Source organism: Aquila chrysaetos, chromosome 6 (genome assembly GCF_900496995.4).
Source record: "Aquila chrysaetos chrysaetos chromosome 6, bAquChr1.4, whole genome shotgun sequence".
NCBI classification, from domain to species: Eukaryota; Metazoa; Chordata; class Aves; order Accipitriformes; family Accipitridae; genus Aquila; species Aquila chrysaetos.
The window spans coordinates 1,610,906-1,682,994 of NC_044009.1; the positions used below are offsets into that span (position 1 = coordinate 1,610,906).

The 72,089-nt window shown below is 44.1% G+C and overlaps 1 protein-coding gene across 3 annotated transcripts; it reads right to left on the minus strand.

The window, feature by feature from the left end:
• Positions 1-11,064: 11,064 nt before the first annotated feature.
• ACTRT2 (actin related protein T2) lies at positions 11,065-38,093 on the minus strand. 3 transcript variants are annotated; one of them, XM_030018249.2, is made up of 4 exons: positions 37,867-38,093; positions 15,978-16,090; positions 14,238-14,353; positions 12,815-13,952 (listed from the first exon to the last, which is right to left on the minus strand). In XM_030018249.2, the coding sequence occupies exons 3-4, from the start codon at positions 14,281-14,283 to the stop codon at positions 12,928-12,930; spliced, it is 1,071 nt and encodes a 356-aa protein (XP_029874109.1). In that variant the 5' UTR covers positions 14,284-14,353; positions 15,978-16,090; positions 37,867-38,093; the 3' UTR covers positions 12,815-12,927. The 3 variants fall into 3 exon arrangements, with proteins under 3 accessions (XP_029874107.1, XP_029874110.1, XP_029874109.1); XM_030018247.1 differs by lacking the exons at positions 15,978-16,090; positions 37,867-38,093 and adding an exon at positions 11,065-12,221 and having other exon boundaries at positions 12,936-14,329; XM_030018250.1 differs by lacking the exons at positions 12,815-13,952; positions 14,238-14,353; positions 15,978-16,090; positions 37,867-38,093 and adding exons at positions 11,065-11,934; positions 12,061-12,333.
• Positions 38,094-72,089: the final 33,996 nt, after the last annotated feature.

Consider the following 72,089-nt stretch of genomic DNA (forward strand, 5'->3'; position numbering starts at 1 on the left):
CTCTGCAGAAATGTTTCAAAAGCCGCTTGCCATATGTCGCAGTGCTTGGGGTTTATTAGCTTACTCAGAAGTGTAGTTTTTAATGCAGTGGCTGTTGCCTGCAATGGCAGAAGTGCCCTGCAAAAGCTCTGTCTGTAAGTCTGAGCAGCGAGGACATCCTGCGCACGCTGATGCCAACACTGCCTCCTTGTACATTCTTTCTTTTTCTCTTCCCCCTCTCTTTTTCTAATGAAATCTTTCCATATTATTAATGGCTAGGGTGGATCTATAGAGTGTGTTCCTTCCAGGATTTTCTTGTTTGCTGTAGTCTTCAAATTTTCCAGTTCATTTCCTATTTTCCTGCGCTAAAACCCCTGCCAAAAAAATCCCTGAAGCACACTTTGGTACTTGAACAGAAAAAAACCCAGCATTTGAGAATAGACATTTGATCCAGACTCTTGTAAATCAGTAGCAATTTTCCCCTCAAATATGAGTCATTTTCATCAGTGGCTGACAGTTCCTCAAGGTGAGGTTTTATCTAATTAACTATGCAGATGCATTTCAGTCACTAAAATGGAGAACACTGTGTCATCTAATTTATGTGAAATTCGTAGTCCAAGAGCATTCAGCCAAAATATAAAGACTGGACTTACAATAGGCTATTTAATCAGATTCCTTTAGGAATTAAATGATTAGGAATGAAATTAATGAAATGGATTTATGCCTAGATAGTCTAAACGATGCTAGCTCTCATAGCCAAAGAAGAAACAGGTACCCAAGAAAAAGTTCCTCACTCATGGACTGGAATATTAGAAACAAAAGTGGCTATGTAATCCCCCATGGAAAGAATTATTTCGGTTTCATGTAATCCCTCACCAGAAAAATTGGAAACATTACAAACTCCACTGATATTAGAGCTCAAGCGCAGGATGGTGCCAGTTGGAACACGTTAGGAGTTGGGGAATTCCTTAGGACATTGGAGGAGAAAAAAATTCTGAAGTAATTTCATGGATTATTGTTGGTTTTAATCCCTTCTGTGGTTTCTGAAAGAAAATCCTCACACATTCAGTTGCTCATGACATGGATGCTTCCCTGTAAACATAAACTGAAAATAAAAGCAGTTGGACATCAGTCAAACTGGTGGAACTACTATTAAATGACTCAGGCAGCCTGATATGTGAGACTGGTTATTTCGGTGTATAACACTGGTAATTTGGGGCTGAGCTAGTTCTATTTATGGGTGTGATCCACTGTTCTCTGCTTGAGGATAAAATAGCAGGTGATTCTAAGGGACCTTTTGCTCTGAACCACCCCCCCCCCCCCAGTTCTGCAGGGATAGGCTCTCTCATCCACGGGAACCCCCAGGGTGTCAAGAGAGCTCCAGGCAGGATGAAAAGGCAAATCCCCTGATGTGGCAGCTCACAGCATCCCCTCCCGAAAGACTCTGCAAGATTCAAGCCAAAACAGAGGGGAAAAATACGCGCTAGCACCTTGACTAGGAGTTTTTCCTTCAAACACACCTGGGCACGTCCGTGGTTTTTTTACGGTCTTTGCACTCAATATCTGTTCCTTTCGTCCCATTGATGAACAACGGGACGCAAGACGACGCGGGGATTTTCCATGGCTACATTTGGCGAGACACCGCCTTCCGTACGAACGCTCAGTTAAACGTATTGGCTTAACACGGGGCAGCCACGCGGTTCCTGTTCTTCTGCAGCTACAGCTTGATATTTGGAGGTAACCATCACTGATTTCAGCTTGCCTTAAAGCATTGTGCCACCCGCTCGCTCCATGGCTGTCCATGCAGGAGGGGCAAGGCGGGCAGCTCAAACAGTCCCTTGCCAGGTATCCCAAACCGTACTTCACCGAGAGCTCGCTCTGCCTGTCAGCTGCACAGCTAATTGACTGCATGTAATGAGGATGTTAGACATTTAGACGCTAGAAGTGGGGGCTTTGAGGAAGTGAAGAGTCCAAGTCTTAATAAGGTTTCATTTATTTCAATATATTTTCTTTACAGGTCTCATTTTGCCTTTTTCCCCTCCCTCTCTGATGGTGACACCACCTCTGAGTATTTGATCAGGCGAAGTGGAGTACCTGAAAGTTAGCATACATTCCACGTCAGGTAAATCTGCCTGAAGCAGGACACAGCACAGCCCTACAACATCACCACCTCAAATAGGAACTACTTTGACTTAATCTGGTTTTGCCTTTAAACATCCGAGGTAACATTTTTGTTTGTTTATTTCTTCCAGCCTTCAGATAGATACAACTTTCTCATAACAAAAATAATCTCGCTCTGAAAATGTATGCTTTAAATTTCTTGAATGTTTTCCACAGCATTCAAGTATCACACAACTGGAACTGAGGCTCAGGAAGGCAACGGCTCAGATTCAGTGTCACTGATATGCATAAAGAAGACAACTAAATTAGGAACCCAGTCCCAAAAGCTTTTCTCTTCAGTAAATGCAGAGTGATAAAAGCCCAGCAGCTCGTAAGTAGGTGGGGTCTCTCTCTTTCTCTCCACTGTTTATCTTCTTAACTGGAGTTTAAAGTTATTTGCTTTAGTTGTAAAAGGTTAGATGGGATGAATCCAGATCTTGGTCACTTGCCTTAGAAAAACTGTGACAGATCTGGAAATAAAACCTCCAAGAGGTCAAGCTGGACGTTACCCAGTTACTCTGGATATGCAGGGATCCATTCTTCTCATAAAGGAAAAATGATCTCACATCAGTAAAAAAAAAAAAAAACAAACCAGTTTCAAAGTAAATCCACTGAATACAGTGGGTTTAAAGCAGTGTGGCTGAAATCAGCATCTGGACTATTGTCTTGGATACCTTAAAAGTCCATGATTTCTTCCTCTAGGGGCATGTGCTTCTAGGAAATATATATTACTTTGGCTGAAAGACAGTACTTCAGAGAATGTCATCAGACCACCAGCACCGTTTAATAGTTCTGCTGTGTTGTTCTGAGAAATACTGTTTTCTGTAGGAATTCGGGAATGACCCATAGAAACAACTTTGGCAGCGCGTGTATTTCCCTTTGGATTTGTCGGGGTACCAAAGGATCTGAAGAGCTGAAACTTTCCAAATCTTCTCAGCTCATCTGCATTACAAGGACTAAGTGGCTCACCAGTGGTTCCTTGCTTAGTCTGAGGCTCTGACATTAGCAGGGTTACATTTGATCCAAGATGTCTTGAGAACCGCAGGGAGAGTAATGTTTTCTAACACCATCAAATTCCCCTCTCCATTCTTGGTGAGGGAGATTCACTGCAAAAACAAGCAGCAAATTCTCAAAGGCTGCAAGAGCGCAGCGCTGAGGGCCAGACAAATTAAGACAGATGTGCTGAACTTTGGGATAGCGAGGATGTGGTTTCGTGCGGCCGGCCATGTGAAGGCTCTCAGAACATCCTCCTCCCTTCTCAGACACAATAACGAAGCAGATAGCGTCACGAGACACAATAAATCGCATCCAAGATGACTACGGCGGGTGGGGTTGCAAACCTGCGGCCATTCTTGGGGCCTGCAAACAGGGACCACCGCTCCGCTGACTTTCCCAGCTAGATGCACGCTGCTTGGCACATTCCCGTTGCACGGTCCTGAAAACTATAAAGGAGGAAAGCGTGGGCAGGCGTTTGAGAGCCAGGAAAACCATTTGTCGGGAGGTCTTGCAAAAGAGGGAGATTTCTTATCATGTTAGTCTTTGAGTCTGCACGGCCACAGAGAATAAAGAAGCAAAAAACTGGAGGGAAGCAGAGCTCTCCAGGCTGCCCAGTCAGCAGTGACAAGCTCGACAGTCGGCATCCTCAGGCAATCCCGTTGCTCCTTGGCTTTCTCGGCTGCTCAGGAGAGCTTGCAGAAGCTCTCTTAGCCAGCCTTACAAACATTCAGCCGTTAAGCAACGGCCTCTTCTGCCTTTTTGCCGATGTGCCCCAGCAGCAGGATTCAGGCCTGGGATTTAGGCCTTTTTTAGGTTGCACGATGCAGCCCTAACGGCCATGGTGAGTTAGTTTTACTTTCGTTACGTGAACTACATAGAAGCACAGTTCAAGAAGACAAATGTATTTTATCCAAAACCATCGGAAAATTAACAGGCAAAGGCAAATGAGAATGATACTCAAAGTCAGTGAAGATACTTAATTCTCCCAGTTCCCTTTTAAGATTTGCCAGCCATTTGAGGTATATCTGGAGCTTGCAGTGAGAAAGAGCTGTTTCTGCCACTTTTTTCCACCAAGCAGAAAAATCTCAAACGTGACTGACAGCTGTCACATCACAGCACATTTCATTACTTCCATACTATCAGTTGTGGTCACAATTTCTCCAGCATCAGATTTTTCTGAGGCTTTTTTTCTGTTCTTCCCTTTCCTTGTATATAAATTTCAGGCTGTGGACACAGAACAAATCACCTTGGTGGGAATGGTCATTAAAGGCATGGGTAATATACATAGTTATTGTCCCACATGCTTTTCCATTTAAAATATTTGGCCTGAGAACGTGGGAGGTAAGAAACTTATATTTTGAGGTCTTTATAAAACATAGCTTACATCCCCTGATTTATGCTCCTTGGGACTTGTTCTATGTAAAACATTTAACTAGCTATACTTTAGATAAAAGAAACATCTGAAGCATTGGTTGTTTTGGAGCTTCTCATTCTTTTCTCCCATATATCTTCATAAAATTTAAGTGCCAGGCACAATATTTTAAGTTCAAAACCCTTCCTCTTGTTCCTAAGCTCTCTTTTCTTTAGCAACATTTATAATATCACTTTAATATTCTCCCTTACTGCTGGGCTCTGCGGAGCAACGCAGCCCCTAGTTACACGAAGCAGCGCAGCGCAGCGCACCTACGGAAGCGGGGCATCGGTGGTTTAGTTCCAGTTTTGCCACCAAGGACACGAGACCAAGTCTGCCAAATGCAATTCATGCAAAACGAATGCGCGAAATGAAAACATGCGCACGAAAAGGCAGCTTCTGCTGGCATCGGTGTCCAGAGGAGCGCGGTGATATAACCCGGCGTGAGACCCTCCGCAAGGCAGAGCGGCGCGGTGTGTCGAAGATCTAAACCCAGCCGAGCGGGTAGGGTGAAAACAGCAGCAGCCCCCCCCCCTTGCTTGGATGAGAGGTCTTGTGCCGCATCTCCTTAGCGGACCTACTGCCTGACGACGCGTTCCCGAGCAGAAACAAATAGACGAACTCGTGCGTCCTGCCGGTGCAGTGCCTCAGTCTCCCTTGTCCCGTCCTCCTGCCCTCATCGCCGTTTGGGACGCATCTGCACATACTGGGGCGGTTGGGCCTTGCAGCTACGACGCTAGACGGGGATGCAGAAAAAAATCTAAATTAAATTCCTGGCTCTGCTACACGCTTTGGTCAGGATCTGAGCCAGGCGGTTATTTCCACCTGTCTGTGTTTCCCTTTGGTAAAACGGTGACGAGACTCTTTCTGTTCTTCAGCCCTGTGTGCAAAAATCTCCGCGGGTGGTTCTGCAGGGTGCAGGGCAGCGCTGCACGGAGACGTCTCAGCTCGTTCAAAATGCGCTCCCTCCGCTACGGAGAGCTGCGCAGCCACGTTAACAGTTGGCTAATTTTCTCCTTCAAGATACGGGGGGTACCGAGGTGGTCCAAGCACCCTCCTAAAAGAGCTCTCCTGCTTGTTCAGAGCTGGTTTGCGTGTCCGTGCCCAGCACGGCATGTCGATGTACAGACGCCATCAGGAACAGGGACAGCCTTGCCCTATGTACCGTTGGGCCTACATGTTGGATGCTTTGAACGGTCGCAGCTTCTAGCAGCTATTACTGTAGTCATAGATACACCGCCCTTAGAGAAATCAGAATCAATTTAGGCACCTAATACTGGGATGTCTGCGAGTGAATTGGTTTTGAATTAATTGAGTAAAACAAGGCAGTGAAAACCCGTGTAACATGTTGGTCTGGAAACTGCTGCAGCCCTGGGGATGGAACGACAATGCATATTTTACGCCGTGAATTTTTTATTAAGGGCTGTTTTTTTTATTTTTTTATTATTGAATATGAATATTTTACACGTCCGAGTTCAGAACAATGCTTTTTTTGGCTGCCTCTGCACTTTTCATGGTTGTGTACCCTTGCATTGCATAACTGAGAGAGATCCATTTACACACAGGGGGAAAGGGGACTAATGAATCTCAGCAAAGCTAACTTTACTGTGTGTGAAAAAAAGCACTCTGAAGTTTTCCAAATAAAAAAAATATATACATATATAAAATACTTGCATGGAATGGCTTAATAAAATCAGTGTGTGTGTGTGCGCGCGTGCACGTGTGCGTGTACATGCGGGGGCACGTGTTCGTGTGGATATATGTGTATAATGACTGCAGAGCCTCTCTCACCCAGAGCTACATCTTACTCCGTGTAGCGACATCTCCGCTGGGAAGAGCTCTGGAATGTTCTTACCTCCGTCACGTCAAACCCCTCGTATTCAGATACTCACCGGGATGTTTCCAAAGTTGGAGAAACGGAGGTGGGCCTGCCAGTTGCTCGGTAAATGAACTGATGGAGCTGCCCACGCTCAAGTGCAGGACTGGTATTTATCTGCCTTTGGTAACGCCGTTACCCTTTCTGGCCGCTTCTAAGCATCCACAGAGCTTGTTTCCCCCCCGCAAAGTCTGCCTCCTGCAGATCCTTTAGCCTCACCGCTCCTTCTTCAGCATTCCTGGCCGCACCGGGTGTCCGCTGGTCTTTGAGATAGCTACTGCTCCGTACGGCCACGTTGCCGAGCGTCTTTGACAACCGCCGCGCTCCTACAAGCGGCCGTTGGTTTTGTCGGTGGTAGGCTGCACACGCTGGCCTGCTGGCACCACTTCATTCAGACCACGGATGGTGAAGAAACACCTAATTTACCCAGACAGCTCGGATCTGACCTCGCTTGCTAAGCCTGGCTACCAGCCCTCGCGTGGTAAGCCTGCGAGCGCGGCATTTCCGAACTTCTGTAAGGTCAGGCCTCTCCATACCGTGCCCTAAGCGTCGCCCTGTCTGGGGAAACGAAGGCGCTCATTTGCCTACCCTCCTCCGTGCCCCTTCTGACGAGATGTACTTGGCATTCTCTATCCAGCTGCTTTCAGAATGAGCTGCCCGCCACCCTCCTCCTCGAGACCCGCCAAGGCAGAAGCGAGGGCACGTTTTACAGCAGTGTGCTTGCACAGCTCAGCACAGGCGAGGGCAGGGGACAGGAATTTTCAATAATAAAGATAATAATTATTTGTCTAGCGTATATTTGAACCCAGCCTTTTTATTGTGCTTATGATAACAGGGAGGAGAGGGAGAAAGCAAGAGCTCTTGTACAGTTCTCGAGAGCTCGCAACCAAAAATGGGCAGGGTGAAAAGAATCACATTGTTTCGGGTAATCAGTGTGCATTGTCCCAGGCCGACATTGTTGCATACCAATAAAACCTTTAAATTCACAGGGGAGGTGCAAAATGATGAATTGTTTGACATGTAAAAGAAAATAAAGAGCTGCTGCTAGACTGAAACTTAAATGAGACTTGGGGAGGGAGGGAAAAAATTACCAGGATGTGCTGGTTTTGGCTGGGATAGAGTTAATTTTCTTCATAGTAGCTAGTATGCTTGCAGAGAGTCAAGAGCTTTTCTGCTCCTCACCCCAGCCCACCAATGAGCAGGCTGGGGGGGCACAAGGAGTTGGGGGGTTACACAGCCGGGACAGCTGACCCCGACTGACCCAAGGGATATTCCAGACCATACGACGTCATGCTCAGCATGTAAAGCTGGGGGAAAAAAAAGGAAGGAGGGACATTCGGAGCGATGGCATTTGTCTTCCTAAGTCACCATTACATGTGCTGGAGCCCTGCTGTCCTGGAGATGGCTGAACACCTGCCTGCCCGTGGGAAGCGGGGAATGGATTCCTTGTTTTGCTTTGCTTGCGTGCGTGGCTTTTGCTTTACCTATTAAACTGCCTTTATCTCAAGCCACGAGTTTTCTCACTTTTACTCTTCCGATTCTCTCCCCCATCCCACCGGGGCGGGGGGGGAAGAGCAAGCGGCTGGGTGGGCCTCAGTTGCCGGCTGGTATTAAACCACGACACCAGAGCAGACTGGGTTTTTTATGTAATTCCAGTGCAAACTTCACAAATGATTTTGTGTTTCTGATCTTGTGGCCCCAAAGTCCCAGATCTTTGCACTGATACGTGCTCTTAAAGCAAGAGACAGCTCTTACCCCAAATAGCTTGCAGGACAAGTAAAGGATGGAACAAAAGAAGGGTGTTTATAAATGGGAACTAATGCCTGATGTACCCAAGATTAAACTTTTCTTTCCACAATTTATCAGCGGCAAGCCTAGGAATTAACTCAGGCCTCTTTAATCCCTGCAAGCAGTCCTATATTCACCAGACTAGTGTTGCTTTCCTGAGGCTAGAAAGATCCCAGGCACTTACAGTATAAATCCTCTGTGTATCCAGGGAACAGGTAGAGGAAGGATTCCTGCAATTCATTTTTTATGGCATGAGGGCCAAGGGAATAAGGTCCCAAATGATTAAGACATCAGACCTCTTCAAAGCAAAAGTGAAATATAAACGAAGCAATGAATTTCCAGTGCCCTGTGCAGTGATGGAAACACAAGGTGACCAAGAGACTGAAGAGGCTGATATGAAGTCTGGAGTCATGGAACATGTGCCAACTTCTGCTATCTTGTTGTGTGCCCTTGAGCAAAGTCACGTCTAAGAGGTAAATGGAAACAGCCAGGCCAAACCAGTACTGTGGGTGTTACATACCTGTAATAATGGTTTGTTGAATGATTTTCAGCTGGGAGGAGCTGAACCAGGTCCCTCGATGTAAAACAAGTTTGGTATCGATGAATCCATCCTGGATTACATCAGGCAATATCTTGTTGTGCAAGGGTGAGATCTCATTAAAAGCACACACAGAGCTCTGCTAGGTGTCACTCTCCAAACACGTTTTGTGTCTGCATCTGGGTTTGCAGAGTTATCACACTCCTTGCTTTTCTTTTCTCCTTCCTGACAACAACCTTGAGTTGCACTGTTCGCCCAGGTTCCCTCTGCTTTCCAGCACACTGGTTTTTTGCATTTTTATTTGCATTAGATTATTGGGGCAGGAGTCTAAACACTTAAGTTACTGCAAATCCCTCCTCATATGGAAGTCAGTGAGCTGTAAAATATTTAAACTGTCTACAGTTGTACCTCATTTGTTTACACATTTCCAGTGGGCTGCTAAAAGGTAACATACTGTAATAGAAGAAAGATCCAAGACTGCTGATTCTGATTTCATAACAGCTCTAAAAGCGCTCTGAATACTTGCATTAACTTGATGGAGTAATATGTATCTCAACCTTCTGAAGCCTTAGGGCCCAAGTGGAGCAGGAAAGCTAAGTGTTTTTCTCCAGACTCTTTGCTTTATGCTTTCACTCTGATCATTGGGGAAAATGAAGTTAGGTGAGTCTCGCTGTATTTACTGCTGGAGTCACCCACAAATCGTCCTCCGCTCCCCCGCCGGCATCCTTCGCCGCTGGGTCTTTCAGCCCGTTTTATTTGCCCGCTCGTCCTGCTGGGGAAGGGCTCCAGGGCTCGGTGCACAACTGAACGCAGGGCGAGATGTGCCTCTCTTCGGAGCACTTGTAAACGTCTTGTAGAAAAGGAAAAGCGTGTTGTGATTCTTCAAAGGGCAGCGGGAGGAGGCGATAGATGACTAATCAGTCCCAAGGCAGCAGAGGGCATCAATGAGTTTGAAGATTCATCTCCGGAGCTGAATGAAAACAGCCAGACACTGTACTGAATAATTAACAAGACAGATCTCAGCTCTCTTCCTATTTTCACGTTAGTCTTGAACAAATTCAAGAAGTTCTCAGGTACATCCCGAGCGGTTTTTTTTTTTTTCAAATAATTTCTGAACAATATATAAATCATACTGCTAATCAGTTTCACAAATTGTGACGAGATTTCTATTACCTGACTGGATGCAGGGCGTATATTTGCAGATGTGGGTAAAGATGATCTCTGTAAACGCATAATTTTCAAGTTGCTTATGTGGATGCAAATTTCACTGCTGAAAATTCACACCTTTATTACGAATTTCATAGCTCGCTTTGGAAATCCAATCAGCTAGCCATGACGTTTACGCTAGTTAAGCTTATTTGGTGGAATTATTTACAAAAATTGAGCTTGGCAAGGCAGATTTGCTTAGTACTTCAAGCAAATAGTTGCAGGATTACTTTGTCGCTTTCCCTAGCTCTCGGTGATGTGGTAGAGGAGTAACACTTTCTCCTAACATATTCGGCTTTTCCCAAAAAAGAATCGGTGTCGGTTAGGAACCAATGTCTCCACCTTCTCTTAGATGCCTGACATCAAAACATTTGTTCAGGAGTCCGCTAAGAATAAACCCCAACTAGATACCTTTCACCTTGTGCCCTCTGATTAATTTACTAATTTTAATTAACTTTATATTAAGTTATGTAAATGTAGTCTCACATTAGTCCTTATGCTGGGGTGAAACCCCACCGATGGACAGATGGAGGCAATGGTTTACGTGATGTGACACAGCAAATCACATGGCAAGGCCGCTAATAGCACAGAGATATTCCAGGTCCAAGAGCTCTGCTTTAACAGCCGGATCAACACATTTTCATTTGGTGAGCAAAAACAAATTTAGAAGTTCGGTCCCCTCTGAGCTCCTCCAGGGCTGCTACAGGAGATCTCCAGTGCTGTGCTGAAGGGTCAGCAATACCCTTGAGTCCTCTATTTCTGCATCAGAGGTCTCTTTCCACTCTTTGGAAGTTTACGGTGAATGGCAAGGAGCCAGCCCCCACGGGCATGGGATGGAGGTGGCTTGTTCTCAAGTGTTTAAAAGTCTGACAAACTGTTTGCAGTTCTAGCAGGGATCAACACATTTCTAGAATTAAAACCAACATCTTGGATAGCAAAAAACCTCTGAACAAGGACTCTTTCTTCAACCCAATGCACAAGGGACCTTTCTTCAGTAAGCTATAAAATCACTTACTATAAATCAATTATTTTTGTACTGATTTATTAACTGCTCTCCAGCTGTTCAGATTGGCACTGAAAAAAAATTCCTGGATGGTCCTACTGAAATTTTCAAAAGCATTTTCTCTGGAGTACTGTTGGTCCAACCTCATCATAGTCTTCCCTGGTAACCCACATATTCCTAAACGTTCTTAAGCTGGCAAGGATGGAAGCACCGATCCACACAGAGTACATCCGATCTTGCGGTGAGATGATCTTGACATGAGTTGTGTTGGGAATTCCTGTCTGGAGCTCCTTCAGAAGCCTCTCCTTGAAACCTCGGAAAAGAGTCGATCCGCCCGATAGCAGCACGTTCTGTAGCATGTCGGGCTGGATATGCTCACGACACTTGGCGATGCTCTGGAGGACCATCCTCCCAACCCCTGGCCCTGGGATTTCTGCCTCTGAGGGCACAAAAAGTGTTTCAGGAGCTCGGAATAGCTGGTCTCCTACCTTGACAGCCCTTCCGTCAGGGAGAACGTACTCGCACGTAAGTTTTTCAGGCTTTTCCTGCATATTTTGGCTAGGATCTAAAGCAACATAGCACAGCTTCTCCTTCATATCCCTGACAATTTCTCTCTCTGCTGTGCTTACGAAGGAGTGCCCGGTCTCCGAGAGGAGCCTAGCAAGGTATTTGGTTACACCTCTGCCTGCAAAATCCCGTCTGGTAATGCTGTGTAGCAGGTAACAGCCTTTGTAGACCGGGACCGTGACGGTGACACTGTCGCCACTGTCCAGGACTAGTCCAGTTGTGCGGGCACAGGCGTACAGGGCTGTTAGCGCCTGCAGAGTCACGAAAAGGGCAGGCACCTGGAAGCTTTCGAACATTGTCTCAGCCATTTTTTCTCGATGCCACGAAGGATTGAGAGCAGTCTCGGTCAGCAGGGCTGGCCTCTCACTCGGTTTAATTTTGAGTTCTTGTTCGTACAGATATCTCCAAATCTTCTCCATGTCGTCCCAGGACGTAACTACCCCATTTTCCATCGGGTAAGTGAAAGACAAAATGCCCCTTTTGGACTGGGCTTCTTCCCCGATATAGCAGTCTTTATGTCTCACCCCAAACATGACAAGTTTGAATTTGGGGTATCCCACAACAGTAGATATAACCGAACGGGGCGCCTGTTCCCCTGACAGACCAGCCTTACACTGTCCAGAGCCGATGTCAAAAATCACCGCGCGGGTCCCTGCCGCCGCCGAGTCAGACATCCTGGGCAGGATGGGTGCTGTCCCTGGCAGTGGCTGCTGGCACAGAGCATCTGCGAAACGTTCTAGATCCCCCAGTCCCAAAGAGGCACCTCTCCACCGAGCTCACAATCCTCCGCAGCCGCACCGGCAACGCTGCTTCCTCCAGGGAGCCAGCGGTGCGGAGCGTTTTGATTCAGGGCTAGTATTTGGAAGTGAAACTGGGTGTTCTTGCTTCCCGGATAAATTACAGCAGAGAATCGATGGATTTTTTCAGACCCTCAGGCACAGAGGAGGGTCGGTTACAGTAATTGCATTTGCATTGATTTATATTTGGATTCTGTTTGGGGTTTTGCTGGGTTTCTAAAGGAAACATTTTTAATGAGGTCAAAAATAACGTGAGAGCTAGGTTTAGAATACAAACCCCAGATATCTCAAAGACCTTAGAGGGAAGAATCTCCCAGGAGTGGAGGTGTGCTGCTCCCCAGATGACTCCAAGGCAGGCTGTGAGTCAGTTAAGGAGTTACGGCATCCCTGGGACATGCGTGCACCTGTAAACTCTGCGGAGGGGAAGGGAGATGATAAACAATAAGATCCTCGTTACCAATGTTTTTAATGTTTTATTTTCATACAGGTTTTGTCAGCTAATAAACGCACAGCCAGCTGCAGCCCCTTTTAGGTCAGTCAGCTCTCAGGAGCGTTTCTCGCTCCGGCCTTGCTGTAGCAAGCCATTCTCTCGGTCTGGCGTTCTCCTCAAAAGCATTTTCGGTGAACGACAGCTGCCCCAAAATCCTTGTAATCGCTCACGGTGACCCACATTTGTTTGAAAGACGTCAGGCAGGTGAGGATGGAGGCCCCAATCCACACGCAGTATTTTCTCTCAGGGGGTGCGATGATCCTCACAAACATGCCAGCGGGCACTTGCAGCTTCATCTCCTTCAGGATCCGTTCCTCCAGGCCGGGAAAGAGCGTGGACCCACCTGAGAGCAGGATGTTGCCGTAAAGATTCCTGCGCACGTCGATGTCGCACTTCATGATGCTGTTGAAGATCATTTTGTGCACACCGGGAGCTTCAACTCCAATGTTTGCAGGCACGAAAAGGGTCTCTGGTGCACGAAAGAGCTGGTTGCCTATCTGGATGATATTGCTGTCAGGCAATCTGTATTCTTTCATGATTTCTTCTGGCCTTGCTTTCATTTCTTGGACGGGGTCTAAGGCTACGTAGCACAACTTCTCTTTGATATCTCTCACGATTTCCCTTTCAGCTGTGCTAACAAAAGTGTGTCCACTCTCCAAAAGAAGCTTCATAAAATATTCCGTGATATCCCGGCCAGCAATATCCAGCCTGGAGACAGCATGGGATAAACAGTATCCTTCATATATGGGGACAGTGTGGGTAACACCATCCCCGCTGTCCATGACTATTCCAGTAATACGGGCCGACGCATAGAGTGCCAGAGTTGCCTGGACTGCAACGTACATAGCTGGCACCATGAAGCCTTCGAACATGATCTCTGTCATTTTTTCCCGGTTCTGCAGAGGATTGAGGGGGGCTTCAGTCAGCAGCACCGGCCTTTCACTGGCTTTGATTCTCAGCTCATAGTCATAGACGTGTCTCCAGATCCTTTCCATATCATCCCAGCAGGTAACTATGCCATGGTCAATTGGATAATTCAAAGACAGGACCCCTCTTTTGGACTGAGCTTCTTCTCCGATGTAACATTCTTTCTGTCCCGCTCCCAGCATCGTAGCTTTGACTTTTGAGCGACCAACAATTGCTGTAAAGACAGACCTTGGGCTGCTGTCACCTGCGATACCCGCTTTGAATAACCCGGACCCATTGTCAAAGATTACAGCCGGGACATCCAAAACACTGGGGTCAAACATTCTTTGCAGAGCTGACGGCTCCCCAGAGTGGCACTCTTGCCCCTTCCCTTTTACAGGCCGGTCACCATGGCTAGGCAAGTTTTTCGGGGATGTAGAGCTTGCTGTTTCCAACATGTCTGCCCCCAGCTACCTCACAATGGCCAGTGATACAATAATACATTTTCCCAGCAAGTTACCTGATCCCAGACACTTCCCTGGATATGGCCAGTGTAGCTTTACCATGACTCCAGCCAGAGGACTATCAATTCACCGAGTCTGATCCACAGGTCATGGCCCATGAATATACGTATCCCTGTAATGAGACCAAGAGCATTTTTTTCCTCAAAATAGAAAAGCATGTATTGCAAAATACGTGCATGACAATAATTAAATTTTTCACGTGTGCCTCTGGCTTAGCTAAGACTCTACAAATATTTCCAAGAGTTGGTGAAGATTAGGACAATTTTGTCTCCCTAGAAATATTAACTGAATTACCAGTTTGTTTTTCTGAATAACGTCTGCACTGGAAGCAGACCTTTTCCAGCTGAATCCTTTCTGATCCTTGACAGGAAACTCTGAAAAATATTTTTAAATAGTTAGAACTATGTTTGGCACTGATTGTGGCATTCTGGAATATTTTTTCCTGTCCTTGTTTCTTAATTTAAAGACTATTTTTTGGTATAATCACAAAAGTAAAATAATAATCTCTGCCTCTTACTGGTTTAAAAAACACCGACAGCTTTAAACAATGCTTATGATGCCTTCTAGTGCAAAGAAATTCCTTCCCATAATGAATCTATATCCTAGGCTGCTGACAAGCTGACCTGCCTGCAAATAAACAGGCGTGCAGATGTCTTCCTTCCATGCTTCCCTTTTCCATTCAGCACTTTGCTGAGAACAAACTCATTTTTGGAAGTTTGTTCAAAAGGATGAAAAATATCCTAGAACTTCACAACCGATCCCCATTTCCCATCTAACTGTTTTTTGGTTTTGTTTTTGTTTTTAATTTTGCTTCAAGAGAAGATTTCCCAAAGAATAAAATTTTCTATAGCTTTGAATCCAATGAGATCTGACAATCCAAATCCATTTACAGAGAAAATTTCCTTTAAAAAAAAAAATAAATCACTATATAACTTCAGTTTGAATCCTTGGCTGCCAGAGTTTAATTGCTTCTCCTTGTGGCTCTAAATCCAGGGCAGCTTCAAAGCAAGGGTGGCTTCTATTAAATTTAATTACTTTTTCCTGCAGCTCGCATGGCAAAGGTGCCAGGTACTAAATGAAGGCGGTTATGAATCAGAGGCAGATTCCAAACAAAGATATATATTAAACAGAAATTTTAAGCGTAAGCAAATGACCTCCTTGTACAGAGACATTTATACCCCACATGAGCTATTAAAAAAAAAAGCCATCTAACAAGGGATCAGCTCTGTGTATGTTATTTCCATTCTGCTTAGATTCCAGACATGTTTGTGTTAAATGCCACCCTATCCATTTTAGCAATTTCTCTAATCCTCTTAATATTTGTGTACATATATTTCAGTGTGTGGCACACTTGTTTTCATGCATGCTTCTATATTAATGTCAACAGGTGTCCTAATCATTTAAGAGGTTCTTATATGCATCACACTAGAAGCCCCATTTAATCCTGCATGGTCTGCATGCAGCTTACAGCAAAGCACTCCGTTTTGAACATCATGTTGAGTATTAAAACAAGGGAATATTGACTGGCATTATTATTAAATGGCAGTTGAATCTAGACGCAGGAATGCTCATCTGTTCCCTCATATTGGTTCTGTCATAAATCACCTTAAAAAGGGCACGCGTGAATTAATTTTGTTACTATAGGGTTTGTAACAAGTGAAATGACTGTGTTTAGCTGAAGTAAATTGGACTCATAGAAGAGACAATATGAGACATCAAAAATTTCCCGTGCTCACCTGGTGGTATAGTTTATGCTGTTATGACAAGTCCTCACCCAGGAATGGAAAGATAGCTCATTTTCTGAAAGCCAGTCGGTCTTTGGCCTTTGACATTTGCCAGGGGCTGCCAGCTGTGGAGAGACACGTAAGGAACTGAACTGAGACGAGCAAATCCATTCCACAGGAGCTGCTAACGTCTTGACTAGATGGTATCCGCTGTTTGTCACCTCTTAATGGGATGGAATATGAACTCGAAGCTGAGAGGCACATTGGAAACGCAGTAATAACGTAATTCCCACAACGTACCAACCATAAATGACCTCTGTCCCACAGGCATTGGATTGTATAAATCCATAGATAGTTAAACGTGTTGTTTATAGGCCAGTCTTGCTTGCTTTATGTCAGTGCTGAGCACGCATTTTCACCTACCGGCTTACGCACGTCTTTTTGCTTTACTGACCGTGTCGCCTGCGCAGAGTGATCCCCCCAGGCAAACCAGGGCTTGTCCTTTCTCCACAGCCATCCCCTGTCCAGAGAATTCTGGAGACACAGATGTCCCTCAGGGCAGATTCTGCGTGAATCTGGAAAGCACCTAGAAAAGGGTGATGAGCTTTGGAAGGTCTGACTTTACCTGGGGTAAAACCAGGAGGAAAAGGATCAGCTAACTCTCAGTCTCTATGCCTGCGTAAACGCCGAGGGCCTGGGTAATGTGTAACACCTGTAGCAGCAGGGATAGAAGTCTTTCCACATCTAGAAAGCGTTACCAAAAAGAGAGACAAGTAGGACCAGAGACTGAGGGAGAGATGTTTCTCTCCATGCCTTTCTATACCGGATTATTTCGATATCTTACCTGTGTTTCCTTTGCATTTGTGTGGGTCTTGCCATCCTCAGATGACTGTTTTCTGGATGTAAGCTCATTCTGAGCAGGCACAGTACAGGGCAGCAGCTGAGGCAATGTGATTATAGTACACCAAATACAGGTGAGGTGATTATAGTACACCAGATACAGGTGAGGTGATTATAGTACACCAAATACAGGTGAAACCCCAGAAATAGTAATGCTTCATCAGAGAATCCCTTAATGAAATCCATGGAATCATGATTTTTTTCTGTTTCACAGAAAAAGGGGACAATTGCAAGGAATTTGTTCATGCCCCAAACTCATTCCACTCTGAGTCTTTCTTGGTTTCCTACAAGCAACTGATTTTGCTGGCTAACACAATTATTAGGAAATCTCAGACATACAGCTCCAAGGAAGAGCTGTCTTATCCTTCAAAAACTTCACAGGGACTTGATGAATTGGCATTCATTTCTCCATAAAATAACTTTCTTAGCCAAGATACACCCACCACCTTTTTTGGGCACGTCTCCTCCATCTTTGTTTACCCCGCCCCAAAAAAATGCTGGTTATCTTCTTGGCTTACAGTTTCCTCATCACCTTCTCTGGATGGGGAGGACAGATGTTTGGGCTGTTGGCTAAGAGAGAGCTCTGTGACAGTGGATCTGTCAACAGGACGACCAAGGCAGCTTTCCAAGTGGATTTTAAGCTGGAACTTTTGCTTGCTGCGAAGCAATGCATTAAATACATCAAAAAGGTGAAAATAAGAAAAAACAAGAGGCTGGCACGTGGTGGACATGAGTCTCAAGGCAGCGTCTCATGTAAACGGAAGTATGCTGCCTTTTTATGTACAGTAGTAGTAATTTAGCACTTTCTGGGATATCCCAGAAACAAACCAAAGGATTTATTAAAGTGCTACAGCTTAAGTGTTAGACGTCTGTGCTTTTACAGCTGAAAGATCACAGCTATAGAACCATCTCCCTGGAGCATGCATATGACTTGTGCAACAAATAGGAGTGCATTTATGGAGTGAATCCAAATGCATCAGAAATAAATATTACAGGAGAAAAAGTGAGGAAAAGAAGGTATTTCAACCCAGAGGAAGTTTGAATGAGGAAGGACAAAAAACTTCTGTTCAGAATACCACCATTGAGACCGTATGTGGGGAAGACAGAATGGAGACTGCTCAGCCTTCTCCATGCCCTAAAAACCTGGACCGGCGGTTCACAGCGCACGGAAGAATCAAGCACATCAAACCCTGCGGCGATGATAGACGCCTTTACAAAGTCAGTCTGTCAGCACACGAGGACACCACTGACTCTGTGCCACAAGTCATTCTGGTACAGATACAAAATGAATTTATTATTTAGGTTGTGATAATGCCTAGAAATCAGTCGGGCTCTCCCAGGGACTGTAGAAACAAACAGTAAAGGGCCAGCCCTGCTCAAAAGAATTCGGTCTGGGAAGTGAGACCTAACAGGTGGGTGAGACAAACAAGCAGGTCAGGGTGGAAGGCAAGGGAGACAGTGTGAAAGAAATCAGGGGCTGAGAGCAGTTCTTAGCCAGTAAGAAGCAATAATCACCATCACAGATGCTTAGCTCTAACAACTTGACAAGATCCCTTTCTTCACATAGGAGCTGTGTTTGATTGCTCCCATACTTGTTTCCATCTAAAATCCCCATTTTGCAATGTCTTCGTGACACTCCAAATGTCCACAAAGCTCTTTGAAGTTGAATTTTAATGTGTTTATCGACACCAGTTATGATATTTCAAAACACATGGGCTACAAATTGTTACCATGCACTCCTAGTGTTTACAGTAATCCCCATATCAAAACAAACTCGGCCTTTCCTGATGATTTTATATCTTTTTGCTGACTCACTTGCCCGTGTTTATTGAAACTCCTGTTGAGGGTTTTTTTCGATATTCAACACTTTTGAAACACAACCCCCCCCTATCTGCAGATTTCATATACTTTCGAAACATTTTGCATTCATTTTTATGGGCACCACATGGCCAAAATCCTCCTCTTCAATTTTCCTTGCAGATCTGTGACTCTCGATATGGGTTTCCCATGCTCAAGCCCAGCAGTCAACCCTGCGCCTGCGGCCGGCCTCGGTGTTAGATCTGCTGCCAAGACCTGGCCCAGCGATGGGTGGCTCCAGGAGCTCAGCCCTGACGCGGCAGCTCGGCCAGAGGAGGTTTCCCTCTGATCTCCGTGTGCTAGAGGTGGGCTTAAGCTGCAGCAAGGGAAGATTTTCGGAGTCCGCACCGTTGCCCGTTAGAAACGATAAGGGTAGTTCTTCCTTCCTTTGACCAGGGCTGGACCGCTGAACCTGGGAGGTCTCTCCCATCCTATGAGGACACCTTGGCTGCAGCCCCCGAGGAACGCGAAGCTGCCCGGTGGGTCAAGTTCAGGATGGCGACGGGGCTTTGCCACCCTCAGGGGGACACGCTTAGTCAAGCGGGGCCAAGAGAGCTGCCTGTCCGGCTCCTGAAAGCAGCGGGCCACCGGGCACTTGGAAGTGGACGCTGTCAAGTCGCTTGAGACCACGCGCCTCGTCAACGTCTGTGGGTCTGGGCCGCGAAAGGTTTCGGTAAGCAACTCAGAGCCTGGAAGGTTGGGCGCTCCACCACGCGGCATGAAACAAAAACGTTTTAAAACTCGATGTTTCGGTGTCTGCTGTTACGAGTGAACAGCCTTATAAAAGCCCCTATAAAGCATGAGACAGGCCCAGACTCCTCGCACTGGCTCCAAGACCCTTTCAGCACCAAACCTCCTTGGTGGTGCCGCGGGCAGCTGCACCGACCAGTGCCAGGGAGCGGGGAGCAGGACCCACTCCTGTACCAGGACCCACTCCTGTTAATGTCCCCAGACAGACCATCTGGAAAGCGAAGCCGAGAAGACGTGTTAATTTTGGCAGTGAACAAAAGCACTGGGGAAGGGAGTAAAAAAAAAAAAATCAATGTTTGCTAAATAGAAGAAAAGGATCTAAATTGGGGGAAATTTCATTTATTTTGTAATTCCTAAAAGGTATCGGAGGGAGGGAAATTGAAATGGTAAACAAATTATAAAATATAAAAAAAGTTACAGTGCATTGTCCTTTTAAAGGAAACTTAAATTACTGCATTGCTAAATTGGAAGAGCTCTGGGGACTCATTCATGGTCTTCTACTCTTTAGACTCACAAAGTCTATCCAGTATCTCTAGGGGTGGCTGGATTTAATAGTATCATCTAAAATGTAATAAACCCTGCAAGTGATGAACAACTGGGAAGGTGCAGAACCCACTGGGATCCAAATTTAATTCAGACGATTTGGAATTCAGCATCTGAGAACTACTCAGAGTTCACATGTTATTTTCCACGTTGGAGAAAAGAAAATAAGATCTATACCTAGGAAATGATATAAATTACGCATAAATGAAAGGCTTGGTTGAAAATTCATATATTTAAAATAACAGTCTTGATTATTTGAAAATGAAGAGAAGTCCGGGAAAAGTCTTCTTATATTTTTTATTGTCTGAACGCTCTGAATCAGGTAAAACAATTTCACTAAGCTGAACTCCAATCACTTATCCACAAATTAACCTTTCCTGGGGAGAACCAAGGCCTGGTGGCTCCGCTCTGAAATAACTCCATCTCCTACAAGTTGCCCTAGAATACTAATAGGAAGGAGGCAAGTTTTAGGATTAAGACACGGAAGGGTAGCTGACTGAGCTGCGCAGTGTGTTTCTCGGTCTCTCAGCTCCTGTCTGACCATAAGCACATCTCTCCAGCTGTGCGCTGCAGTGACCGCCTATGAAACAGCTGCACCAACCTCACACACCACCTCCTGCATCTCAACAGATGGACGGGTCCGGACCGCACCTGACGCCTTTCAGCACAAGACCGGCACAAATACCAACATTTCACATGAAAACAAAAAGCAAAGCAACGCTTTCTATAAGCCTGCAAGAGCACTCCCCACTCAGACCGCTTCAGGACGAGTGGACGGTAAAGAGACGTGGTCTCCAGCTGGCCCTCGGACATCTGCTTACGGCTCGTGTGTGCCACTCCTGTTACACGTTCGGCTCCGTGTCTGCTCAGGTAAGAGCCTTTGTAAAAGAAATCAGAGTTGTTGGGAGTTTTGAGACTGTACGACGGGAAAAAAGGGAAAGCAGGGCTCTCTTACCCTTGGAAAACTGTTAATTCAGCATTAAATACATACCGAGCTGTTCTGGAATCTCATTGTTACTTTATATAGCCAAGTACCATTACCTCTAACTATATTCCAATGGCTGTTGGACTTGGGTTTACGAGCAAATTGTTAAAAGCTGTGTCTGAGGTATGAAAGCGACAAGTGGAAAGCATTCCCATGAAGTATGCAGGATGGCTGGAACTGGGCCAGCGGTTTAGGTCAAAACTCAGTCACATGTCCTGCTAGCTGGTCCGGAACATCCTTCAAATCCAGCTAAGCAAACAGCTCGGAGAGCCCTGTGCCAAGTGCCAACTCCAGCTGGCATCCTGGGACATTTTATTCTACAGTTGTTGCAGTTTTGGAGGTTATGAAAAGTTTACTAATGAGAAACATTTCGGGACACTGTGCCAACAATCTAGGCTGAAGGAAGAGCTGTAATGACATGAGCATATATAACTTTGGTGGAAAGTCTGAAACATCGGTTCCACACCCTGAGAACTGCCTCTCTGTTTATAAATCCCAACAATTCTGAACATCAAGAGAAATCCGTCTGCTTGCTCTTAAGATGTTTACATTGTGCTTTCTAAATATTTAAAACCATTGATGAAATTAAAGACAACTTTCACGATGCTATGTTCCTCAGTTATTTCGTTCATTTTGGTTTGCAGGGCCAGTGCTCCTTTTGTAAACAGGAATTTGATATAGCAAAAGGGGCGGGAGACCACTGGCCAGCCAGGGATTCTCAGCAAACAATTTTGGTAACCCTCTTTATAAATAATCTTACCAAATTTCTGTTGGGAAATAATATATTGTTTAGCTTTCTGAGGAAGAAGCACTTGCAACCAGACCTATAAGATGCAGAAGATGGGATGGGTGGGTGGGTGGAGAAGCTGCCTCTCAGGATTCTGGTATCAACTATAGATGCAGAGCCCATCTGTGTGTTGTTCAGTGTCAGAGAAAAGGGAAGGCAAGGAATCATTACACCGGATTCTCAGAACAGAAAAATTTAAAGGACTTTCTCAGCCGCCATGTTTCTCTCTTTCATTTTCGAAGTCCTCCTTTGGCTGGTGCTCCAGCTGGCATTCGACGGACAGAAAAAGAAAATAAACCCATGGTTCCCAGAGGATTTCTAGCAGAATATTCAACATATTAGAAGTGAAAGAAGAAATACTAAAAGTGCGAGCAAAACCTCTGTTCCCATCTTCACTCTAAGGCAATATTTGGGTGCAGTAGGAGTGCAGAGCAGTGTTTGTCTCTCTACCAATGCTATTCATCACTACGTTTACCATATTTTCCTTTTCTTTCCATAACTCCTGGCTTCGCTCATGTCTGGGTGTTTTCTAACCAGCCTTAAGGTAATAAATCAAAGCTGTCAGCATTGGAAGAAAATTAATGTGAGAAGTTGTTCCAAAGGCCACCAGCCTTTTCCCGGCTGGGTGTGCTGTGTTAATCCAGGATTCCTCAACAGCTTTCAATGTTTTGCTATTTTCGCAAGGTTTTGAGGCTACAGATGCATTTTTTGAAGAGCGGCTTTGAATCGTATCCTGTAGGATACCGAATTACTGGAGTTTCTTCAGACTGCAAAGAGAAGCGAAGGTGCTCGGCGCAGGCCCAGATCTGACCCTAGGCCATCTCTGGCCAAGCCACAAGCAAAACGCAGATCCAGAGTGGGAACGCATCAGGGTCTGAATCTGGGTTGAACTTTTCGTGAAGAAAAAGGCCAAATGATTAAAAACCAATCCTGTTGCTATGCCCCGTAGTGATGACGCTGGTTGAATTATTCATTGCGAGTTATTTATCCAAAGAATGCGGCTGGCATTTATGCTGAATACATTACTTGCAAGTTTTGATTTCTTGTTTCATTACTCACTCTGTTCTGTACCACTCAGAAACTCCAACCTCTTCATTTCTGAAAGTCTCTTTTCTGAGTCTGAGAAAAAGAACAGTTGGGGAACAACCTTCAGCTGGTGCTGATCTGATACAGCAAATACCTCCCTGGGAAAGGACAGCCTGGCAGTTAAGGCATTTTCCTGGAACTCAGGAAAGCAATGTTCTTACCCCATTCAGCTGCAGATGAACTCTGTAACCCTGGGCAAATCACTTAGTTCCCTGTACCGCTGGCTGCACATTTATAAAGTGGACATCGTATTTCTCTCTGTAAGATACTGTAAGGCTAGATATGTTAAAGATGATGAATTGCCTAGTTACTATGGAAACTGGAAAAGCACCTAATGCAGATGGATGAGTTTAGAAACAGATCCACCTGACTGAAAAATCATGAGCAATTGGGAACTTCATTAGGTAAAATTCATCATGTTGTAATCAGAAGGATTGTGGGAGCCACTCGAAACTTCCTTTAATAGAAAGTACCGGCTTATTAGATTTGGCTCTGGATAGACACTGAAGATTTTCCCTTGTATATTTTCAAACTCTCAAGTTTAATGTATCTGTTTAAATTTGTTTTTCTCCCGTGGCTTGGGATGTTTAGGTAGCAAGTAAAATCCTTGTCCCACGGAACAAAGATCATTAAAACCAGAACAGTGACTGCAGAAATCAGCCCAGAAGTCTAAAGGCTGGGACATACTGAGAAAGAAGTTTAATTCCAAACCTAAAATCTCATGAGCCATTTAAAGAGAAAGTACCGAGCAACTGCTGAATGCAACTGTGGCTGGTTTTCCTCCACCGGGAGACTACTGTTTCAATTATGTCCTCACAAAACACTGCTGCTCTCTGCTTTTGGGTCAGACTTCATCTGCCAGCTGCTCAACCAGACATCTAGAGGTAGCTCAGTTAGAGTTTTGTCCAAGTACAAATCGAGCAGAGACTTCAAAACCCAGGCCGGGGTTTGCGTGCTAATCCCTGTTGCAGAACCAACGGAGAGAACCCACTCGTCGTTTCTTTTGCCCGGGTCCTAACCAAACATGGTATTTGCTTGCTTAGTTCTCAGAAGCTGACTGATAAATTTGTTTTTTAGAAAGGTATTTAAAATATGGAGGTTCCCCCCCTCCTGCGACACATCCAATTATAGTAATTTGGAGGTATTTCAAACTTTAGACCTCGAACCACTCCTCATTGTCCTATCAAATTATCCAGGTCTTTGACGTGAAAAGTCATTATTTGCAAAGACTCCTGGCAGCAGCACTTACTGAAGTGAGGCTGCTCAGGTTTGGGAGCTTAAAAATGGGTTTGCCATTGCAAATGGCTCATCGAGTTACAGTTGTGTCTCGGTAGGGTAAAGCACTCAAGGCTTTCAATTGCAGCAGGCCCTGCTGACTCAGGGAATGAAAGCTATGGAACTGCTGGCAAAGGAAATGCTAATAATTAAAGCGGTAATCGTGACTCTGGGGCAAGAAATAAATGCCTACAGGGTGACGAGGGATTGAATAGACAAAGCGAATAAGAGCCTCATGCTGCACAATGCCACGGAGCAGTGATTACAGCTGGCAGCAGAACCCCCCGGCCTTCCGTGCCAGCACGACAGGTACCACCGGGTAAGGCTCACGAAAACCAGAACGCCTTCCCCAGCAGGAACAGCAGGCAGCGCGTTGGGCGGGAGAGGCTCGGTCAGCGCGCAGCTCCACGCACATCGCTCGCTCTCCGTTCTGTGCAGAGGGAAGGCTCTCGCCCAAACACCGGGAAACCAGTGCCACGCTCCGAGGACTGGCGGTGGGCACCCCAACGGGTCGTGCTCTTCCCGTGAGAGAAAGCCCTCCCGTTTTCAGTAGAAGTGGAGGATGCTCCCCTTGCCTAATGGGCGTGACGGGTCCATGCTGCCGTTAAAATCAAGACCACTAACAACATTCGCAGTGTTTCGGCCAGAGATGGCCTCATTTGTGCCATAAATTATTTTGGAGGTGTTATTATTGAAACAGAAACATTGATTGTGAAATGACGACAGCAACAGTAGAAAGCAATGATGATAACTTTGACCTTGCGTTGCACGTTACAACCAAGATACCCAAAAAGCTTTCCAAACAACTACCTCCTCCCCTCAGTCCTCTTCTGAGAGGATTGTCAGCTGCTTACTTATAGTGGAAAGCAATTAATAATACAAATACTTTACCGATAAAAATTTTTCCGCACAAGTCACTAGTGCCCCCCTGCTTAAATAAAATGTCATGTGCAACGGTGAATGAGAACAGACAGGCCACATCCAGCTTGGAACGGAGGAGAACGGGCTACCTGTTTCATTTCAGACCACACTAAGATACCTGAAAACATTAGATTTCTATGAAGTATGAAGTAGTTCCCAGAGAGCAATCCCATGTCACCCGTGGCAGGTGAAGTGCTAAACACCCTCGAGGAAGTACAAGCTCTCTGAAGACGAGGGCAACCAGCAAATAGCTCGGATCTCTCCCTGAAGGGCGATGCATAGGACGTGCCTCTGAGTAAAGTCCAGCACATGTGTAACCTGGCCCCTTGCGACTGGCAAATAACTTAATTTACCATCATTCAGGTGTCAGGTTCCACTTCCTTGTTTGCTGAATGTAATAATACCCCACAGTATCTGGCTTGCACAAGGGACTAAGAGAAGTAATTTGACAGCAAAAATAAACAAATGAAAGGAGTCTTTAAATACATCAAAGGGAAAGTGTGCTACTATCTGTGGGACCATCATCAGAAGCTGTACCGCTGGATGCTAGCCCTGAAGCAGAGATGAACTTCATGTTACTGCCTCCAGGGCCACAGGTCAAGAAACACTTCGCTCCTGCTTGTTACGCTTGCTATATACTTGCTGATTGTTATACTATATTTGCAATACTGAAAATTCATATGAATTTTCTCTTCCCAGTCTGGAGATTGTCCTCCCCAAGGAATAAATTTTACCCTTTATCCTAAGGTTGCAGATAGGAAGCCACTAAATTTGGCCCAGGAAATCCTTGTCAGGAAGGCACTTAATTTCAGGAATAAAGACAACCTGGCAGGGGGAATCTGGTCCAGGATATTAGGAGTGGAAAGTGAAAATCTGCTGTTACGCCATCAGTAAAATACAGCGTTGCAAAGAAGACTTCTTCCAGAAAGGGCTGGGAGTCTTTCATTAAATGCAGCTAAGAAAAAACTCGGTGGTTTTTTTCATTTGTGGGTGTTTTTTTCTCTCTAACAAAACTGGCCTAATGATGGGAGTAATTAAATTATAATGCCTCCACTATTGTTTGAATAAGGCAAACTCCCTCACATGCCGTTAATGTACTACTGCCAACAGCAGCCAGGGAACAGCCTCGACAATAGAGAGGATTTTCCAGCTCACTGTGCGATTTGATCTCTATAAACCTCCCATAACATATACTGTACGGCAGTAAATCATTTATAACATTATTATCCGCCCATCTGGGATCAGAGTGCAACCACTAAGACAACGCAAGAAATCTGGGCTCCTTTCAGCACTCCGTGAAATGAACCTCATTGGTAAGATTTCATTAATTCAGCAATTCAACAACTAGATCACGCTCCCTACAGGAGGGACTGTACTTTCCATTGGCTACCTTCCTAGCATTTCCCATGGCTCTGGTATTTTTATTCTCCAGTATTGCTGATACTTTCACTTGTATTTCAAAATGGTTATTGCTTGAGCGTGGTTGGCTGGTTGCAGTCCAGTTCCTAGTGAAAGAAGGAAGTGGTTTCGGAGAAAAAAATACCATGTTTTCCAAGTTAGCATCAGACTTTGTTCCCAGCTTAGCTTTGGTGAAAAGCCTTCTGAAGCCTCCTTCTGCAAAAGCCCTTCTGAATTTCCTAGCTCAGAACTGGAGTAGGAAAAAAACCAGCGAGAGTCAAAGCTCCCCCGGGCTCGGCTGTGTGTGTGGAGGCAGCGGCAGGCGGCTCGGCGAATACGCCTTCTCCATCCCAGGCTGTCACAAGCTATGGACACCAGCAAAAAAGGGTTAAAACGCCTTCCTGCGGAGCTTTGCTTTACCCGCCGTGAGCTATATCTCACAACGACATTCCTCCTGCACGAACATCAGCCCAGCTGAAAACTCAGGGGTGACGCAAGACCGTGCATCTGCCTCACAGAAAATCTGCGCATTTGTATCAAAGGCTGTAAAACGTGATAGCTGCCAGTTTCGCCCCACGGACGAAATTTCAAGCCGAAATCTCAAAGTGAAATTCAGGCCATAGGCCGTTGCCTACAGCTTGACCAAAGAAAACTTTTGCACCGCCTTCTGGGAACAATCTCTGCCAAATTCCACACAGATCAAATGCACGGGTGTCCAAACGTTAAAAATTAATTAAAACAGAAGACCACCACTTCAGTTGTTACCTAGAGCATGAACCCAAGCCTGCTGAAGGCTGGCTTTCCCCAGGCCCACGAGCAGCACCTTTACAGGTAGGAGAAGACGGCAGGGCTGTCCTGGAAGAGCTGGGCTCTTCCGCAAGAGCAGGACATCTTCAGGAAAGAGGGACAAATCAGGGGGAGTGGGGGAAAACTCGTGTCGCTGGCCATGGTATGAAGACCTCGTGAACGTGGCAGAACACAATTTTCTGTGTGATTTCTCGGCGTAAACATCAGTAAATGGAAAGCTAAGGCAATGACAGGGCAACCGTCAGCAAGCTGCTTATAATCAGTGTCGTATTGGCATTGAACCTGCAATCTTTTCTATGCGCACCTGCAACGATATTAGCATTAAATGAAAATAGCAGAGCTCACCAAATCTCTTCAAAGCATCATTTATTTCAGAGCCTCTGGATCACTTTATGTAGGCTTAATCAGTTCATATAAATATACATGAATTTATCTAAACTGGTTACCTAAACCCAAGGCAGTTCTTTGGCTACAACCCCATAATTTTTCACATATTCTTCAGAATAAAAGGAGAAATTCGCTGCTTCTGTACTGAGCTGCTTTTAATCCAGAAGAAGTGTATCAAGAAAGAGACTGACTTTCAAACTGCCCCTTGATTATTTGCTGCAATTAATGTTTTTGTACCAGCTCTTTTTTAATGTATCCAGCCACAAGGCCAGATTTTCTTTGGGTAAACTTTACAAGATAACATTAGAAAAGCCCTCCCACAAAACCTACAGTCCTCTGCCGGTTGAGCAGCAAGAGCTAACACAAACCACGCCGTCCCTGTCTTTTGGGGGAATAAAACCCACGGGCCTAAGGAGACAAGGAGAGAACTGTCCAGCCCACAGCGACTGCTGCTTAAATTGCAAACGCCTCTGCCTGCCCGGGGCTCGGTGTCCCCGCGCGTTCGGCTGGCCAGGCGCGATACCTTTCATTTCTTTACAAAGCTGGGGATGACTGACAGGCCCTGCTTTTCCCAAAGAGGCCAAATTCAATGCAGCTCCATTTTGGGACGCCGCTCCTGAAACCCGTCCAAACCTCGTCTCCCCAGCCCTGCTTCTGACCTGCCCGTGCTGCGGTAGGTAGCGAGCAAAGCCTTTTTTTCCATCGGGTCAATCCCCAGCCCTCCTCAAATGTCGTATCTTTTCAACGCACCTGACGGGGCAAAACACACCTCGGCTCTGTTGGGAAGACCTCAAACGCTACCTGAACGGATGGGTTTTCCTCCGTTTGTCCCGTCAGCAGCTGGGGCTCGTACCGGTCCGTAAATCGTCGCCGCGATTACGGCAGATGAACGGAGCCGCGTCCTCGCGGGTCAGCGAGCGTGGCCCCTCAGTCCCGCCGGACGGCAGCTCTCCGAGCTGGCCTGTGCTGGCCTAAGGGGTGCTGGCCGGGACCAAGAGGGGAGAGAGGGATACATCATCTCTAGGGTTTATCTGGAAGTCTTTAACTACATCGCCTGCTTTGCTAGCTGCGTTCCAAAGAAGCCGCAACTGTGGATATCTCCAAGTGTCCTTTCCAGGCTCACTCTGCCTGTATCATACTCGCGTCCTCGGCTGTACCTCACCAAGGCATCAGAGAACTGGCACCTATGTCTAATAAGCCTCTGTGACACACTCACTTGCAAAGCTAAGTGATAAAAGTTCTCAGAATAAAAACCAATACACAAATACGGATTTGAAAATAGGGACCAGAAGCCCTCTTCTATGCTTTCCTTGCTCGCAGCTTCTCTTTTCCTTTTGACTGAAACAGCATCTTATCCTTGCAGCCCGTTTCAAATACATATGTGTGTACACATACAAATACACATATAAATATATTCCAATTCTAAGCAGCAGCTACTGCGGCAAATGAAAATATTTGCATACGCAAACAGACCAATAAACTACTCATAAGTGCCTGGTGTACCATAATAAATATCTCTCTACTCTGAGTGCCTTTTGATGTTCTTGTTACTATCAAATAGCTCACACATCCTAAAGACAAAGCCAATTTGTTCCAGAAAAATCGCAGAACGTTTTTAATCTCAGCATAAAAATCATTGTGTTCTTAACATTTCAGAGCTTCCCCGGGCCAAACGCTGCCACGACAAAAAGTTCACGCGCTGGGAACACATGCTGTGTTCTGCTAAAGCTTGTACCAAAAGCAGGCAGATCACAGTCTAACACACACATACTTACCAGGATTGTGGATTTATTTAGCCTAATCTAACCTGAATGCCTGTTTGTAATGTAAGTGAATATCTAAACAGATTATTAAATGTAACAGCAATAGCTTTTTTACGAAAATCACTGGGATTATTCGCATTCTAGACGAGAAGAAAGAAGAGTGTTTCAGTAACATGATCTGCCAAAATAGGACGGAAACTCTTTAATAGCACCTTGCCAGAAACAATGCATGGCAGAGTCTGTTTTAAACAAGATGATTTTTCAGAATATTGTTACTGACTTTTTGTATAGTGTTAGTGAGGTTTGTGTACACTAATAAAAAATGAAAGCTGCTATTAAAAACAAATCAATGGACTGTACCTGGTTTTGATCACACAAGAGCTGGCCATTGGCATTGGTATTTGCAGCATCTGTTCCAATTAAGACTTGTTTTCTAGTTTAAAGATATTAGTCCAATCACTAGTGTTCTGTTGCAAACATGAATAGAGCATTGTTCTGGCAGAATGTAGTTAAACAGACTCCACAGACTCTATTAAACAGCTTTGCTACCCAATTAGAATGGGAAGGAGTCAGGCAGACATGACTGTACTGTGTACCCTCTGTTCCACATGTATTTTTATGGATTCATAGTCAATGAAAACAGTTAACGTGGAACATGTGTTAAGAAAACACAGACTGCATGCTGTCTTCCAGCATGACAAATGGCGCATCAAGCAACTTATCAGGATTTAATGGACACCAAATTTAATGATTATATAACGACTGTGTGTAAACCAACGCACAAGAATGGTGAACCACGCTACTTCCACATGATGAAAATAATTGTTTGAAGCTTGGCAACACAGAATCCTCAAAGTCTTAAAGCAGACAAGGACTATGTTCACCTTTGGGTGTTGCATTGGGTAGCTTTAGACCTCAGGCTGATGACCACAGTAGGCAGTGGCATTTTCAGGGGTGTTCTGTACTTGACAGAGTGGTTATTTATTGCAGACAGCTTGAAGGCTGATATGAGTATAAGATAATACTCGGTAGAGATGACGTGGTGTCAAATGGACCATGTTGCATGTGATACAAGAGTGGAGATTAATAAGCAGTACGTATTTACCTCGTTTAATTGACTAGGGATAGAGAGAAAGATTTGTAAGTTATTCTGCTAAGAAATAACTGTTCAGAGTGTGATATTTATTGATGGGTAGCATGAAAGCAAGGTTCACCTTTCTTAAGAACTGCCCTGCTTTTGGAATGTGTTTCCAACACCTGAGATACTGCTAACATGTTATTTTCTGATTTTTATCAGGGAAAAAAGTTGACATATCTGGCCCATCCTGGCACCAGGAGAAGACATGTACAGATTTTCTGGGGTTTGCTGTTCCTTGCTTTTGGATCTCCACAGAAGTGCCTCATTCGCTTCATCCAGACCACCTCTACAAGTCTGTCTGAGGTGCTGCACTTCTGACAGTTTCTGCTGAGTCCGCTATCCCCACTTTTTGCCTTGCTGTCCACTGTTGGCTAATCAAAAAGAAAGCTTGCGTACAAACGGCTCTGTGAAGAACCCAAGGGAAACAATTCCACCTCATGCACAGACTATTCTTCCCATGGTATTCAGCCTCGTGGCTCTGTGCCTTCAGTGGATGGGCTTTTTTTTGTAGTTGCATGTCGTCTGCAGTCAGTTAAAACCGGGTTAGTGCAATAGTGCTGTGGAAATTCCCTACAGCACCAAGGGCAAAAATCACACCAAGACCTTTGCACAAGAAAAGCCTCAATCCCAAGAAACGAACCATACTTCAAACAACACAGCACTCCGGTAATATTCCTCCTTACCATAGCACCCGGCCGCGGTCCAAGCCAGGTGAGGGTAACGCTAGAGGGACTGCCCACGACGTTTCGGGCTCCATCTCCAAGCCTGCAAGCTACCTTTCCTTCAACGAAAGTTTTCATCCACCTTGGCCTCCGTCCAGCGCGCTTGCTCTTTGCTGGCGGGGCCGCGGGGACCTGCAGGGATTGCCTCGGGGCTCAGCAGAACAGCCGCGCTCGCCAACACCTCTCTCTGCTGGACGGAGGACCGGGCAGGTCAAGTGCCCGGGAAGGAGGCTACCGGGAGAAGGTCCTCGAGTGACCGCGTGAGTCAGACTTCTTACCAAAGCCAGCGCTTGCAAACGCAGCGGGGATTGGATGCCTGGGCCTCATGGGCAGCTTTAAGGCATATGCAGGGAAATGTACCTTGTATCCCCTGCTGCAATTTTATAAGGTATTACATACCCTACTGTGTATCGGAGCTGTTGCTGCTTTGACTCCAGCTAATTAGCTTTTGTAGCTTTGATGGATGGATTGATTCAGCAGTTAAACAGAGATAAATTAACTGTCTATCTAAACAGAGTTTAAGTGAGGAGGGAATTCCGATTAGAATGTTATTTCATGCAGCACTGCTCTTCTTTCTCAGCAACTGCTGGAAACCACTAGCTTCCCTTACAGAGGAAGCCCACGGAGCAAACTCCCGTTCAGACCTGCAGAGCTCTCTAGGAATTCAGCAAGCCTGCAGGCCTTCAGAGGACATATCTGGGTCAGGCTATGCGCTATGCACTTGGTGCAAACCGATGATGCTGCAATCATTTCTACAGGTTGAAGAACCAGGAATTTAATTTCCTAAGACTTTCAGCAGCATCTGAAACGTATTTCATTCCGAAACCCATTAGAATGCCCAAAATCCAGCAAAAAGTTTGATTTTTCTATTCACTCAAAAGGACTTTTATGTTAAAATGCCTTTTTTGTCCTGAAGTGAGAAATACCTATAAAAGTCTTTAAAAGGTGTAATTACAGAACTAATATAAAAATCTTTAACAACTGTGATAAAGGCTTAGAGAAAGATAGGTTTTGTTAAAATTGCATGCATCACTGAAGTACTGTAACGTGCAAGTAGTTTAAAAAATAAGTACAGCCATCACCTAAATATGTTAAACAAACATGCATCAAGCTAGATGAATTGTAGATCATTTCATGTAAATATTAACTTTTAAAGCTTTCCAACTGACAAAATTAAGGCAACAGAGAATGCCACTTTACTTGCATCCTCATACACTCAACAGTCCTGGAGCAGAACCAATAGCGGAAAAGAAACAAAAACAAGCAAATGCAATGCAAAAAACAGTGCTTAACGTTTCTGTAGACATGGCCAATGAAAGCTGGCACAAGGATGAACTTCCCTGGATGCCTCACCTCTTCAGCAAGAGTAATGTGCTAGCACTGGAAAAGCTGGCCAACTCCTAAACTTATGCTCAAGCCAGCTTTGTTGTCTCTTCACTTGGGTGCTGGAACACATGAGCCCAATGTCCAGGACACCAAGCATAAAAATGTGCCTTGTTTTACGTTAAAAATGTAAAAAAGACTGATGAAGAGAGTAATCAAGCAGACTCTAGGCAGAACAAAATAAAGGTTTTTCTGGTCTCTTCCTAAAATACTCTGAGTTTTTTGAGCCAACCTATCTGAAAAATCTTCTTCCTTGACCTTGCTCAGCTTTGGTTGTCCAATTTCACCAGTTAGCTGTTCCATGGTGGGGCAGGAATAAGATCTTTTCGTGGTCAGAAGTGTGATTCATACCCTACGGACTGGATGAAGCATCTCACGGAGACTGCATTTAATCATCTCTTCCTATTCACCTGTCTTCAATCCAGCACAAAAGCCATTTTCTCCAAGGGCCAGAGTGTAACAACCTGTCTGGTTTAGGCTGTCGCGTACTAGGTGCTGAGGCCCACTTCTACCAAATGCTGGTGACACCTTCCCCCATCTCCACAAGCCTTTTCACCACCTCTCAGTAGTAGGTTCTGACACTTGTTTGCTGTTACAATGCATCTACTCTGCAAATTACACCCAGCTTTGTTCTGGTGTTCTGAAGGGAGGACACAGAGGGACGAACATGACCCCAAAAGAGATAAGCAGGTAGAAGTAAAACAGAAAGGGGCATCTTTCTCTCATACAAAGCACATTTCTTTTTGTATGCTTTTTTTTTCTTCAAGAACCTTAATGAGGCTTAGTCACACCAAGGAGAGCCAAGGGTATGAGATTTTTCTTTTCTGTTGAAGACGCTGTAGATACATTAAAACTAATTACTCCTTGTTATATGCTCCAGTAGGATGAGAAATTCCGTTTAAGTTAGAATAGGAATTAATGCCAGTGGACAACTTCTTTTGCTGTGTGAAAAGAAAGAACCGGGCAGCGTTCGGTGGCAGAGCTCTCGGGAGCAATCCCACTGCCCCAACCCTATTGTGCATCGCCAGATACCATCACGGCTAAGGGGGGGACCCGTCCTCACTGCCCACAGCCGCATCTCCTAGGCTTTTAATAAAAAGCCGAGGGCCCAGCCAGCTTGCTGGCTGCCATTCAGTTCACACTCAGAAGACAATGGTGGATCATAGTGTCTCCGGACTATTTTGCAGCTCACCTGATGAGATGAGCACAATACCTAAAACTGCAGCTCGAACAGGTTTTTAATGATAGACTCAATTCTTTCTCTAGAGGAAAGAAGCTACGGATGACAGCCTTTACCGCAGAAACGCACTACTTCATAAATACGCTGGAACAGGTAACATTCGGGCAAGTACATTTTCAATTCGGACACAATCCACGTCCCCCGCGTAGTCCTAACGATTTTGTATCCTGAAGAAAAACCTCGTGTCCTTTCTGCACCTCACCTACGCAGCAAGGACAGCCGCGCTTGCTGATAAGCAAAAGCGACAGACTCTTATCGCACGGCCCTTGCAAAACAACGTGCGAGAGCGAGCGCGAATCCCTGGAGCGGTGAGGAAGGCGAGGAGCGGGAGCGGGGCGGCCGAAGCTGCAGAGGCAAAGATTGCCTGTTCCGAGTCGACTGGGATTCACGTGAAAACGCTAGAGAAAACTTGTGGTACCTCCGTCTCTCGCTTTTGCACCGCGCACGTGGGCGCGTGAAAGGCAGAGCGCCCGGTGGACCGCAATCGCCTCCTACATCTCCGTGAACATCCCTGAGAGCGCAGGCGGGTCTGTGCATCAGGGCCAGCGCTGCCAAATGGAATCACTTTCATTCGCGGGGAGATTTGAAAGAGATATTTGAAGTTCGCAAAGTACTTCCAAGATCTGAGTGCAATTTCTTATTACTAATAGGATATTTTAGCCCATCTGTGCAAACTGTGCAAACAGCAGCAATATTACCCAGGGCTTCTCATGTTTATGCACTTCAAGCGGATCGCCTTACTCTCTGTAAGCAAGTATGTCTTTACATCACATTTGACTTTTTTTTGTCTTTCCGAAGCTGTTTAGCCTTTTGTTATTATTTTAACTGTTTATTTCTTTAACAGCTCATTATTTTCAGTGGGCTCCTGTGTCTCATTACACACAGTTCAGTTTTAAGAGGAAATTTGTACTTTATACAGGTTTACTCTGCCTAAAAACATAATCATAAGTGTTTCCTCCTCTGCTGATAGCCATCTATATAAAGACTCTTCTGTGCTTTACGTTACAATCCTTTTGTATGAAAAGTTTTACTTGCCTGAAGTGAACTGGAGAAAGTCACAAATACCTCCAGAAAATATTCTTGATCTGTTCGAATTTAACCTATGTGCAAGAATTTTTCTTCAATAAGACTAGCTTGGGGAAAGAAATTCTTTCATCGCTTATATTGCTAGTGTTATTTCTACAGAACAGAAGAGCTCTATCTGCATCACAACATTTAATCACCTTCCCAGGTCTCGAGAGACTCCGAGACAAATGGTCATAGAATAAAAAGCAGAAAAGGTTACTACAGCCAGCCAGCATGCAGATAGAAGAGATCTGAAATTTCAGCCGCACATGTGCGCCACAGAAATCCTCTGGCATTTGCAAAATGATGCAAAAAAGCTTATGAAAACAGACATTTCTTGTGGCAGCTTCATTACTGCATCACCCAGCCTGACCAGAAATTCAGCCAGAACATACATTATTTGGGTCCTTTCTGCTTTTTCTTTGGCCCGAACTAGAGAGGGGCATTGCACAGACTCTCTCAAATGTCTCCTCCCCTATCCCATGGCTTGATTCTAGGGTCATTTAATTCAGGAAGGAAAGTTTGGCAGGATCAGTTTTTCAGAACGTGTCAATCTCTTTCCTGCAGGTTCTTGCACTTCCAATTAAATCAGAGATGCCCTTTGGTTACGTGTGGCACAAGGAACGTGAATCATCTCTGCGCTCAGCCACAGGCAGTGTGATGGGACAAAGCCCCTCAATTCCAATTCTCAACTGAGTCCACGTGAGGGGTATGTCCTGTGATCCATCTCTGCCTCAGTTTCTCTATAAAATGGTGATTGAAGCTGCAAAGGTGATGACTGTATGCAAGGAACAGCCTCCTGACAATACATTTAGGTGAAGGGATGTGATTTCATCAACTCCGTAAATGCAGGCAACGTAGCACGCAGTGAATCTACGCTGACACGCAGTGCCTCAGTCACAACACAGTTAACAGGGCACTTTAAAAAAAAAAAAAAAAAAAAAAAAAGGCAGAAAAAACCCCCGAGAAGATGCAACTAAAGCGGTGAGAGGCGATCCTCGCTTCTGCCTGATGCTACTTTCCTTCCAGGTGCCAAAAGATTAATGTCCCACCTGCGTAGCCACGGGAGACACCTTTCCAATATGTCACGCCGCGAGCGGCACGGCTAGCAGGGTAAGCTCCTCTCCTAGCACGCTCCACCGGCCGAGAACAAAGTCCCGGTGTAGAATCTAAATAACCTTCTGGCCTGAAGGTGACGGTGCTGCCAGCAGAGCCAAGGTAACGCTGCATCAAAACTCCCATTTCTTAAGACATAAATCATTGACGTGATACGTCACAGAAGAGAAGTCCCAGGGTGCAGTGGGTGAGGCTAATATTGACCCACGCAGCAATGTGCAAAAGAATCCATCACCCTGCCTGTCTCTGGCCTGTAAAGGTGTAACGTTCATCCTCGCCTTCTGTAGCCTGATGGCTTGGCTCTGCGCAGAACTGTTCGCAAGCATGCGCATAATGAATATGTTAACTTATTCGGCACTGATATCTCATCTGTTTTAAGTTAGGAATACGCATAAAGACACGCACCTAAAGTAAAGCGGAAGCATCTGACAAATTTATGTATCGTATCATGGGTGTTTCTTTTCAGAACAAGTTATTAAAATACTAAAATCCATCAGCCATTTTTTTTTTTTTTGGCTCACTGTAACAAACCCCAAGGCCTTAAGGTTTAAGTTTGCTACTGGAATCACGCAAATTAGCTCATTGGTACAGGGCCCCAACATTCGGGCTCTCCGAGTCAGATGTGCAACAGCATGTACTTTTTTCAGTGCATGCTTAAGTCCCCCGAGCGTGCAAGAATCAGTCCACTTTTATGAAGCTGAGATTTTGAGGGATTGAGAGGAGAAGATAATTCTGTGCAGCGCTCTCACGTGCAGAAATCACTGTTCAATAGGGACTGGGTCTCCTTCTGTTAGGGTCCTTCCTTTGACGCAGGGAAAGGCTGCAGGATGGCTCCAGTTTTAGGGTATGTCCGAGTTTAACAGCCCCATCCAATCCAGGGGGTTTTGGGAGGGGAGGGGGGGAATTTGCTTCACAAAATAATGGCTTCTATTATTTTAGCTACCAGAGAGCCTCGGTAGGCCATAGCCACACTTGGACACTATCCGTGCTGGCTCACAGGCACTGGAGAACGGAATTTTCACAGCCTGCGGCTGTCCCCCAGCAGGTAGCATGGCGTCAACAGTGTCTCTGAAGGTTACTAAGTCGAGATACCTCTTTTTTCTACAGCTGTGCCACCAGAGCCACAGTCAGCATCACGCAGCGTTATTGGCAACGGGCGCTTTGCTTTTACCCATCTCTCTTCTTTCACGGACGGTTCCCACAGGTGCGGGGTGTTTGGTACGCGCTACTGATTAAAATAACAGCTCAACCAATCCACTCTTGCAAAAGAAAACTGGTTAAAAAAGAAAAACAGTACTCAAAGAATTTGGGAAGCTGATTTTCAGCCCAAACAAATTAGAGAGAGAAAGGGGGGCTGGGGAGGGCAAGAGGGAAGAAAAAAAAGCCAAGCTCTGGAACCACTGAATTACCCTTAATTCTAGGAGCCTGGCCAATACAGCATACGAAAGATTGCGCAGACGGTTCCAAAAATGACACATACACTCTCTCCCTGGCTCACTCGTGGCAAACCCGCAGCAATGGGTTCTTTTTTTTTTAATGCCCCGGAATTCCCATGAAAGCAGCGAAAGGAGCCAAAGCAAGAGGAGCTAAGATGGTCAAACATTGCAGTAGCGCCCTATATTTAAACACTTCTACAAGCCCTTCAGTTACCAAATGTGATTCCAGCCAGAGGCAGCCCTTTGCCCAATACCTTCTTTCAAAATAGAAGCCCAGAAAGGGCTATGACCTGTCAGTCCCACTAACTTTTTTTTTTTTTTTTTTTTTTAAATTTAACATACCTTCTCAGATATTCAGCCTCTTACAAAGGAGGTAAGTCTCTCTCCGGTGTTTTTTTTGGAAGGAAAATGTGGCATGCACCTATTTTGTTTCATTCTGTGCCAGGACCTATAAAGTTACTGTGGGCTGCAACTCCTGCCAAGTTCTAAAGGTGACAGGGCAATGGGCACCCAAAGGACGCTTCTATCAATGCCCTTTTATTTCCCTCTCTTTCCCCTTCCACCGAACTTTTTTTTTCTAATAGAATTACTCTTATCTGCAAGTGATTTAAACTCTAAGGTTTACAGAAGATTTAAAGAGTGCGAACACAGTTGGAATGTTTTAAACTAACAGTACAAGTTGCATTTTAAGAAAATAATTAACTCCCAGGGGAGGTGCGGTTCTTGGAGTAATGACAGATTCAAGGCTGGCTTTCCCTATATGGAGTTTCCAAATAATAAAATATCTTCGGTTCCCTACTGGTGTCAGATGAGAACCTGTTAGTGTGCTAGTTGCTAGTGGACTGTCATGGGTTTGGGCTTGGGGTTTTTTTTTTTTGGTTTGGTTTTTTTTTTTTTTTTTCCAGTGGGCCCATTAGCGTTTTAAAGACACAGTACACAGTAGGTAACCTTGCATGCAAAGCTTTAGCACAAAACATTGTAAATGCATTGAGTTTATGTGCTTACAACTTTTCCCCATCCCTTCTTCTTGCTGCAAAAAAGAAAAGAAAACACTTTCCTCTTGTTTTGCAGTCCTCGGTTCTTAATGTCTCTGTTCTTGCTGTGGACTTCTCATAGCCACAGACAAGCCATAAAGGAGACCAGCATACGACACCCCGCTCGGTCTAACATGCAATCTCTCTCATGTCCAGCACTAGTGGCAACACAGTGCAGCTGCCTGACGAGGTACAAGAACAGATGAAAACCCTCCAGCTAAAGCGGCTGCTTCAGCCAGGGCCTAGATGGACAGCATTTAGTTATCAGCATTCGAAGTTTGGGCAGACGAAAAGAGTTGCTTGACTAGTCACTAGATGTCTTTGGGTCCAAACCCCAAGGCTTTTGCCCTCGCGTCATACAAAATCCCCAAACCTTTGGCCTTTAAGGTGAAATACAAGTATTGCTTCGTGACCACCTAATAATATCCCTTGCTGAAACATAATAATGCGCTTTACTCCTCTGACCGTGCAAACCGGGGCATTTTGGTTGGATGAACGTTTGCTTGAGCTTTGGGGGTTTGATGAAGGGAATGGACAGGCCAGTTCATGGAAGCAGAACATGTTGGAGGGCTGTAACACACACGGCAGGTACAAAGAAAAGAGGAATGGTTTTGACATTTGTTGTATTTTTCAATTAATAGTTGTGTTACAGGTATCTTTCAAGTAGCTTGTCTAAAAGAAGGGTCAGAAGATGAATCTGAATGATGAACCCTGTGATGCAAAACACATTTAGCAAGATACTCTCAGAAAAAGGGGCAAAATGGAAAGGCAGGCAACACTGCTGTTCTTTGGCCTGTATGCTGTCCAATATTGTGTATTAAAACTTTTTTTTTAAAAAGGTGACAGCTCATTATTGGAGGAAAGCAGTATTCAAGCTGATCCTACTGTCCTTTGCCAAGGTGGACAACAAAAATTATGTGGATGTAATCTCAAATTCTCTTCCATCCAGGAGATAGGGCTGTCACCTCTTTCACTGCTTGGGAATTATTCACATAACTTAGAAGAGCTCCTTAGGCCTGATCCCATGAAAAAGGGATCTGAATCCTTGTATACATTACTGGAGAGGCCATGTGGTTGATGAGCTCCAGACCTTCACAGCCTGTGCAGGGGACACACGGTACCTCTGTGACCAAGAAAGCGAAGGCCTTCTTTCAGACTCAAATGATTATATGTTGTGCCTCATCCCTGCCCTTGGAGCTCCCCTGGGGCTACTCTCTATCTTTACTTTCTCTCCCAATATATTGCCATGCATTTTCCAAGAGATGCTGCATTTTCCCCAAACGATGTCTGCTTCACAGCTCTCTGGGGATGAGATACACTTGGCCAACACAGGCCATCGGCACCAACTGAACTCCTGTTAGGAAACAAGGTCCAGCAAAGAGTAACTCCTAGTCAAAGAAGCACTCAGCTACTTTAGTAGTGTCTCAGCCAGGAAAGATCCTCTGTAGGACACTTCACCGCCACAGAGGGAAGACGATGAATTAAAATGTTAGGGGCAGTGATAAAAAATTAAGACCGTAACCGAGACTCCATTGCTAGCACAAACAACTTTACCCAGGAATTCGGGTCACGCACTTTTGCCAGGTTAAACTGGATCACCAGAGTTTCCTCTCTGTCTTCGGTCGCACGCTCGAACCTCCCATCGCCAGCCAACTCTTTACACCCCTCCCCAGTCACTTCCATTCCCTTCGCTACAGCCATCTCCCAGGACCCTGCTACAGCCTATGCAATGTAAGTGCTCAGCAGCACTATTTAGACCCCACCTAAGTGTGTCTCCGATTCATTAGAAATCATATATACTAATTAACCCATAATACCCCGGGCTGCTGCTTAGCTTGTCTTGGCAGTACCCCCTCTTCGTGGCACCTCTGTGGCTTTTTTGGCCCCCTCTTTCTAATTCATGCCTAATTAACTCCACATAAGTCAGCATTTCAGAGTGGGCACCACAGATTTCATCCCACACGCAAGAGGTGGTTCTGTATCAGACAGTCAGAAATGGATGAATAATGCATGACCTTAGTAAAAGCAGCCCCTGACATAAAATAAAGTAAATAAATCCAGCCTTCCAGGGTGTGAAAAACTGGGTTTGAGCCATTGGAAGAACGAGCCCTCTGGTGAGGTTTCCACAATCTTGCCCTCTTTCCAAGCACAAATGTCACAATTATCTTTACTGCAACCAGGATGCTCGCTCACGCGTGGAAATGAAATTTTACATATATTTAGTTTAATGACTTTTTTATTTCATAGTCTCAAAAAAGCCGTGATCTGAGATGTTGGGTAAAACTTAAGGGTACTTCTGATTTTATCTATGACACATCTCATTTTTGAAATACGGTCATACAGGCACAATACTTTAAGTGAAATATGGTGGCCTATCAGATTACTGATGGGTAGCACAAAGGCTTAGATGAAGATGACAATGACTTTATAAAAAACAGAACGGTTGAAAGATAACAAGAAGATTCACTACGACTTGTGCACCAATCCTAGAACAATGCACATATTACAAAGCTACATTTTAGGAATGCATTATAGCATACGCAACAGTCCATGCCTTCTCTTTGCAAAGTGTGCATACGATATATATACACGTACTTAACGTATAATATACATGTGAGATCCTTGACTGGAATATATTAAACCTTTTTCTATGATGTATACAAGTTATACCTCATGTCATGTATACTCATGTCACTTATTTTGCCAACAAAAAAATCAGATGGTCATATTCTATGATTTAAACACGCATGTCATAGTTTCATAGGTTTTGTTACTAAGTTAATAAAATACAACAGCAGTAGTGTGTCTAACTCAAGGCTTGGGTTAAAAGAGCCACCTGGATTGATGAGTATCAGGTCCATTCAAGTTATGCACAGCTAGCCTACTAAAGTTTAAGACTCCAGCAACACACAGACGCACGCCTGTTCTCAAGTACACTCTTCAGCCTCTCAGGGATAGTGCTTTCCGCAAATTTAATTACTTGCAAAACCTTTGGTCATTAACACCCGAGCTAAATTCTATTGCAGGTCACAGGCTATTAAAAAAAATAAAGTGTCCATGCTCCCTAAACAATGATTTGTTTAACTGTAGCTTTGATTAAATCTAAAGCCACAACAACACGGGAATCCTATTGCTAATGTACTCACCCTATTACTCTATCTGCTAGAAACGGTTACGAGGTAATTATTTCTTCCCAAGTTTTTGTATGACACTGCATGATACTGTCAGCCATCCCTCAGGCCACTGAATTTCTGTGTGCCTGCATAGATAGGCCAAAACATCTAGTCACCACAATGAAACATATCCCTCTAATTTGCTAAGGCCAGCACACCACTGAAGCCCGGCTTAAAGGCAGTGAGGATTCCTTTCAGAGAAGGTTTCATATTAGCCTGTTGTACGAGGCAGGACTTCAGCCAGCCAGAACTAACTCCCATTGAATACCAAGCCGCTGAAAAACAGACAGTGTGGCCCCGTGACCATTATTAATTATCTGCATTGCAGACCTTAGAAAGCACCCATGCTCTCTGCAAGTCCGTCCGAAAGTTTAGGCTCTTTGTTGGTGGAGCGGCCGTAGGTGCACAGGACAAACTCCGCGGGTGGAGGCAGATCGTCGTTCCCTTCCTTTCCACTTGGTCTGGAACGGGCTCCATTAGGGGCACGGTGCAGCTGCTGCTGCTCCTGTATTTTCTACAGCTTGTTCGCATAGCCTGGCTCAAGGCAACGTAAGACCCAGGTCTGGCTCTCCTGGAATGAAGCTGGCTGGAGAATGACACATAACTAAATCTGAATGCATGTACTCACAAAGGGAGAGCCCTCTCGGGCTGCCTGCAGTAGGGATGTTTTATTGCTTGCATAATATTTTCCGGGTTTTGAAACACAAACCACATGTTTAATATTTTTTTCAAAATTTACACATTGCACTTGCTGGATAGTGTTCATTCTAGCACCCACAGCCGCAGACCTTTCTCAAAAACAGAGAGGGAGGAGAAAGAAACACACCAAAACCTGCTGTTGTAGCTCGTGGGCAGCCCCGCTGCTGAAATCCAAAATCACTGGGTGCACTCCTCGCCTACTTTGATTTTACAGGGCAATAAAAATTTAATTTGGATTATCTTGTCATCAAGAAAACCATTAACATCCAAACAAAGGATAGAAGCTCGACACATTGCTGAACGTGGAAGGGGAGAAAGTAAACAGTTAGAAATGCTCTAAGCCAAGTTCACCTGGGGTGTAAAACCCTTAAAATTCATCAGTTCCACCACAGATTAGTTTGGCCATATGCAGAACAGACTGTGAACCTCCAGGAGCAGGGACTGCCTGCCTATCGCTTAGCCGTACAGTTTCTGGTGCAGCAGGGCCCTAACGCTTGCCACCAGAAAGCAAGGGTCCTCTTGTACTCAGAAGAAGGGATTTAGAGTCAATAAGTAATTACTCGTTTCTGGTAGGGTAGCAAGAATTGATCTACTCCACTCTTCACATCCCATAGAAATCATATTACGTGCTTATTACATGTGGGCATTGTGACTGACCTGCAGGTGGATCACTACGGTATTCGACTCCAGCCCGTCTTTAGCTTCTTAAAGCTAATAATAAGTTAGTTCATTTGCTTTTGTTCTCAGCTTTCCTCGCTCTCTGGGCCAGTTAACGCCATTTCTTTTCAACCATAATTACTACATCTCCTTCAGGACTTTCAGTTCAGTCGTGCATCCTATTTCATCACGACACTTCCCTGCAAATCATCTGGTCACTTGTATTTGGCAGACAGAAGAAAAGGTTGGTTTGGGTTTGCTTTTTTTTGCATGCATATCCAGGGTGAATAGTTAAGGTCTTACCTGCTTTGCTCCGGTTACTAAGCTGTTAATTATTCTGTGATGTAATCGTTTTAAGTTTCTGATCAGATTAGCCTAGATGGGAGAGCTCGATACTCTTCAGATTCATTGCTAGCTCTTGCATTTGCAGCATTTGTTACTTTGGGGAAAGAGGCCACGTTCTAGCCGGCAGTGAGGGGCAAGAGCAGCTTTGCCCCCAGAGCAGACATCTCTCTTGCTTTCCCCTATGAGTAAATCCAAGCTGCTGGATCGCAAACCGGAGAATTTACAAAATAGTTGTGTTTGCTGGGCGTTGGGCTGGTGAATGCCTAGCCGCCATGACCACACAAAGCTACACTTGGCAGGCAGCTTACCGCATAAAAATCTTTAAAAGAGACTTTTTCACAAAAGGTGAAATAACTGTGAAGGTGGGTTATTTTCAGTTAATACAACATTTTACAGAAACACTGTAAGCTCTAAGCTTCTGGCCACCTAAGCGACTTGGGGAGGAGGGGACAGGCCAGGGCTCAGTGTACATGAAGATGCTTAGGAGATTATTCATCACTGTCTGCCACGTATGGTGCTCTGTGCCTTCTTTAAGAAGCCTATAGTAGATATTTGGGAAGTTACGATCACATCCATGCTCCTATCCCACAAACTCAAGCTATTGATCACTCCAAAATAAAGCGGAGGCAAAAGGTAAATATGCAGAACGTGCATCAGCACAGAAAGTTTTCTGTCCTGCTTTTGAGAGCTGCAGATAAGCTGGAATCTACGACCGCTGTGTATGCTTACGTAATTAATACAAAGCACCGGTTTAATCACAGTGTGGATATCCACTGAAATACAACCACTCGTCTTTTGCAAATAATTCATTTTTAACTAAAAATTTGAAACTTGATGAAAAATACTTATTTTACTTATGTACAAGGTTAAGTGTTGTTGGGTTTTTTAGCAGCAGATAGAATCTGGAAGTTATTAGAGAAACCCTCTGTTTCCTACTCCTCAGAGGAGAGACTTCTCTGAAACCAAATCTTCCTCTACATCACTACCAGTTCCTTTTAGTGGTTAAGGAGTTGAGGCAAGCCTCTGAACATTTGAGTATTGCTCCAGAAGATAATGGGAAGATTCCCAAATTTTTAAAGCTATTCCGGTATTTAAAAATAAACGCAAGGATTTTTCAAAAGCAGCCAGGAGCCTAGCTCTCCTTGGAACCCCTTGTATCATCCCTTCAGGAAAACTGTGTTTACTAGATGTTATGGGTGTTGTAAAAACAAAGAAATTATCCTGCGCCCCGGGGACGATCACAGCCAATTGTGCTCATATTCACATTCAATTTGCTGCCAAGCAATTTACAGATCAGTGGGATCTACACGTGGAAGAACCTCTGTTTGTAAATCATGTCCTATAAGTGAAGGCCAATTCCCTCACGTGAAATCAATGGGAATTAGACACCCAAGTGCTTTTGAAAGTCCTGTTAAGTAGCTATTGCATCTGTAGGTTCCCTTTAAAATCTATCACTCTCCACTTGAGTCTAATGGGTGTTGAATCAAGCCCTTGATGCTTTCTGACTTTTCCCTCACTTCTTCCATCTTGTGAGTACCCACACGTATCAGGATCCGTGCTCCACAGTCCAAAGAAAATAAAGATCCTTGCCGTAACAGTTGTGGTGGTTTCACGCAGAGATGCGGAGGGAATGCTCCTGGAACTTTGCACGCCATGCGAGAAGGGCAGCGAGTCACCTCGCCCCTCCTTGCCACTTTTTTGCTGGTGCCAAATACATCCATAAAGAATGCCACATACTTATTATAGAAAATGCTGATATTAGACATTTAACGATCATGCAAAATATTGGGGAGTTATGTCTGTCGTTACACATTTTAACGAACATATTCTCCGTGAAGGAGCTCTGTGTTCCCCAGGCAGGATACATTCCGCACTGCGCTGTGTGTTGCTTTGATTAGGACTCATTTTAATGGACTCGTAGGTTAAAAATGCACATAAAACTCACATGAAGGGCCTACAATTGTGCGTCAGGGCCACTCTAACATGACGCTTTTGCAGCCCCCTCTCTTCACCCTCATTTTCTTACAAGAAAAACAGAGTAGCTGCCACATTTGCTCCAACTCCTGTCGTGTCGCAGCATCGCCAAAATACTTCAATTGTTGTCAAAGCCATACTTAGATCTCTGCAATGCGAGAACTTGCCCTGACAGATGAACAGCATCATCTAGGGGCCAGAGATCAGCACTAGGAATCACACATACATGGCCAAGGAAGCTCACGGAGATCTAAAAAGAACCGCTCCTGAGCATGACAGCCCGTCACGTGAGAGGCCCACCACTTTATTCTTATTTGAAGCAACACTCAGTTGCAATGTCTTTTATCAAGAAAACAAAATGGAATTGAGCTGGTTCAGTATTACAAGTCGTCTTTACTTTGGTGATTTGCCAGCAGGGTGCAATTACCCCAGACCGAAGCAAGCAGCCCAGAGTGCCTTTGCCCTCTGAGCTGGAGGGATGCACGACAGCCTTGCTCCGAGGTTGCACAATCATGATAACATCATGAGAGAACTTGCTTAAAAAACCTCCAGAGATCTGGCTAACATGACTATAAGATGTCCAAATGGGAGCTGGCGTACCCCACGCCTGCTCAGTCCACGTGCCACCAGCCCTTGCCCCGCAAAGTTGCCATCTAAATCACCAAGAAAAGCACAGTCTGGGAGAAAAGGTATTCACAGCGGTAAATGTAATCCCCCCCCGCAGGCACACACATTGAGGTCAGCAAAAAAATTCCCCCACCGATGTCGGCGGTGCCAAATCTGGCTCGGTACACGAGGCAGAGCATGTTACGGCCATCAGCCCTCCCAGCAGCAGACCTACTACTAGTTTGCCTATTTAAATTGCTGTCTCCTGCAAGCTGTAGTTTGGCTCTTAAATCAACAGATTTCCGTGAGGATGTAAACCATCTTTATAACAATGATCATTCTAAACCACATCATGTCCAGAGGGAAGTGATACTCACTGGGTGAATGAAAATTGTAAAAACAAATAAATAAATGATCCCATCCCCAGGGGACAATTACAGTCAATTGCTCTTGTACTCCCATCCAATTTGCTGCCAGGAAATTTAGACTATCAGGATTTACACATGGAAGAATCCCTGTGAGGCAAGAATGTCCTAAATGACGGCCAATTTTCTTGTATGAAATTATGATTTGTAACTGAAATTCTCTGACTGTGGCTGTGCAGCAGGTATCAGTCGGAGACCAAGAACTTATGCAAACTTCTGATTACAAACATCCTATTGTCGCAGCTATGTAACTACATTAGCTATTTGTTTGCTGTCATCGGTTCAAGATACTATGCTAGTAAGTGCTTTTGTCACAATAATATAATGAAGTCAGTCCTTTTGTCACAATAATATAATGAAAAATGTGATTTCCTTGTCTCGTAGCAGTAGGGACAAAGGGGCTATTCGCATTTTGCTGGGTAGATGAATGTTCACACTTTTGGAGAACAAAAGCCTAAAAGGAACTTGGCACTCATTACTTCGGATACAGCTTTAAGTGGCAGGGGTAAAGACTAGAGCATGTTTAACATTTAACAGACGAAGCAGATGCATATCCCACGTGGGATACAGGACTCAGACAAGCCTGGTTAATTGATGTGTCATGTAACATGGCTTCCAAAAAATACATAAACAGAGCTCCAAGCCAAACAAGTCTGTTTCAATCGTTCCTTTTAGGAACTTAAAAATAAGCACATTCTGCAAGACACTGTCAGCTGGAAGCAAAAAGGCAAGAAACCAGACAAAGAAGGGACCTGGACTCACGCTTAAAGCCAAGTCTAAGTGTAAACGCTTTGCTGAACTGGTGGCTAATGGAAGAGAAGCCGCGAGGCAATGTGAGCTGCTAGGCAAAGCTCGGTCAGGTTCTCGGCTACGGATTTCCAACTTGCTTTGGCTTGGCCACCGAGGAGGCGAGGCAGGCACTTCGGCTGCTCTAGGAGGGCAAGTCCAGACTAAAAAGACATACTGGCACAAAGGAAAATGAAACAGAAGGGTGTTTAACGTACATAAAACCACCCCAATAGAAAACAAATGAATGATGAAATAACGGAGGTCCCGACAGTCCACGTTCTCAAACGTGGAGTTTGGGGCAATCCCTGGCTATTATTTTCACAATACCTTGCATTCATTACTTTATTTAAAAATGGTGTACTATGTCTGGAAAACAGGAAGTAAGCCATAAATCTCTAGTTTAAAAGCCATCTGAAGCCTGTGGACCAGATATGTTCTCAATCAGTAGTCAGGCAGTAAATAAACATTTATATACAGCAACTGCTCTCAACCAGCCTGACCTCCGGCTATTACAGGGCACATAAAGAGGAAATTTGTTTAGTCCCGTAAAAGCCCAGGCAATATATCAATAGATTATTAAAAATGGAAACAATGTAGGCTAATGGATTATATTGATTTTAATAAACATAAGTATATGGGATTCAAAGATAAGAGTCAGATATGACATCCTTCCAAGCTCACCTTTAGGGATATCTCCTAAAATTAGCAAAACTACATCTGTCAAGAATATCAGCGGCTGCTATTTTTTGCTTTGCAAATTGACACGTTTTTGGCTGAAGGACATGAATCGGAGGGTTTGCATTTTTATTTCTGCTCGTGAACCATGAACCTAGTCAAAAAATAAAACTTGTACATCTTTTAACATCGTTGCTGTACAGAAAGAATTTCAAGCAATTGCAGCCTATCCTCAGGTGCGCTAGCTGAAAGTACGCAGATGTTACTGGGTTGGGTTTTTTTAGGATTGCTCACTCTTGCTGCAGCTACTTTTGGTGGCAGATACTGAAGCCTGAATCCCTTCGGTTTTGGAAGCCTGGAAGGATGCTTGGGTAGTCCCAGTGCAGTCCTCCAACAACTTCCAAGTCCCAAACCAGCTAAAAGTACACATGTACTTGCAGCGGTTCTGACAACGCCAAAACCCAGCGATCCTGCGAATCAGTCTGATTCTTATAACATGTCTTTATCTTCAAAGTAGTTGGCATGTGCCCTGAATATGTGGATGGTTGTCAGAATTCTCTGACATTTGTCCACTGCTAGAGTATATTTTCCCTCTGTTATTCTGCTGAGCAGCAGGCTTCCTTTGAAGAGATCCCTGCAATTTGCCCACCATGACTGCCCCCCTTTGATTTGACCTGGGAGTTCAGCAGACAGGCAGCATTGTTTTGAAAAATGACTTTTATTTTTAACTTGAGGAGAAGGTTTGTGGAAGAATTAAATTCGTCAGTCAGGCATTCTCAGGGATGAGGGAACAGAGAGGCTTACCAAAAAAATAGGCAAAGCCAGCCCTGCAGATCAGATTGCATTAGTAACTGTGACATAACTGGTTCGGGGATGAAGGAGCTATGCAGTCTATTAACATACTCTAAATGTCAGGGTAGGAAAACAGTATGTTCTGTATGATAATTGGGTCAATGTGATTACAATTTTAATCTAGCTCAGCAATTATAACCAGACTAAATTAATGCAACCCTTGGTGCTAAAGAACGGAACCATGGACAAAAACCTAAGCTGTTTTTCCATTTGGAGGAAAGGTTTTCCACCAGCAGCAAGGCGTTAAGTGCATACACCCCAATTATTTAACAGTTCAGAAGACACAAATTCACACTTCCCTTAAAGACCATAGAAAGCAAATGCAAGTCCCTAACTATGAAGATCCTTAAACCTTGGAGGAACCCAGCTCTAATCTTTGTGGAAGGTTAGGACGCTTTCCTAATTGATAGTAAGGACATGTGTCATGCATTTTATTGTACCAATCAAATGCTACTGGAAAGCAAATGAATGCAGGGCTAACCTCAAACACATTAGAGTTTGGATGTATACCCAGCAGTTGAATACTTAAGAGATCACCATCTGAACTGCCCGAGTTTGTTGCCATCACAAAGAATGGTTATAAGAAATGATTTATCTTGCTGCCTAAAATTAAAAAATGGAAAATAAAGGAACAAGCCAAAACGAACGCCTTTCATTAAATTGCTAGAGATGATCAGAAAGTTGTCCAAAGGACAGACATGAACTTCTGTCTTCCTCTGTGCATTACTTACTTTCCATTTCTTTCTTTGCAAAAGGAGGGATTAAAAGCAGGTTAGCATCCATTTACTGGGAAGGTCTGGGTTCCCCCCACAAGCAAAATTCAGTGTAATACTTGCTAGGGGGTTTTTCTGATTACAAACCGAAGGCTGAAGTCTTTATTTAGTGTCGATTGTTTTCTAAAGAAGAGTACAAGACTAAACTTACAGTAAATTTCTACCAGTGTTCATTAGCTCCCAACAGTAGAAATAATACCCTTGCAAAATCCTGAATACCTCACAAATTACAGTAATCTGCAATTATAAACTACAGTGTTAATGAGGTTTGATTGCCTGTTATTTGTGATGCCACCTATAAATGCCACTTACATTTTACAGCGTATTGAAGTTAACAATCTGTTTTGAGAAGATCACTAATAGTCAAATGGACTTTTATGAACATCTTTTGTGATTTCAATTTGTTACCTAGAAACCAAACATGGCCACAAAGCATTTATCCTCACCATAGAACTGCATCCATTTGATTCTTCCCATCACTATGATTTCCCTTCAGTACTGACACCGATCTTTATGCAGGAGGGCTGGTTTTCTTAATTAAGGAGAGTAGCATCTGAATTTTTATGCTTGACCTTTAATCAACAGTATTTTGGTAAGTCTCTAAGAGGACTAATTGTGTCATTCATATACTTAAAGGATAATGTGCCTTGCAGAGCAGTACAGAAGGCAATAAACAGCTTTTACAAGAGATTAAACGCCCAAGCACAGCTAAAGCATTTAGATAACTGCAAAAGCCATTTATTGACGCTGCTCTGATGCCAAAACCCACTTGTCTTATACAGTTCTACTCATAAAAAAGCAGCAAAAACACCCTCACAGCCATTGCTTTTCTTCCTTCCTAAGAGTTCTCTGTGCTTTTGTCCCAGAGATATTTCTTCAGAAAGTCCAAGTAACTTTTTGGGTGGTTTGCTTAAGGAAAAAAAAAAAAAAACCAAAACAAAAGAAAAGCTCTAAGGATGACTGAGAGATGTGGTATTTTCAGAGAGGGGATTCAACTTCCATAACAGGGGAAATCTTGGACTGATTGACTTGAATTCAGCCTGGATTCGTGCTTCTTTTCTCAGTAGTAGTACTGATACAATCAATCAGAATGGACCTAGAATGTACATACCAACAAGTGGAAGCAATATTTGGGGTGCTTGGGGAACCAGTGAATCAAACTCTACAGGGTTGTTGGGGTTTTTTTGAGAGATGTAGTATTAAAAAAAAAAAAACAGTTGGCAAAATAGGAAGACAAGCTGCTGCAGAAAGGAGGAAATGAAAGACTAGAAAAATTCAAAGTCTAATTCAACTTCTATATTTCATCGTGCTTGACTCTCAGCAGTTGATGGCGAGTAAAATCTGACGGCTAAACGCAGCTCACTGCGTCTAACAGCGCGGGGGCCACTAATAACAGCCTAAACATTGTAAGAAGCAGTTTCACAGTTGTGAATCCCTCAAACTCCAGGCTTCCCCAGGCACCACTTAACGCTGCTGAGGGTACAGAGAAGGTCAGTGAAGTCATTCAAACAGCTCGAACATCTGTACTATCACACCAGCGTGGAGGTGGGTACCGAAGGTGACTAGGGCCTGCTTCCTTTAGGGTGTCATGAACTAAACTCTAAAACAGATGGAGAAACAGAATTTCCTCCCTCTCCCAAGAGCTCTGAGCAAAAATTGCACTGCTTTTTTTTTTTTTTTTTTAATGCTTCTGAATTTCCAGTCAACAGGCTTTAAAACTGACAATTAAACAATCTTTGGACACACCGTACCAGCTACTAAGAAGAAAATTAACTCTATCCCAGCCGAAACCAGGACAGAGAGCTAAGGCAGGAAAGGATGTATGACATTAAGAGCGGAGAAGGAAAAACAAACCATTTGTGCCAGTGTGTTACTGTCTCATGACAGATAATTCCCAGTAAATGCTCAAACAGCCAAGTGCAAGCCAAGCACTGCTTCTAGGCACATTCAGCACTGAGATAACTGCCAGAGATGTCCAAAGACGACTGGGTTGAGAAACCTGAGAAAAATCAGGAACCGGGTTGCCTGGGTTTTAACCCCTTAGTTCATTCAGCCTGCTTTCCGCTTTCCATTAGGCTGTTGCGAGCGTGACAGCCGCACACACACGTCTCGTGCTCTCACAGCACCCGACGCTCCTCCAGGTACCAATGTACGCAGCGGGGAAAAACCATCATATCGCTGATTCCGAGAGAAGAAAATATCTCCCACAGCTCAGGGAGAGTTGCCATTTGGTGATAACAAAGACATTCAGCTTAGCGTTTGCTGGTGGCCCACACGGCGGGTCATTTACAGACAGTCCAAAAGACCAAGGGATACGATTTAGGGCCTCAGATTAGTAAAAAAAAACCTTGCCACAGAGAGAGCTACAAAAGAAAAAGCATGTTTTGCCGCCGCCGGCCAGCCACCACCGAGGCAGGAGTGCATGCCAGCTGGTTGACGTGGGAGCCCGTGGGCAGACCCAAGCTCGGTCTGTCTCTGCTGCCGGCCGGGTACGGCGGCACACAGACCGCCGTTACGCCCGAGATGTGCCACGTCACGAACGTTCCCCAAGGTGCTGGGGACTTTTACAAGACTTTTTTAGACTCCTTACGAGTCTACAGCATGTTCTGCATCTTACAGAATCCAGCCTGCGCCTGGCCGGCCAGAGGAAGGAGCCCGTTTGCTTCGTGGTGCAATTTCGCTTTTCTTGTCTCAGTACTTCCCAGGGGAAAGAGTTAGTCCTGCGTTGACGTTGCTCGTGTAAGGCTGCGGAGGGCGCAGGATTGTGTGTATCCACCTGCTCTGCAGAGCCAAGGGCTCGTGCTTTCTGTGCCCTCTTCCCCTGCAGCATTCTCAGGCCCACCACCAGTTGCTTCCACTCCTATGCACGGCAGAGGAAATATCTGAGATGCTCAAGTAAACGGATTTCTTAATTTTTCTTCCACAAAACTTATCCACTTATCTATATCTTTCCAGACCTCTGGGAAATCTTTGTATCTTTAACAGGTTCCTGCTAGTATGCCACGTCCAGGAGAAGAGAATTAATGCATCCCCTGCACGAGTTAAGTACATAAACTGTCACAAAATATTAACACAGATATGGAGCTATTAAAATAAACCCCACTCCATAAACAGACTTTAAATATGGGTACCCAAGATAACAGTAAAATAAAAGGACACATTAAAGTTATATCCCTTTAAAAAATTAAACAAATCAGTTTTATAATGATAGGCACTTCAGAAAGCTTATGTTTGAAAGTCTAAGGGCAAGTCAATAAGGCATAGCTAATTGGAGAACAAATTGACATTCATAAGCTGGCATTTAACACGACCATAGTAAACAAGGTAATAGACAGTTAATGCAGTGGACAAGGGTGGTGAACAGAAGCAATCCGGGTTGAATAATGGAAAAGGACCAATTGAGCAAATTCGAAGTGCAAACAGTCTGATTTCAGCCTGCTTAGCAGGGACCGCTGACAAGCGCACAGCTATAATAGGCTTATTTGGGTTGTTGTCTTTAAAGAATGAGTGTGTCAACCAAAAAAAGAAAAGAAATCTACATAATGGCAAATGAATCCGGGTTACTAAGTGCACATAGTGATAAGGTTCAGGTGGGTAAATACTAATGGCTGCTTAGCACTGATAGGTGACTGAAGTAACAGCAAGCAATCAGCACGCGATTGGCCCGGGCGTTACTTAATGGCGCATTATCTTAATATAAAAATTACAAGGAGTCAAAAACCAAAGGAGTCACTGGAGTTAAGCTCTTCCTTACACAGAGGCCTCTGCTCTTAAAAGGTGTGCTGCTTTCTGTGGTGTGGAGACACAGTAAATCTGGGAGGATCCGAGACGTCTTTCTCATACAGTCTCAGGTATTAACACTGAAAGGCTCATTAGGATTGCATAGTTTAATATTTTGCCAAATGCATGTCCTGAACTCTCCTAATGCTTCCTGCACACATCACTCCTCCTGGATGAATCAACGCGTAAGTCTCAGCATCGCGTCCACACTGGTGGAAAGATTTTTTCATAGACCAGGGACTCACCACAGGCCTTAAGTTATTGCAACACTGCTATTACATAGACTAAAATGGCACAATCTGATCATTACGAGTTCTTTAGGGCGCTTTCTTTAAAACTGGTGGGAGGATTTGAGAACACTGAATGGAACAAGCAGAGAAGTGATATTTTCTTGCCTTTCACCCGACCGGTGGCCCAGCTTTAGGTCTAGGAACGGAGAAGCAAGGAGGACAGGAGATACAAGACAGGGAGAGCCAAGGAGCAACTGAGATGAGTTTGATTCTTTCACTCCAGGCCTTCAAATCTAGAGACTGTGTTCATTCTGAGCAGTTATGAGTAAAAACAATTTTTGGTAACGAGAAAGTTTTTGATTTCTCAGCAAGAATCATCTCTACCACATCTCACCAGGAATCATCTCTACCACATCTCACCAGAACTCGCTTAGAAAGTCAAGGTCTGATTTCAGAAGTAGAAGTGAAATTTTTTTGTTAAAATTTCAGTTAAGTCTGGTGTTCAAGAATACTTGACCAGCTTTTGGAGTTTGTGCTTGCTTTCCCAGTACAGCCATACAAGGGGCTCTCTGCCTACTTCTGTATAGCCGATTTTGTGTCCCTTCCATTCTAATTGCATGCCCATTAAACATCTGTCTTTCCAGTATTATTCAGAGAATAGCTAGGCATTCCGCCCCCCCCTCACCCCCTGAGGTGCTAGGATGTGCCTAAGGTCCTCACACAGCCCAGCCCAGCTGGAAGAACCAAGAACAGGCCCCCACCCCACGCAGGATGTGCAGGATTTTTATCGTCTAGCATCTAATATCGGGTTACGCCTTAGCCAGACTTCCTTATCCTATGCCCTTAAGTTAAGCAACCACCACTGCAACCGTTAATGCTAACAATTTACATGGCGTCTCAGGCATTTTGTCTAAAATTAATGAAGTCCAGCCATTACCAATTAACATCATGCTCTTTGCTCCACTCCTCTGAAATCGATTAATGTTACCCCAGCGATTAAAGGCTTCCATTTGCCTGCGAACAAGTCCATTTGCCATCCTGTAGTTTGGCGCAAAAAGACAGCTAACGCTTGCTGTACGGCTTCAAACTTTTTTTTCTGGGGTTGCTGTGTGCTTGCAGAGAGAAGGCCACTTTACGGTGGGTTGGTAATGATCCCCATATGCCACCCGACAAGGCCATGATCTCTGCTTCAATTCCCTTCGATCTATCAGCTCCTCTCAACGCCCTTGGCCAAGAGACTCTTGGAGCACTCAAGGAGCGATTTCCTTTCTTAGAGTCTCTGGCTTTGTTTCATTCATCGATTAATCTAGAGCTGCCAATTTCGGGCTGCGCATGATTTTCTGCAGACAGTTATCTGCTGTTACCTTGTCCCACAGAGACATCTTTTGGAGCCTTTCTTGATTAACACATTTCCTCTCAACTCTGAATTCTAGACCTAGAATTCAAGGCAACTACAACACAGATGACAAGCAACTCTGCTGCTAAATGTAAACCATTTTTAGTATCTTTCTATGTTTCCAATGTTAAGCCTGGTTTTGACTCCCATTACTTTGATTTCAATTACTTTACCATCTTCAGTAGAGTTTTCCAGTTTCCACCAGAACTGGGGTTTTTTTGTTTTGTTGGTTTTTTTTTAAACCTGACAAATTTCCTTGTTGCCCTCCCTGCTACAGATTGTATAAAACTGTCTTCCCCAATGCCTTTGCTCTTCAGAAACTTGGATCCCGTCCAATCCCAATTTAGCCCTTGAAGACTCTTAAATGCACCAACAAGACACTTTTTGTCATCAAAGAAATATTTTTGTGTTCAGACAGTCCTCAAAATAGATCTGGGAAGATTTTTAGATATGTCTATATTAGGGGTGGCTAAACCAGAATGGATATAATAAGCAGCAGCTTTTTGCAACTGAATAGGCAGCTTTTTTTTCCCAAGCAATTCATAGCCGGATTTGGGATATGTGGTGAGCAGTGTGGAAGCTGCATCACTAATAAAAAGAAAGGCTTTTGCAGTGCTGGAGAGCGTTAGATGTGTTTCCTCGACGTGTACACATGAACGAGCATGCGTGAGGAAGGATCTCCAGTACGGCATGCTTTCTAACAGACTCGACTGTATATTAATGATAACCTCATTTATTTTTGCTGGCGTACAATGTGCTTGTAAGGCCAATATTGATGGTTGTCCGTGTCTCTCAAAGCCTGCAAATTAACTAACTACACACAACTAAATTACGGAAACACAGTTGTGAAGGATGCTTTCTCTAAAGCCTTGACTTGTGTAATTGATGACAATAGTTTCCTTTTTAACTGGTTGCTGCTACATATAGCGGGAGGCAGCATGAATTGCATATCCTCTATTGCTAAGTGGCAGCTAAGATTAAGCAGATGCTCACTAGGGTATTATCCCTTATGCAAACAAATGATAATCTCCTTCATAAGCGACCTGACTCATAAGGAATTGTGCAGCTGTGCCATCTATTCTGAATTTCTTCCCCACCAGACAGGACACCCAGGGACTCTCATTTACCACCGTACAACTCAAGAAGGACCTTGCTGAAGTTAATGAGATTCTACCTGGGTCGAGGTGATAAGGGGAACAAACGATGTGGTCCTGGCTCGGGAAAAGCTGAAGGCCTGCATCTAGAATACCTTACTGGAAAGTCACAATCTCATGAAAGGATGGTAGCGACCACACGGCTTTTGCACGCAATTCTTTTTCCACCGAGAGGAGACAAACTTCCCTAGAATAAGGACATAATGAAGGACTTGCCAGGAAGTCATGACAAGCATAAACCTGCGTCTCTGATGACCACAGTCCTACTCTGTTCCCACACCACAGCCTTCCTGAACATCGTCTGGCAAATTCCTCAGTCCGAGTTTGTCACATGCATTTAAGCATCTGACTGCATACGTGCTTACCACAATTTGCAGCAGATTTCTCACCTGTTCGCTTTCTCCACTAGGGTTCCTACTGAGCTAAATACTTCTGAGGATTCAGCCCTCGGTTGCAGTTGGCGAAGTGGAGCTAACAGCACTCCTCTATTCAACAGCTTGTGATAGGAGTCAGTGCCTGCGGGGTTTTCACATGCTGATGCACCACGGAAGCTGGATTGCCATAAATGTTAGCTAGAAAGATGAATGGACCCGGTATGGCAGTGGGAACTTTGAGAACTTTGGCATGTTATTGTCTCAGAAGGCATCCAAGAACTACATAAATAAATTTGGAAAAGTTTCAGGAGAAGCACCAGCACAGACCACGTGGGAGCCCTCAGAACAATTAGGCTCGTTAAAAACTGATGTTAGAAATGTTTGGTTAGACAAAGAGCAGCACATCCATTAAGCTCCTGTTTACGTGTGTTTTATAAGAGTCACTCCCACAACCACAGCATTTTCATTATGACCAGCAAATATTTAAAGCCAAATAAAATACCCAGATCAGAGTGCAGTTACAGGTTAAGTGGTATTTGAACAAGTCCATCTTTGAGATGTAATACATGGGCGTGAAGAAACTTAAATCAAGGAGAAGTTAGGTTTAATGATTTTAAATTAGAGAGTCTTCCTCATAGGCTGTGTATTTCTGGAACATTAAGAGATTATTCCTGTTTCCCCCTTCCGAATCCTGTTTTTGAGGACCATCTCCCACGGTCAGGCCAGCCCTCCCCTCCAGCCTTGGCAAAGCACGTTCAAGGTGCCCACAAAAGTTGGCACAACTGACGTCTGGTGGCTCCTGTTGCCATACCACCCTGCACAAAGAAGATGCACCCTTGAAACGAGAGCTACTTCCATTAGAATCAGCTGCTACAACTGGACTACACTCCACAGCAGAGCACCAGAGAATCAGCAGTTTATTGCTGGAGATTATCAGCACCCACTTTCTAAGACACCCCTCTCTCATCCAAGACCTAAGCAGCAAACAACTTCCCATGGTCATCCTCAGCCACGCAAACACAGGCCATCGCAATGATGGAACCGATGCAGCTATTAAACCTTCCTTTCGTATGCGTCGTTCCTTCATCAGTGTCTTGGACTGGGGAAGGAAAAAAAAAAAAAAAAAATCACAGCCTTATCAATGCAAGCAGGGAGCTTCTTCCCTCGGACCGGTTCGCCTCATCGCGTTGCCTGCCCCGTGCCACTCGGCGGGAAGCCCCCAGCGGCACCGACTGCGACAAAAGGCCTCTCGCCCCCCAAAATTTCCAATTTAGAAAACGTCCAGACGGGCTTCTGTCTCGATGCAGACGTGCTGCCCATGCTTTAGGCATTAACAAGTTTATAAAGACAGTTGCAGCACAACAGACATCACACGCTTAATGAGAAACTGTTTGCTTAGGGGGGGAAGAAGCAGAAAGGCAACTGTTAGTAAAGAAGTGAGCGTACTGGGATATAAAAGATCTTGAAGTTTATTTTACCCAGAGTTAAAGTAAGGACTGCATAGGGGTAGTTCATTGTTCTGTTTTCATAAAGTCATTTAAGTAGCAAATGGCCCCTGAAACTGATACTATGATTTGAGTCATGTTGGAAGACATATTGAATTAATGATGCAGGTGTGGGTTGTTGTTCCAAAAAACTTTTTTATAGCAACAGTGGGAGAGGAGAAGGGGAGGGGGGGAAGTTAAATGAAAAGATTTGGTCTATGTTATGTTTTTCTAATATTTGAATTTTAGCTAAGATTACTCTTTCTCCTCTCTTTAATATATTGTTTTAAATAAAAAATGCTAATAAATCTTGAGAGAAATATGTCATAGTGGAGTTTAAAAACTGTAGTGCAATATATAACAGTTCATAAAATATTCTATTCAAATAGCCAAAATTGTAGTGCATTTGGACCAGAAGTAGTTAACTGCAGGAACAGCATTTTATTAGCTACTAAAATTAAGAAAGAGTACTGCTGTTTCACAGCCAGATAATTAAGTACCGTTTTCTCTTTTTTAATACTATAAAATTAAACTTCCTGTTTAAATGGCCTGGTGGGGACTGTAGGCAAAGGGTCGTCTGATGAGCCCTCCGGGCAAATCCAGAAACACAACATAGCACTTATTCACACAAGACTTTAACAGGGTGGAAAACACTGATTGAGGAAAAAAATGCTGCAGTAAGCGAAAAATTGCAGGTAATAAATCAGAGATCCATTTTTTCACATCATTTTGGCTAATCCATTAAATCTCAGTGCAAAGGAATCTATCAGAAACAGAAGCCACTGCCTTCACTTCTCCATCTCCAAATGTTATTAAAACTGTATAAGCAGTGAAAGAACTCAATTAAACCCAGCGCATTGATGAGACGTTCCCGTCACGCCTGGCCCACCAACTTCTCCCGGCTCCTCTTTTGTTAGTGACAGTTTTGCCAAGTCTGCTCTTTAGAAGGGATTACGCTCCGGCGCTTCCTTGGGGGGAGAATTTTCTCCATGTTGTTTTACAATGAGTTTTTCCCACTCAGTCTCTCTCTCAAGGTCTACCCCAAATTAATTGTTACTAGCAGAATAATGCCTAAGTTAACCTATAGTAGGTGCACTTCTTTCACCCATCAATCTTACCCTGCTAGGAATCTGTATGCTGTGAAAGAAAGTTATTCCTGTTGTGACCGAGAAGCACAAATACTGCAAAGAGAGCGATCCCAGCTTTGCAAATATGAACACAAATTCTGACAGTCTATAATTAAACAGTGAACTTACACTATGTGGCGCGCTATTAAATGAAAGCTTTCTGCACAAAGCAGGCAAGAGTCTCACCATTAACTACCCAGGCTCTGTTTCTGTATATTACAGGCTTGGTTTTACGGGTTCGCATCTCACGCGCGACCCGCAGATGCGGCGGTGCGTGTTGCTGCTGCTGCTGTACGACCAGGCAGCCTTTCCCGGGGGACAGACCCCCTCCGTACCCAGAGGACCGGGTCTCAGCGAGAGACAGGTATTCTGTCCCTCCGACCCCAAAGCCGCACACCTGGCACGTCCGTGCACAACGTAAAAGCCAACCTACCGTCAAATGTACCGTTCAAGTTGCAGTTTACTTTCTACTAAATGCTGGAGAGAGGTTAAAATCACCCGTGAAGGCTTACTAAGTAATAAAATATCGTCTTCAGTTTTACCAAACACTGCAAGTGCAACTGCTGTTGGCCTGCTCAAATATTCTATGTTTTGTCCAAAACCACATACTAATAAAATGCTTCCATATACCACAAAATTACCAAAAGAAATAATAATGTTATGGTTAAGGCATTTTATTAGGATTTGGGAGATCCAAGACCATTCCTTCCTTTGCAGATGATGTCCTTTGGACCCTATGCAAACCACTTAGTGGGAATCCATCCCCACCACATGTTAGCATCCAGATAACTAGGTGCCGGGTCTAAACTACTCACTAAACCACTCAAGTCACTCCCCAGCCTGTGGGAAGATAGATGGGGAAATTCACCTCATCTTAAGAAAGATATTCAAGATTTGGGGTTGATTGCCCCTCAGCGTGTGTCTACTTAGGGCACATGAGTGCCATTTCCATCGCTCTGGAGCGCACAGATCCTTGGAGCCACGACTCCACGCACAGACTGTGCTGCTGTCCAGGACCATCTTCCACAAGGAGCCTGCAAGCAGGAGCTTGTGGTAGTTTTGTGTGAACCACACATTCCCCCTAGGAGAAAGACTTGTGCACCACCTCATAGGAGGGGAAGATCAAGTCTATGCAGAAGAGGGAGTTCCAATTCATAAAGAATTCTGGGATTTTCAAATTCATTGGGTTTTTTAGCTGAGAGCTAAACTCCAAAATACCACAATCAATTAAGTAATTTGAAGCCTGGATTGACCGAAATATTTTATTACATCAAAACATTACTTCAGTTTCAAATTTCTAACAGTAGATGTTCATTCTACAGAAAAATTTTAGAAGAAATCACTGAAAATCCATAGCTACACTTGATAATAGTATGAACATGGTCTGCTTTATTCTGCTACAGCTTTTTGCTTATATTTTTCTTCTAAAAAAAAAAATTCAGGAAAATTTGACTTAGTTTTATGAAGCATTTTGACGTAATGTGGGTTTGGCAACATTTTTGTCTAGCACCAGAGCATCACATTTTGTTTGGAAAAAAAAAAACCTCAGAAGAATGGGATTTGCTTTGCTCAGCTTTCATCGTTGATTGTAAGTTACCACTGGTTCCCTGGAAGTTCAGCATTGCGGAAATCTTGAGAGCCTAAAGGAGTGGGTTGAGTTGGTTTTTTCCCTCCCAAGAATACGGACAGAAAAGAACAGGAGATAGTTTGTGTCAATCTTTTTCATTATGTTTCCTCATGGCTCACTGAAATCTGGGTAAAACTCCCCTGGCCAAGCATCACTGAATTCCCTCATGAGATCCAACAGGCAATTTTTACACCATCTCACTTGAGAGAATGTGAAAATGAAAAAAGCCGCCCAGCACTCTGTCCAGTCTGCCACCAGCACAACCCGTCCCTCCGCAAAATGACGACATTTCAAACACACTGAATTTGTCCCATTGGCAAACTGCAGTTCCTACTGGAAGGAATCGACTTCCAGTTTTGCAAACAAACAAAGCAAAGATAAAACAAATAATCGTTCTCCCAGTGCTTCATCCCGCCCTGAAAACAGCATCATTACGTCGACGGTGAGGATGCTTCTCCTGTCTGGCCCAGAGAGTTGGCTAGCCCTGTCAAGGGTCATGAGCAGGGAATCTTTAGCAGTATCCAAACTTATTTCCCTGGTTTAACTTTAGGTGTATGTTTTTGGCCGCTCTCAAGCGTCCCACTTTACCAACCCCAACTGTCCGGAGGATACAGTAGCTGGGAAACTTTATTGAAGGCTTTGCTTGCAAAATCCTTCTGTGCATTACGGTAACGTAACACCACATCTTCATAGCGAAATACATTTCAAACCTTAAAAGCGAAAATAAAGTCTTTTATGTTGCTATTAAGTTTGAGTAAAGCCTGGTTATCAGATTTCATCCCTCTGTTCTTCTGGGGCTGTTGCATCAGATTGCTCTCCAGATAAGCCACGGAAACTGCAGGATCTCCTTCGAGCATCCTGTGCACAGCACTACGGGCGCTCTCTGGGAGAGACTAAACACTCAAACCGCGCTGCAGCGAAGAAGTGCTTTACATTATAGCAATAATAAACTACTTCTAGAAGTAAAATCACACATGTAATGTTTAGTCTCATTTAATCTAATATTGGTTGCTAATGGGCTCTGATCTTGCTTGTATATGTAAGGAATTCATTCCAACCGGTCAAGTGGTGAGATTAGCTTTTGCATTTCATTTGGAGCGCTCACCACTTGATACTCTAGTAGGTCAGTATGGGCTACTTTTAAACTCAAATATCAAGAGCTGAAAATACAAGAGTTATAAACTAATACTCTAATATTTTTTCTATTTATTTCCTATTAACTTTAGAAATGATAGCAAGCATATAGAAAGACGGACAAGGACACTCAGCATAAGGGGTAAATGGTTAGAAAAAGGCATGTTTAAGTTCTTCCGGAATTTTTATTTATTTATTTTTAGAAACTGTCAGAACACAGTGTAAGTATTAACCCTACGTTAAGAAGGTCTGTGAGAGAGAGTAAGTAGCAGAATACCTTTCAGATTTTGTTTCGCTGAATTGCAGAGTTTTAGGCAAGACTAAAAACCACTGCATTAAGGAAAAATAAGTTGTTTAGGTTTCTTGCTTGGGCTGCAAGAGACACAACTGCTTTTACCCAAAGGAGCATCCTACCGTTACAGGTGCTATTGATATCAACGAATAAGACTGTCTCAGACTTTACTCTTCCGCAATTTTTTTCATACATTCATTTCACTCTACACTCGGATAATTTTTTCCCCAATTTGATTCACATGGTTCTCAGCTGTACTTGGTCAAACTGCAATTGCAATGCTACACACAGCATTGAAAATGTAAGTTGGCAATATTCATCATACATAGAACAGTTTTTTGCTACAATAGGTCATGTGGCAATATGTATAGCACTGGAGATGCAGTATTATGAAATTATCGTTGAAACTGCAATGGTAGATCATAGACCAAAAATGTAACAGAAGTAGAACAAAGGGATTAAAAGGGATCATGTTTTACGTCACACTAATTTTGCATTAGATGATCTAGAATTGTGAGCAGTTTGATTTAAACTATGGATTAACAGCGGAAGAAAATATCTACCTTAAGACTGGTATGTACTTTACAAACATTTTCAGTATTGTGTCTCCTCCTCTTATCCCTTTTTCCGTGTAGTAAGTAATGCTATTTTCATAGAAGAGCTCCCTGAAAACTGTTTTCTCTCACCATTACCATGTACAGCAGGTAGCACGGCAAAATGGCTTTAGAACTAAAAGGCACAGCTCTCGAGACTGCTTCCCCATGCAGACAGGTTGAGGTGAGATTTGGTTAGCTATTGAAAGCTGAGGCCAGCTTTACTGAAAGGTTCTTTTAAATACAGGAACAGTTCAGACAGACTTTCAGTGAACCCGAGATAAATCTCAAGCCCCCAAATCACACAGGCACGCACACAGGGGCTGGGTGAGTTTCAGTGTGGAATTTTAGGGTTCATTAGCACAGTGAAAGACCTAAGAAATGGCAACTCATATAAAGTCCCTGAAATCTGGCCCATACTCCCCCCCCCCCCCCCCCCAAACGCTGTTCCAGCCGCTACCTGCCTAGGTGAAACCTATTTTTCGTCTTTTTAAAATTCATTTTTATTGCACAGACCCACTCCCTTCGTTTCTGAATGCCAGGCAAACAGAACAGTAATCTCTGCATGAGACTCCCTAATTGGCAGCAGAGCACCGGCCCAGCCAACATCTGCAGCTGGTTTCAGTGATAATAAATCAGGGGTGGGGGGTTTCGGCGTGGCAAGCTGCCAAGGAGCTTTCCTTTCCCCATTTAGCCAAGAAAGGGGAAGACAACAGGGAGGACTGGGGCAGCTCCGGCGCACAGAGGTGGTTAGAGAGAGAAAAAACAATCAGATATATCTACGAGCAGCCATCAGTCTCCACTTAGAGTTGCCGCTTTCTAAGAAACAAGCTGGACCATGTAACGTGGGAGAGACAGCAAACGCCTTTCTTCCACCACTGAGCAGTAACTTGTCCAGGAAGCCTCAAAAATACCAAACATTAAAACAAGGGCAGAAATGCAGGAGCAATTGCTTCCCAGAAATGAAGGGTTCCTACCCCAGTCCTAAGAGGGTTTCAGAGCTGCCTGAGTTCACGGTCGTTCTGTGATCACCTAACACTCACTGAAAACACTTCCACAGATACGTTTACAATCATCAGATTGGATGCTCAGGCCCAAATGCTGGATTTCTCCAGATGCCTGTAGTACTGACAGCTCTATGCAGTCCTTTGCTCAAAATCCAGGTGAAACAGAAACCATGGACGTGAGGTAATCCTAAGTCTGAACAGGGAAATTCAGACTAAGGAAAAAAAAAGAAATAATCAGAGGTTGAAACAGTTGTCTGAAACAACTGAGAAACTAAAATCTGTAGCCAACAGAACTGTTAATTTAAATGCTGCTGAGTCTTTCCTGCTGATCCTCGCAGCACAGTTTTATACCAAGTTTTGGGGCAAGTCTTTTTAAATCAGATTGCTCAGGTATTGAGCATTGCAAAAGAGGCTGGCTGCAAAGGCCAAGGCACAGAGCTCCACTTACTGCACATTCATGTCCACACCCCAGCTGTATTCTTGCAGGGAGAAAAAAACACTTCAGAGAACACATTTTTAATTAACACAATTTGCTTACAGAGATGCTGAATAGCAAGCTACAGCTTCCATTTATTACACGTGTAAGTACGGAGGCTGGTACTCCTTTTCTTTTTGCAGCAAAAAGCCCTCCATACTGCCAGCTTCAGAAAGAAGGCACGCACAGCCCTCCTTGCGCGGGTAAGCCAGCATAGATGACAACCTGCAGCAAAGCCCTGCTGTATTCTTCACGGTTTTTCACTTGCGCCTGCTGTCAGGAGCGCTTCCCTTAGCTCTTGATGCTGAGATGCCCTAAGGTGGCCTCGCTGTTCCCAGCGAGAGCACTTGGCTCTCCCTCAGCTCCCCAGCAAGGGAAGAGAAACTGGAAAAGAAGCTGGAAAAGAAGCACCAAGTGATCTGAGCCTTCCCTGAGAGTGGGTTAAGCTTGGAGGTATATATCTGCGTTTGGGTAAAACCAGCTAATCTCAACTAAGTCCTTGTGAATCCCAATGACCAGTTGTTTGTGTTGCACTGGAGAAGAGTGGTTTGAGCTGCGAGTGAAAGACCTCAGTTCATAGCGCAGTGAAAACAACCCTCCCATTTTAGAAGTCCTCTCCATTCAAAGAGCATAAATTGTAGACGCCACCTTTTGAGGCGGCTGGTGCTATATCAATTCATTTTGGCAAATGATTTCTACTGACTCTTCATACTAATAGTTCCATCCCCAGAGCAAGCCAAAGCCCTGACTCTCAAGGCTGCCTTTACACCAACCCTAGACTGGCACTAGAATGCCTTCTGCAGCCTCAGGTGTTTAAGGCATTTTACCATCTTCTTTCATATTTTTGCCCATCGCACCTAGGTCGGTCCCAGTCCTTCCCTCAACCTTAGCACCCTGCCACCTCACACTGCTGTCTCCTGCCGTCGTGATTTAAGCCCAGCTGGCAACAAATCACTTGCTGTTGAAGATTCCCCTACCGACTGCTGCTCCCTACCACGGTCGTGTACCATTATTGTAAGAGTTGTCTTCCACAGTAAACGTCCACCTCGTTTACAAGGTCACAGTTATTGTTAGTCTGAATCCGGTTATGCAAGCAACAAACTACACCTCTGTAGCGCAAAATCACTAAAGAATGTTGAAGAGTCGTTCAGTTATGGGAGAACGTAGTCCTTTAAAAACAGCAATAATAATTAGCACGATTAAGAATGTACCTGCTGCTTACTGCAGTGCCACCTTTGACAACCGTAACCAGTCAGGTATTACGCTACTTGGAAGCAGTGATTCATATCTGCAAAAATAATATCTCTTAGGAAGTATTTCTTGAGTTTATTTAAGGTTTAAAATCTATGGAAGGAGCTGTGCATGATATCCTGTTTGAAGGCATTTCTAATTTAAATTAATGACCTGAAGGATATCTCAAGGCAATAATGATCTTATTGTACTAAATCCTGCAATAGCTGAAATGAATTATAAATTCCTCTAACTGATTTAGTGGTTAACATTCTGAATCATAGCTAACCGATGCAATGCTTTCCGAGTTCCAGCATCAGATTAGATGAAACTATATAGGCTGTCTTCAACCTCCCTGGCTGGTTTGGAACAGTCAGTGAAAAATGTTCTCCTTCTGAGTCAGTGGAAAGCAGAGCAGCCCTGGAGGTGATAAGCCTAGACTTCTGGGAAGGCAACCACATTTCATCTGGGCACCTCATTTCCAACACTTAGCTTGAGAGAGATGCTGGAGCACCCAAGAAGCAGAGGAACCGACTTGCGGACACCAAGTAGGAAGGCGAGCTCACCAACAAGATGAGACCTGCTCCCCCCCAAAGACAACTGGAGATTTGTCACTGACTTTATAAAAAGCGTGACTTGACTAAACCAGAAAACTCTTGAAAATTTACATTGCACACGCCATTTGCTAATGGTAAGGATCATTCGTGCTCTGGTGATGATTTGCACATTTGTAAGTCCATATGTCACATGCATACATAACACAGTAAAAAATAAGATGGATAAAATTTCCCTTTGAAAAGGCATAGAACCAAATTGCCCCTGAAAAAAGTGCTTTCAGCAGCTGAGAAAAGTAGTCTGTTATTTTACTTGCGGGCCAAACTGCACGTGAAGTAATTGGTCAGGACTTGCATTTTGTACTTGTTTCACAGACATTATTATGAGTATGCGGGTCTTCCTCGCTGTATAATCTAAGGGATTTATGTATAGCTTGGAACAGCCTATTTTATACATCATCTGCATTTTCTCAAATTTTGCCATTTCTTGTTCTGTTCAAGATGCCGTAAACAAAGCATTTATTCCAAACGCGGCTCTATTTTAAGCTCTAAAGACGGTATTAGTATTAGGTTTTGTGCTCTGTTATGAACTTAAACGACATACCAAGCTGTAAAATGCGACTTACTAAAAGTATTAGCAAATCCACAATCCATTTCCAAGTGAAATCTCAACAGGTTTATTGTTGTGATACCTGACTGGGAGGAAGTCAGTGTTTTCAACTCTGTTTCCTTTTGAGCTGAGCAGATTTGTTTGAACCCCTAATTCAAAACACAGCTTTAACTTTCCCAGCCCACATGGCGAAAAAAACCCACTGGCGTGAGTGTAAGTAAATCACCAGTACTTAATAATTAATTATTAAGAACCTTGGAGAAGTGGAACTACTGAGCTGCATATATCTCTGGCTACGGTCATCCTTATGAGACATTTCAACAGTGAGTAACGACCTCTCTGCACACCTCCACATCCCAACGCCAGCAGCGAGCTTGGAACACAGTTGCTACAATTGTCATTGTTATTTTCACTATTTTCCCGACTTGCGCCTAACAGCATACTTCGACATGGAATCAAGTCAATACTTAGAGACACCGGGATGCCATGTAGCAGCCGCACAACATAAAAATCTTCCCGTCTTGGAAGTGGCTAATTTATTTCCCTCGTTGCTCTCCTTCCCAGCGTATGCTTTATTATTTTAAGGCTCTTTTCTCAGGGACAAACTTTGCCTCCCATTATTTCTAGCTTGTACCCAGTGTTGAAAGCCCAAAAAAAATGATAAATTAAATGAGAAGGAAATGTTTAAGGGTTCCTATTCATAACAAAAATACTTAAGGCAGCCTGGGCCATGAATCTTCCACAAGCAAGTTGAGATATACATAAAGAACCTGATTCAGAAAAGAAGTGTGGAGGACTTTCATGGATGCCTGCTGTTCAGTGGATTTATGGGGGTAGAGGCTGGTATGTGGGTAGAGTCCAGGCAAGTAATTAGTTCCTTGCAGAACTCAAAAATGGAGTTAGCTTTTTCCAATTGTTCAAAGGCTTTTTACCCGAAGAGTGGGTTAGCAATAAGCAGGTCTGCTTTCACACTGTCCATGTCTGCTTGTTCTGTGGCTGAGCACTGCACCGAACTAGTTGACTCTTGTGCGTGAAGATTAATGAATGATCAAGTCCTGTTTTTTTTGTCAGCGGAGACACGTGCATCTAATTAAAGGATTCAGAAATCTGGCAGAAAAGTCCCATGGTGTTTTTCAAAGCCACCCAAAGTTTTTGTTTGGTTTAATTTTCCAGTTATGCCCAGTTAATAGGGATTAACTTACAAACCTCATTTACCTTTTTCTGTGTATGTCAGCTCTTGAGTTAACGTAGTGGGGAAACTGCTAGATCCATAAATCCTGTGGATTTAAACATGGAACAGGAATAGGCCTGGACTATGGCAGAGAGGTGCCCCTGTCATCATGTCTCACTCTGACACGGAGGACCACCTTTTAGGTCAGGTCCCCATCATCTGTCCTTGCAACTCTGATGATTTTCAACAAATGTCAACTCCTGCCAACAAACCAAGGTTCTGGGTAGGTTTTTTTTAGTCCTGGAACCCACAAACTGAACCAGGACCACCCATTTTGCATAAACAAACAAAACCAAGCAGAAATTCTACGAGAACTGGTCGGATATGGACAGAAATATTTAAACTTCCTTTTACAGGCTAGTGAAGATCTAGCAGCTTCTTCCTACAGGTACACTTCCACATAACAGAAAGGTCCTGCTCATAGCCCTCCCCAAAACAAGCCCTGCGCAAAGGGAAGCTCTCTTCCCTTGGCATGCTTCCTTACACAATAAGGGAATAATACATTATCGCGTTATCGTGGATAGTTCACGCCGAACTGCCGCAAAATAAGTCTGAGAAGTCATACTGCTGTTCATGAGACAGCAGAGTCTGAGAGCTTGTGTATGACAGCCTGGGTACACTGGATAACCAGACCTGGAAATAAACCAAGTACATGTTAATCAGCCTGCGTCTAGACTGGGGAGGGGGGGAATAAAACAATCTTTAAGCCTGCATAAAATGGTGAAACATATTCATCCTTAATTTGAACCACCTCTAGGTTCAGCTGTGCTGAGCACCAAGACCTTCGTGTGTAATATCTCCTAACGTCCAAATTTGCCTGGACTTTCAATTATCCAGACAATAATGAAAACATGTTGGTGAGGCAAGCATCAGGTTACAATCACAAATTCTTACTTCAATAACAGCCATAAAACAGAGACCTAAAGCATGTTTTTTGCTTTTTTTCCAAACATTAGCAACTCATCTGATACTTAGTCCAAGGATCCAGTTTCCTGCAAGCTGATGACATGTGAGACCACAACCCTGAGGCTGATATTAAATTATACATATATACATATATAAATATACAGAAAGAAAACCTGTGAAATTACAGACACAGATGTGTTATTGGTGTCATAATTTTTTTCCATTAAACACCGTATTAGGTTTATCCCCTTTCTATACTTGAAAATCTTCACATATAAAAGATGAATAGCAACTTCTCAAGGGGATCCTTGTGGTTTAACCTTGTTACAGGAGGTCAAATGCAACATACAAACTATATTGGTACAAAGATGACTGTAAAATGGAATTAGCCTTTTGCTCTCTGTTCAAATGGAAAGGAAGCAAACTTTCACATTTCTGAACCAGTCCTGCTTCAGAACCCCAAAAGGGACTTGTGCACGTCGGTCTCCGAGAAGCTCGAAGAGCACGTTTTGTAGAGAAAGAACTAACAACGTGACACCCAGATCCTGACTGGCATGATATTACACTTTTGAAATACTGAACCATAATAATTTAGGGTTGAAGCAGTCCAGATTCCCACACCTTCTCACTGCTGACCCCCAAATTTAATAACTCGCTTCTCCTCTCACACATACACAACTAACCTGCTCGGCTGATATGGGTAGAAGCTTCTCTGAGAGCGCTCCAGTCTTCTGTGTGGCAGGAAGGTGAGACCCCTTTAAATTAAAAAATTAACATAAACGGAAGTGGTGAGAAGAGGTGTTGGAAAAAGAACTCAACCTTCTGTCTTTTCTTGGCCACTCTACCAGCCCTGTGATTTCATAAAAGGGGACTTGAAGAACACAACACAATAATTCCTCCAGCATTCAGGGTACTTTTTTCCTGACCCCTACTCTCTTGACCTTGTCAGAATATGGTTCCGTTGACCTCACCAGAAGGTTTAGAAGCTGCCTGCTTGTGGAGAGAAGGCTGTGCCCCAGAAGTACCTATTTTCTGGTACAAGAACTGTCTTATTTTCAAGCTCTCTTCTTGAAGTAGCTGGGTTAGGGACTTGGGGTGAGCAGCAACAACTATACTACAGAAATAAGGGTGAGACAGGGTACAGCAATGCCAGCGTCACTTTGTGAGATAGTATGCTGCCTAACTAACTCCAGACACACCATTTTTAGTGAGGCCAATCTAGAAGGGCACATCCAAAGGTTTCCTCTCACTTTCCCATGGCCGACTTCAGACCTCACACAACCATAACTTCTCCCATCTTCCCAAGACCGCCCATGCAACGGGCTGAGAGAACATCATTGCATTGCAAAGGCAAGAAGTACCCTTCCCAGCCCACGGAAGCTCCGGCTCAGGAAAGTTCCTCCCCACACAACCCACCGGACACAGAAGCAAATCTCTCGAAAGGTCTCTCGCTACAGGGGCGGGCAATTAACAGAGCGAAGGAAGCTCTTTTTGCTCCCAGAGGAAAGGCCTAGGCACGTCAGCCAAAGCTCCAGCAGCATAGAGCCTCCACAGCAAGAGGAGCATCGGCAGAAAGGAGAAGGCATGGCCACAGCCTGCTTTACACGAGACACCACCCAACCTCAGCTGGCTTCCCCAGGCTTTCACAGCCAGTAAACAACCTGCAGCTCACCTGGGCCTCCCCTTAGTCAATTAGCAGAGCAGGTTAATTCTTCGCCTGCTAGATTAAACTACAGTGTACAGCGCAGAACAATTAGGCCCGTGTTGAATTTACAATTTTCTTTCTCAGCTCTATTACAACAACATTGATAATACCATAACTAGGAAGGAAGCGCTGTTACGTGATTTGGGCTATTACTGATACTCTAAAAACCTGGGACCTCTTATCCAGGCACGCTGCAGGGATTCGGTGCAATTAGGGCTGAGAGCCTGTGCCCCAGCTTTTGATCAGGTTTTCCCGGTAGTTTGTTGGCTGCTGTGAGATACTGCAAATAAGGAGCATAGCCCATAGCAAGAACATCTCACAAGCAGCTGAGCACAGAAAGTCATTCCCACCACGATAATTAATACCTCCAGATAATTATGATACAGACCCTATCAAGTGGCATCCAAGGAGAAATGTCAAATCATTATTTTCTCATAATGCCCTCGGTAGTGTATCCATTGGGATTTCATAAGGAAAAACTTCCTTCTCCTCCAGATGCTTAGCAGGCAAGACATCTGCAGGCCTTATGAATTTTACAGTCGTATGAACAGAAACACAAAGCATAAGAACTTCCAAAGGAAGACACCAGCAGCAACACCATAAAGATCTTCATTATTTTTCCTTGACATTTTCATGACAGAATTCATGTAGAACATAATAAAAGCATAAGGCATGTTTACTGGATGTTTTATAGTTCAATAAAACATAAATAAACAGCTTTTTAGATCAAAGCTACATAAATAAGGAAGCACTGTGGCTTCTGAGAACAAACCAATATATCACATAATCTGAAGTTGAAAGAAGTACTCCTGGCACTCCAGCTTTACTCTGGAGAAATCCCACCTTAAAGGCATAGTGCCTAACTTACATCTGACTTCTTATTTTTTAAGCATTTTAACAAGTACAATTGAGGTATTTTGGTTTTTAGAGTACCTCCATCCGTCTCGTGAAGCCTTTTGTGATGAGAATTTTAGGTTCTATAAGTAAACTAAATAAAAAAAGTAGCATTTCCAGGAGAGCTTAGGGTTGATTTTCCATGTGTACAAGACCGCTGCCTGAGCACCGAGTTCATCATCACAAGCGGTCAGTACCAATCAAAAAAGATCCAGCTTTCCTTGAAGTAAGGTATCAATCAGCTTTGGATCAAGTCCTGGCCTTTCTGAGCAGCGTGAGTCACTCTAAATACCACAGGTAAAGCAAAGAAGAGTTCTCCCTAAACTTTCACCCTCCTCATGGATATATGCCTGCCTTCTCACCCCTTCCTTTCTCTTGGATGCAAACCTGAATGTACAAAGAGAAGAATGACTGGACTCACAAGGTAATCTCACTGGTTTTACTTACACGGGTCTTGTTACATACATGTGAGTATTTGTAGGGCCGTGATTGCATGTGATGCCATCAACCGTTGAAAATATGTCTGCAGACCAAAGTCTGGCTTAGTCATCTACAAATCCAAAGCCTAACGTTTTTTGGTCGCCATCCTGATAAACCTTTTCTATGTCAGTTCAAAAGAACAGCACACGATGTCAGACATGTGGACTTTTTATTAGGGCCATACTTTGGTTTGCGCCAGAATAAACTCAGTGCATACCTGCACACATATTCCAGGATCTTGTGTGGTTTGCTTTTCCATTCCTGCCAGAAACTGTGTGGA

Coding starts and splice junctions, on each gene's coding strand:
- ACTRT2 (XM_030018247.1), bottom strand. CDS start 14,175: ATGTTGGAAACAGCAAGCTCTACATCCCCGAAAAACTTGCCTAGCCAT. Junction 12,222..12,935: donor AGCTGTCGTTCACCGAAAAT/GCTTTTGAGGAG, acceptor AGCCACTGCCAG/GGACAGCACCCATCCTGCCC.